The 57,372-nt window shown below is 33.7% G+C and overlaps 3 protein-coding genes across 8 annotated transcripts; 1 reads left to right on the top strand and 2 right to left on the bottom strand.

Annotated features, from left to right (window-relative positions):
• Positions 1-10,532: 10,532 nt before the first annotated feature.
• On the bottom strand, positions 10,533-33,978 carry LOC134268115 (SH3 and PX domain-containing protein 2A-like). Of its 5 annotated transcripts, XM_062750317.1 has the most exons (10): positions 21,315-21,496; positions 20,032-20,189; positions 18,963-19,073; positions 17,921-18,038; positions 17,289-17,559; positions 17,074-17,187; positions 16,855-16,962; positions 14,761-16,183; positions 14,085-14,118; positions 10,533-11,188 (listed from the first exon to the last, which is right to left on the bottom strand). In XM_062750317.1, the coding sequence occupies exons 1-9, from the start codon at positions 21,479-21,481 to the stop codon at positions 14,096-14,098; spliced, it is 2,493 nt and encodes an 830-aa protein (XP_062606301.1). In that variant the 5' UTR covers positions 21,482-21,496; the 3' UTR covers positions 10,533-11,188; positions 14,085-14,095. The 5 variants fall into 5 exon arrangements, with proteins under 5 accessions (XP_062606301.1, XP_062606302.1, XP_062606299.1 ...); XM_062750318.1 differs by lacking the exon at positions 14,085-14,118; XM_062750315.1 differs by lacking the exons at positions 10,533-11,188; positions 21,315-21,496 and adding an exon at positions 33,687-33,978 and having other exon boundaries at positions 14,085-16,183.
• Positions 33,979-40,179: 6,201 nt separating this feature from the next.
• LOC134268106 (SH3 and PX domain-containing protein 2B-like) lies at positions 40,180-43,898 on the bottom strand. The gene is made up of 5 exons (XM_062750306.1): positions 43,672-43,898; positions 42,815-42,895; positions 42,246-42,321; positions 41,998-42,074; positions 40,180-40,272 (listed from the first exon to the last, which is right to left on the bottom strand). The coding sequence occupies exons 1-5, from the start codon at positions 43,750-43,752 to the stop codon at positions 40,180-40,182; spliced, it is 408 nt and encodes a 135-aa protein (XP_062606290.1). The 5' UTR covers positions 43,753-43,898.
• Positions 43,899-46,070: 2,172 nt separating this feature from the next.
• On the top strand, positions 46,071-56,674 carry LOC134268116 (regulator of nonsense transcripts 3A-like). 2 transcript variants are annotated; one of them, XM_062750319.1, is made up of 13 exons: positions 46,071-46,207; positions 47,943-48,049; positions 49,561-49,667; positions 50,082-50,180; positions 51,774-51,884; positions 52,314-52,396; positions 52,642-52,809; positions 53,102-53,116; positions 53,724-54,115; positions 54,313-54,361; positions 54,480-54,815; positions 55,304-55,382; positions 55,900-56,674. In XM_062750319.1, the coding sequence occupies exons 1-13, from the start codon at positions 46,133-46,135 to the stop codon at positions 56,313-56,315; spliced, it is 2,037 nt and encodes a 678-aa protein (XP_062606303.1). In that variant the 5' UTR covers positions 46,071-46,132; the 3' UTR covers positions 56,316-56,674. The 2 variants fall into 2 exon arrangements, with proteins under 2 accessions (XP_062606303.1, XP_062606304.1); XM_062750320.1 differs by lacking the exon at positions 53,102-53,116 and having other exon boundaries at positions 55,900-56,672.
• The last annotated feature ends 698 nt before the right edge of the window (positions 56,675-57,372 follow it).

Below are 57,372 nucleotides of genomic sequence, written 5' to 3' on the forward strand. Positions count from 1 at the left end.
AAACAAGCAAAACATATGCTAGATTAATCATTTTATTTCAAAAGTTTGAAAGAAAAATAGAAAAATGCTTCAATTTATAGACATCTTTTCTGTTTCACAGATGTGGGTCTGATTGACGGGGGTGTGAAATGTAACAGCCAATGGTGTACTTAAGCTAGGACTGACAGTCCCAATTTTCAAGAGGTGAGATAACCAATGGATATGTGTTCTAAATATACTAAATTGACCACTTTTTATAAATGTTTCTTTTACTCTATAGGAAAAACCCCTACATAAACAAATACATGGGCGCAGACATTTTGGACACCCAAAGTTGTGCGGAGGAGAAAATGCTAGCTGGCGCATGGTTGGTCAATAAGAGAAAAGACTTGTTATGTATCTGACTAGTGAAATAAAGTTGATAAAAATCTCATAGCAAGACTTGGGATTCTTTGAGATATATAGGAGTTACAGGTAAAAATTTGAAGGGAGGGGTGCCCTTTGGTTAGAGATTTTCATTTGGTGTCAAACGCACCTTGTTGTAAACAAATGGAAATTGAAAGTAAAAGTGCCGCGTGACGGTATATTTTTTCTGGCATGTTTTGTTTTCCAATATCTCGAACTTTCACGGCAAAAAGGTCATTTGCCCAAAATTCAATATATGTATGAGTGACAGGGGCTCAAGTTTGTATGGAAGTCTATGGGAAAACATTTGGTGGTGTTTGTCCAGGTGGCAGGGGTGTTCGCTACGAGTGTTGGTAAAACTAGGTAAGCAAACCCGGGCCGGGGTTATTCGAGGTCTTTCAATTTTCTGCCTTAATACTTTATCAATCGAACTTCTGAAGGCCGAATCCGGTCACCTGATCCAATGATGGAAACTCCATATTTATTTTCTCTGTGCACACAGGAATAGCGGTCTCTTTTTTCAGATATATACTTTACTGAATATGTTCATTGAAAGGCCGACCCACTTTTTGTAAGGGTAAGTGTCAAATAAGGTTAATGTAGTATAGTAGGGAAAAATTTAAATTTGATACTATAGCAGAAGTTGAATCTAACCCAAAACCCACCTCCGCCCCCCGAAATCGGTTTTAAATGGCGTGGGAAACAAAGTGAAAATTGGGGCCCGGGGGGGGGGGGGGGCAAAGTGCAAGAAATATTTTTTAGACCTTCAAACAAAACTTGACAAGCAGAAAAAAAAGAAATGTCCACTGCCCAAACACAAAAATCCTATTTCGCTGGGGGGGGGGGGGGTGTTGAACTTCATTGCCATTTTTTTTTTCAAAACACCACCACTTTTCCCATTTTAAACCTATACTGCCATCGTGTCCGGGGGGGGGGGGGGGGGTAAACCTACGCAGCAATGTTCAATGTCTATACTAAGTCTATCTTTGGAAAGAAAAGTGGGGGCTAAGCCCCCTCCCCCTGCCCGGTTCCGACGCCTATGTATTTTCAAGTTTGGACAATTTCCTTGTTGTTTTTTTTTTTTTTTGCTTGTCAAGTTGTTTTCAGCCAGGTAGCTTGAATTTTCAGAAACGATGCTACGTCACTGTTCTCTCGCCTGAAAAAAATATAACCCTATTAAAGTTATTTGTTCGATAATTGAATTCCAGTTTAAGTGACATAAAAATGTTAAATATTTTGATACTAGTTACCCCTTATAAATTGAGTTGTTTTTCAGGACCTTCCACTGAACTAAACTTTATTTCACGACAAATAGTAACTGCTCATGTGTGTGATTCTAAGGACGGGGCTTTGCAAAGGAGTGAGGAGCGTTATGGGTAGGCGAAGTCGGAACCAGGCTACACCCCAGGCATACTAGAAACTCCCCGGTCTTCTTTTCTGCTATAATATTTTATTTTGAAATAGTAGTTTTCAATAAAGAAAAGAAATATCTTTAGTACGCACCGTATTTTACATCAGCCAGGAAAGCTAAAAAAAAATCTTTAAACTTGAAAATTCTATTTGGTGGTGGTGGCGGGGAGGGGGGGGGGGGGGGCATTTCGTCAACTTTTTTCAGTACCAAATATTACTTCTTACTTAAGTACATGTACATGACTTTTAAAATATGAATTGACTATTAGTACTGCAACAGAAAGTGTAAGGGATGGGGGCAACAAGCCTTTCGCTGAACTTTGCCAGTAGTAAAAAGTCTGTTACGTTTAGGAAAATGTTCTTGTCCACCCTCCCCTCTACCGGTGCAGGCGCGGATCCAGAATTTTTTTTCTAAGGGGGGGGGGGGGGGTACACCCCTGTCATAAAAAAAAAATTAAATCCCAGAAATTTCTTGCCAAGCAAGGGTGAGGTGGGGGGGGGGTTGTAGTTTATGACTTCTATTGCCTCAAATCCTTTACTTTTCATTCCCATTTCACACATATTCATTTTTACCAGGGGGGGGGGGTCCAAGGTAATTTTTTTCTTGCTTTCGTATATACATTTCTTAACCTTGTAAATTCCAGGGGGCCCTGATCTCCCCCCCCCCCCTCTAGATCCGCGCATGCGGTGTAACTTACCCCATAGGAGGTCGTACAGACGGAAGTCAGTATATATATTGAGACTTGGGGGTGTGATTGTACATTGTATAACGTCCCTTTAAATTGGAGAATTTTTAACTCAAAATGAGAAGCCACCTCTTGCCGGTAGAGAGCTGCAAATTTGTCCTATATACCCGGCACTTATAGCCATTGAGCAGTGAGGGATCTTTTTTCGTGCCAGCACCTACTGCGATACGGGACCTCGGATAATACAGTCTAGATCTCATCTAGATCTCATCCGAAGGACCGAACTCCACGTCCTATAGTGGGACTATGATTTGAACCCACGACGTATTGATCGACTCCTTACTACTGTGTTTCGTGACTCTAGAGTAGACGCCGTAACCACAGTGCCACGCGGGCGACTGCACCCTGGGAGTAGGGGGGGGGGGGCAAAAAGGAAGTCATTATCCATTTGTACTCGTGAGGATTATCTATGTTTAACTAAATGGTTAAAATGATTTAATTATTAACCACTATTGAAATGATCTCATTTAAACATTTATTCATAAAGGACGGCTAACTTTTCTTCAAAAACTGAAAGTATACAAATACAAATACAAATACAAATACTTTATTGGCACAAACACAATTACAAGTATATAAACATTGTTTTACGATTTAAAAAAAGTATTCGGGGGAGGGGTTGCTATGAAGGGGGACGAACTGCTATTGATATACAGCGAGATTTCCCACGGAAGACTAGCTATATATTGAAACTTCCCCGGGGGAAGTCTCACTGTATACCTTATATAGTCTTCCGAAGGTCCAAGCATCACTATGTAGTCAGTCTTCCAGAGGAAATCTTACCATCTAGCGAGACTTCCGAGGGAATGACATGTATCGTGTACATACCTGAACTTATAACAAACATCATTTGAAAATTTAAGTTCGATTCATAGAGTATTAAGGCAGAAAATTGAAAAATCTCGAATAACCCCGGCCCGGGTTTGCTTACCTAGTTTTACCAACACTCGTAGCGAACACCCCTGCCACCTAGCGTTATAATGCGGCACTAAATTTTGACAGCTTGTATTCGTCTTCATTGAATATGCTTCATTCTTTGTGTGATTGAGATCACGTTCGATTTAGAGATAATCATTTAAGAAACTGTACCAATTTAAAAGAAAGTAAAATGAATTTACAAGAATAAATCAACATAGAAGTAAGGGCAAAATGAAGAAGGATAAAAGTCAAAGTGAAATGTAAAAAAGACGAATATGAAAACAATAAAGTGACATATAATTACAATAATAGCAAAGCATAAAGAAGTAGTCAGAATAAGAATAAAAGCAAGATACATAGACTTTTGGCGGTAATTCCCTTCCATAGCAAACCACGGCCAAATTGTCACTTTTCACATTTTGTTTGTTTCATTTAAACGGGTCGCCATTTTGAAGGTCAGCTAGGCATTTAGGAGGGTTTCCAGCGGCTGCATTTCATTTCTGGAATTTTTTGTAATTATCAACTTTTCATTTCCGACAATTTTTAGTTTTCATTTCCGACATTTTTTTTTGTTTTCATTTCCGACATTTTTTAGATGGCTGCATTTCATTTTCGGAATTTTTGGTAATTATCAGCTTTTCATTTCCGAAATTTTTTTAGTTTTCATTTTCGACATTTTTTTATTTTCATTTGCGACATTTTTTAGATGGCTGCATTTCATTTCCGGAATGTTTGGTAATTATCAACTTTTTATTTCCGACATTTTTTTAGTTTTCATTTCCGACATTTTTTAAATACATAAGTAGTACCTATAGTAACAAATTTGATAACTTAAGTAATTTTATTTATGTAATTTTCAAAAATAAATATTGACTTTTTTTCAACTATAACATTTATTAGGAAAATTATTAATATTATCACGACACAAGTATATGTTATGGAAAGCCACAGGGGACCCCCATGTCATGTTCTATACATGTATATTCATAGTAATTCAATCTTGGGCGGTCATGTTTACAATCCCGGCCAAGTCATGATCGGCCACACGGGACTCCCAAGTCATGTTCTATATATTCATAGTAATTCAATCTTGGGCGGTCATGTTCTATATATTCATAGTAATTCAATCTTGGGTGGTCATGTTCTATATATTCATAGTAATTCAATCTTGGGCGGTCATGTTCTATATATTCATAGTAATTCAGTCTTGGGCGGTCATGTTCTATACATCAGAATTTCACAAACACCTATTTTTGAGTCCCCGTAATCGAAGTTCAAGATTTGGGGTATCTAGGCTTATAGCTATTCGCCGTCCTTCCATCCGTCTGTCCATCTGTCGGTCTGTTTATCAGTTTGTCCGCAAAAACTTTGGCTTTCATAATTCACAGGTGTATTCCTTGAAACAAGACCTTTCAAATAGTACCACCAAATTTGACCTCGTGACCTTGACCTTGGAGTTTGACCCACTTTTACCAAAAAATTCCGAACTTCAAACATAGCTATAACTTTTGAATAGTTGGTGCTAAGACTTTCATACTTCATTTGTATTTATATTTATGTGTATTCACTGTGACAATACCTTTCAATGGGTATAAAACGATTTGACCTTTTGACCTGACCTTAGAGTTTGGCCCAATCTTTAAAAACGTTTTAACTTTGACCATAACTTTTGAAACATTAGTAATAGGGCTTTCATATTTCACAGGTGTATTCCTTGTGACAAGACCTTCCTTTGGACAATCAAAAATTTTGACCTTTATCTAAGATTTTAACGAAATAAAAAAAAAAAAACAACAATGAACATAACTTTTGATCCGTTTGTACTACGGCTTTCATTCTTCACAGGTGTGTTTCTTGTGAGAAAACCTCCCTTTGAGTACTAACAATTTTGACCTTTTGACCTTGACCTTCATTTGAGAAATTTCAACCCTTGCCATAAACTGCCATACGAGGACATCTTTTTTTCAGAAAAAGAAATTATGTTATATGATAAAATCCGGCTCCTCCTCCTGAGTTCCTCCCTAGACCCATTATGGGGCCCTCAAGGCACCTTCCAGACCCCTTGTCGTTCTCTGCGTACACCTCACATCCATTATGACTGGAGTTTTCATATGTAAAACTAAATCTTACGAATGCTAAAGTAAGTTTTTCTCCGCCTGCACATGGATAATGAACGTCTTTATCGATTCGAATATAAATTCTTATTTGTAAGTTTACGAATAATTGTTATTAATACTTTCACTTATTATGAAATGCATTTATAAAATCATTTTATAAGTGTTTTGTAAATTATCTTTTTCTGTCGTAAACTATGTTTACAATATTTATTGTCATAAACATATTATTGGACATCGACCGAGTAAAATATATTTTACATTTTAGTCGTAAGCAGTAAAAGACTAATAGTTTATATCATTTATATCATCATGAGACGGACAACGCTTAGCTCATTAAATCATAGTAATAAAAAACAAGAGGCCCAGGGGCCACATCGCTCACCTGAGCATATCAGCTAAAAAAAAGCACAAATCCGACCAACATTGAAAAGTTTACGGGAGGGGGGGGGGGAGGCTTGAATTTTAATACTACTTGAGAATGCATCCATATCAATACAGCATATGACTTTGCTGTTTTTTAGAAAAAGATTTCTTTGTAACATTTAAATTTGTTTTTACATGTATACATGTATATTACTTCGTAATAAGTTGAACATGATTCCCCATTGTTTCCCTCCCGACCCTAAAGGGTCATAATTGAACAAATTTAAATCTTCAATACATGAGGATGCTTGTACATGTCAATATGACTAAACATAGCTTTAATTTCTGTTCTTGGGATTTTTTCCTTTTATATTCCTATGTAAAATTTTAATCCACCATTGAGACTCCACCCTACTCTTGGAGGTTATGATTTGAACAAATTTAATTCTACACTACCTGAGGATGATTCTATATAAAAATCATGGCTTTGCTATTCTTGAGAAGAAAATTTTTTAAAATATATTTTAATGTAAAACTTGGATCTCTCATTGTGGCCCCATCCTACTCCTGGGGGTTATGATTTGAACAAACTAGAATCTACACTACCTGAGGATGCTTCCATATAAATATCAATAATCGTGGCTTTGCAGTTTTTGAGAAGAAGATTTAAAAAAAAATTCCCTAATATATTCCTATGTAAAACTTTGATTGACCATTGTGGCCATACCCTACCCCTGGGGGTCATGATTTGAACAATCTTGAATCTACACTATCTGAGGATGATTCAACACGAGTTTCATCTTTCCTGTCCCTATGGATCTTGAGATGAAGATGTGTCCTATATATTCGTCTGTAAAAATTTGATCGGCCATTGTGGCCTCACCCTACCCCCTAAGGTCATGATTTGAACAAATTTGAATCTACGCTACCTGAGGACGATATCACATGTGTTTCATATTTTCTGTCTAAATGGTTCTTGAGAATATATTTTAAAAATTTTCCTATACATTCCTATGTAAAACTTTGATCGGCCATTGTGGCCCCAGCCTAGTCCCAGGGTCAGGATTTGAACAAACCTAAATCTGCACTACCTGAGAATGATTTAACATGAGTTTCAATTCTTTCCTGTCTCAATGGTTCTTGAGAAGAAGATTTTTAGAGATTTTTCCTATATACATGTATTCCTATGTAAAACTTATATCGGCCAATGTGGCCCCACCCTACCCCCGGGGGTCAAGATTTGAACAAGTTTAAATCTACACTACCTGAGGATGATTTCACATCGAGTTTTATGTTTCCTGTCTCAATGTTCTTGAGAAGCAGATTTTTCAAGATTTTTCCTGTATATTCCTATGTAAAACTTGTATCGGCTATTGTGGTCCCAATCTACCCCTGGGGGTCCTTATTTGAACAAACTTGAATTTACACTACCAGAGGATGATTTCACTTGAGTTTTATCTTTCCTGGTCCAGTGGTTCTTGAGAAGAAGATTTTTTTAATGCCATTAATTCTTCACAAATTCATAATTATCTCCCCTTGGAAGAGGGCGTGGCCATTCATTTGAACAAATTTGAATCCCCTTCACCCAAGGATACTTTGTGGCAAGTTTGGTTGATATTGTTTCTTGAGAAGAAGATGAAAATGTGAAAAGTTTACAACAACGACAACGACGACAGTCAACGAAACAAAGATCAGAAAAGCTCACTTGAATCTTCGGCTCAGGTTAGCTAAAAAATGGATCTATGATACAAGAAGAATATCTCTGTACATTAACCAAGTCAGTCAGACAAAGAGAATATATTTGTCAAGAGAAAAGAAAAGATACAAGTGTTTACATCATTTGAATTCATTTATCATTTATTGTTCATAAATATTTCTTATTTACATTAGCAATTAATATCTAGATTTTCTCGTCGTCGATGTTATCCTGGATGGAGCTGGAATTTGGAAACCATTATCGCTCGGTAATTCTTCTCGAACACTCCTTGGTCTTTGGCGAATTCTGGAGAGCAGTGCCAATTCGTCGAGTTCGGAGGGCGGTTGAACTTCGAGTCTGTCACTAGACAAGGGAAAACTGTCCCCGAAATCCTCGGAAACGGGTATTGTAAGGTTTTCATATTGGGAAACAAAGACAAATGCAAAAGTCAAATAGATTGCCACTATGCAATAAAAAACGCAATCACGACCTCTCCAACGACTTCTTCGTGTCTTGACCCGTGCCTTTATTTGGTAAAAAAAGGGTCATAGAAAGAATAAATACACTAATTTTACAAATCATAAAAGTATGCATGATTAAAGAACTTTTGCTGCCGTACCATTTCAAAATACAATAACAAAACCTTACATCCATTTTTTTTTTAATTCAGGGAATAAATTTCCCTTTTTAAAAAGAAAAGGTGAATCACAAAAAATTTTAGATAATAAAGATAAAATATTACCTTTTCTGTGATATTGATTAAACCCATTTCCGAGAAACATTTTGTATATTTAGTACTGTTTACACATCGTGTAGCAATGTCCGAGATTCTGATACTATTACACATCTACATTCTGGGCCCCCGGGCTGTGTGACGTAATACCAAACTTCCGGGTAGTCAGCGCTTTCACCCCTTCTGCTGCGGATTATTGATGTCAGAAAATTTTACTTTTTTATTTTAAGCTATGTGTTAGTGAATACAAATGCTTAATCTCTCTTTTATAGTATACCAGTAACAATGACGGAACCAACGGGTTTCCATTATATTGGAGAGAGAGAGAGAGAGAGAGAGAGAGAGAGAGAGAGAGAGAGAGAGAGAGAGAGAGGAGTTCCAAGAACGGATCGGACGATAAAATTTTTCGAAGGCAATTCTCATTACTTAATTTTAAAATTATGTTTAATAGAAAAATATTCCAAATCTGTTTCAGATAATAAAAGATAAAGTTGAATAATAAACATCATGACGATTAACTATAGACTTGTTTTCTGCATTCCATTGCTAGAAATGAAGTTTGGCTAAAATGTGAGAAAATGATCCATATTGTTATTAAAAATATTACGTGGCACTTAAATACGCTTCCATAGATAAGAGATGTAATGGAAACAAGCAGATTCTTCAGATTTTTTTTTTAAAGTTTCCTATATTCCTTAAAACATTTTTATCCCATATCGTGGCCCCACTCTAGATAGTCGCAAAACAAGCCTGAATTCTGACCTTGGTTTTTAGCCGGGCTTATTGCTCAAAGAGCAATTGCCGTCTTATGTGATCCTGTTCAAGGCAGGATGTTGACCCCATAGTCGCCATTTTAAAGATATATACGTGCAAAAATATAATTCACCTTTTCTCTCAATTTCCGCATTTGAGATAATACAAACGCTAAATAAAGCAACAAAAATAAAACGAAGTTTTATCTATATAAAATAAACATTAGTAGTAATGACTTTGAAAACTTCATAAGTCAAAGAACATAGTTCATTAGCGTAAGGATTTTTGATAATCAGTGTTACCGTAGTTCTCTACACATACGACAAAGGTAAAGCAGGAGAGGGAACCAGACTGGCCTGTTTGTTTACTTTCAGCTGCGGTACCAGATTAATTCTGATTCTGACAAAATCGGACCGTGGTATTAGGATTGAAAAACTCACTGTCAGTGTCTTATCATTTATATTGAAAGTTTTAAAATAATTTTTTCATCAGAATATAAACGTGATTCATGTAGGAAATCCATTCTACTCTGTAAATGAGCCCGGCTCTCTGTACTTCTGAGTACTTTGATTACTTCTGGTATGTTTATCTTCCAGCTCAATTCCATCTGTCATATTTCGTTTAGCTCAGTTGCAAAGAAACTGAACGAAAGAAAGAATTTCCAAATTCGTGAAAGCTACTAAGCTGTATCATCATTTATGACCTTGATCTAAATCCTCTACGATTCTGGCTCTCGACATTTCTCATTTTTCGCTTAGACCAGTTTATAATACTTTTCAAAAGATATATACAGATGAGAGCTAATTAAATTATCGTTTCATAATTCACCTTTTCTTATCATCTCACAATTTCCTTCTAATTTACTCTAGTTTCAAAAAAACAAATTATTGCTCAAGACATTTCCATCAAACTACATACCCTGATGCAAATTGGCAAGAAATAATATTATGTAAAAAAGAATAACATTGGTGAGAGCAAATCAACTATGTCCAAGTTTTCTGACCCGAACCTGACCTTTGTCAAAGGTCAAAGGCTTTGAACCTTATTAATCAATTTTTAAATAGAACATCAATCAATAATTATGACTAGAGCATGTTATCAGTGTCATTATTTCATGACCATCACCTTCCTTATGACCTTCATACATTTCTTGTTCTACATTATTTTGGTTTTTAATGAAACTCTTCATGATATTTTTGTTATCAACTTTATTTATGTACATGTCTTTAGCTATAAATAATTTTCTAACATTAACGTTCTTCAGACCTTGACCTCCATTAATAACCCTTCTAACTTAATTGTCCTTGTTCTTCCCTTTGACCTTGAATTCAACTTTTTCCTCATTTTAATCTAGATTACAATTTATCTCACTGAATTCCATATCAGATATCCACAAAAAAGCTAAAACAGAACATGTTTTAAAATGTTTAATTTTTCATGGCCCTAACAAATGTTAACAATATTTCAACAACAACATACATGTGTATCCTATTCCAAAACAGATGAAAATTAGGAGAGAAAGGCAAACAAACCAGTTCTTATTTTGTAGAAAAATGTACACTCTATTTGTTTATATTAAACAAGTTAGTAACGGTAGTCATAACAAATGCTGTAAAAATTATTTAATACAGTCAGGTGATTGAATGAATAAGTCTGTACTTAACAAGGTACCATATGTAATAAATATAATGAACATAATTCATCAATCAGAATTTTTCTGATAAAGAAAAAAATGAAATATGACTTCGAAAAATATTTTAATATAAATATTTATTAGTATTTTACACCCTCCAAGCAAATGAAATATGAATCTGCATCTCTAAGGATTTAATTGAAAGTAAGGGATAGGAATTATGTGTCTCTATAGCCTACCAAAATGTGATGAAATGCAAAAATGAACACCAATTATAAACACATGCAATCAAGTGTGTTTTAACTTTTCTTTTTTTTAGTCCAAATATTACAATATTTGTTATTTTACAGTATAGGAAGATCAGTTTTTTCGTGGAATGCCAGATTCTATAATATCATCATAATCATCCTCTGGTTCAGAGCCGTGCCTTTTCTTCTGCAAGATAAATTCATATGAAAAAACGTTTAATTCACTCAACTGTCAATGTTTTTTTTTTCTTGGAGAAGTTCAGATGTGTAAAAACAGATTCTTAAAAAAAAAAATCTAAAATGCACTTTATTTACAGTACAAGTCAATATACAAAATATTATCATCACAACCATTGATAATACAGTGTAAATATTAAGATAAAGTTTGTCATGAGGTATAAAAATATGTAAAAATATATATGCATTAAAATTCTAATTAAAAAAATATTTATATATATTGTTGCAAAGATAAATAATGAAAAAAGATTGCATCACTATGAACATACTGCATGCAGCATAACAATGATATGAACAGAGAAGTCATGCATCAAATACCTCATAATAATGTAGATTTTTTAATTCAAAGTTTGTCATCCTTTTTTTTTTTAAATTTCAAATAAAATTTAATAACAGAAATTGCTTTTTATTTGAAATTTTTTTAGGAAAACAGTTATTCATGTGAGATTGACCTCTTTTGAGGGTTCGTAAACCTTAAGTTTTAGAATGATACAGTGTACCAGGCGAAGTGACTGACTTTATATAGTATGTACATCATTCTTTGAAAAGTGGAAGACTTTGCATGATTCCTCTCATTGCATGTTTTAGAATTGTAAGCATTGACAAGAGAATGTTAGCTCTCAATTCAGCACTAAAGACAAAATTTCATACATGAAACATTTGCACAGTTTATGCAGAAATAAATCAACTGAAGGCAAACACATTTCCAATTTCAATTTACAAACTTAACATTATATTTATAATTCCTAATGAACATGATGAAATGTAACAACTCAACAAGAGGCCCATGGGCCACATCGCTCACCTGAGTAACTTGGGTAATGCAGTTCTTTAGCAGATTTCCCCTCTTGCTATACCTATCGTGCCCTTCCTACCCCCCTCTCCTTACATGATTTTAATACTTTAGAATCTACACTACCCAAGGATGTTTCCACATAAGGTTCAGCTTTCCTGGACCAGTGGTTCTTGAAAAGAAGATTTTTAAAGATTTGTTCCATACATTTCTATGTAAAACTTGCATTCCCTATTGCAGCGATGCCCAACCCCGGGGGTCATGATATTATCAATTTAATATCTACACTACCCAAGGATACTTCCACATAAGTTTCAGCTTTCCTGGCCCAGTGGTTCTTGAGCAGAAGATTTTTAAAGATTTGTTCTATATATTTCTATTTAAAATTTGGATTCCCTATTGTGGCCCTGCCCTACCCCCGGGGGTCATGATTTTAACAATTTAATTTCTACACTACCCAAGGATGCTTCCACATAAGTTTCAGCTTTCCTGGCCCAGTGGTTCTTGAGCAGAAGATTTTTAAAGATTTGTTCTATATATTTCTATTTAAAATTTGGATTCCCTATTGTGGCCCTGTCCAACCCCTGGGGGTCATGATTTTAACAATTTAATTTCTACACTACCCAAGGAAGTTTCAGCTTTCCTGGCCCAGTGGTTCTTGAGAAGAAGATTTTTAAAGATTTGTTCTATACATTTCTATGTAAAACTTGCATTCCCTATTGTGGCCCCGCCCTACCCCCGCGGGTCATGATTTTTACAATCTAGAATCTACACTTTCCCAAGATGCTTCCACATATGTTTCAGCTTTCCTGGCCCAGTGGTTCTTGAGAAGAAGAGTTTTAAAGATTTGTTCTATATTTTTCTATGTAAAATTTGCATTCCGTATTGTGGCCCCGCCCTACCCCCGGGGGTCATGATTTTAACAATTTAATTTCTACACTACCCAAGGATGCTTCCACATAAGTTTCAGCTTTCCTGGCCCAGTGGTTCTTGAGAAGAAGATTTTTAAAGATTTGTTCTATACATTTCTATGTAAAACTTGCATTCCCTATTGTGGCCCCGCCCTTCCCCCAGGGGTCATGATTTTAATAATTTAATATCTACACTACCCAAACATGCTTCCACATATGTTTCAGCTTTCCTGGCCCAGTGGTTCTTGAGAAGAAGAGTTTTAAAGATTTGTTCTATATATTTCTATGTAAAATTTGCACGTATTGTGGCCCCGCCCTACCCCCGGGGGTCATGATTTTTACAATTTAACATCTACACTACACAAGGATGCTACCACATAAGTTTCAGCTTTCCTGGCCCAGTGGTTCTTGAGAAGAAGATTTTTAAAGATTTGTTCTATACATTTCTATGTAAAACTTGCATTCCCTATTGTGGCCCCGCCCTTCCCCCAGGGGTCATGATTTTAATAATTTAATATCTACACTACCCAAACATGCTTCCACATATGTTTCAGCTTTCCTGGCCCAGTGGTTCTTAAGAAGAAGAGTTTTAAAGATTTGTTCTATATATTTCTATGTAAAATTTGCATTCCGTATTGTGGCCCCGCCCTACCCCCGGGGGTCATGATTTTTACAATTTAACATCTACACTACCCAAGGATGCTTCCACATAAGTTTCAGCTTTCCTGGCCCAGTGGTTCTTGAGAAGAAGATTTTTTAATTACCCAACCCTATATTTTTCTTTTCTTGATTATCTCCCCTTGGAAAGGGACATTAGCCCTGCATTTTAACAATTTAAACTCCCCCTTACCCAAGGATACTTTGTACCAAGTTTGGTTAAATTTGGTCCATTGGTTCTTGAGAAGAAGTCTAAAATGTGAAAAGTTTACACTGTAACAGACGGACGGACGGACAGACGGACGACGGACAAAATGTGATCAGAAAAGCTCACTTGAGCCTTCGGCTCAGGTGAGCTAAAAAGATAGGTTGGCAATACATTCATAACAGCATTCATTATTTTAGACTCTCTCTTTCCTTTCAATGATATGAAGAAACAAAATGATGAAAAAAGTTTCAAAAACAAAATACTCAGCAGATCATACACAGCAATTAATTAAGAGTGTCTGCATTCGATATCTGCCAAAAAAATTCTCAAAATAAGAAATCTGCCAATGCAAATACTGTAGTATGATAAATAATATTGCACATAAATGATATTCAACCACAAGTATTATTCATACATCCCAAGACAACTATAAATTAATGCTTGTTTGCCCTTTTCTGACTTAGTCGAGAGAGGGCAATAATACATTTTTTAAGGTGACCCCATATTCTATCACACTTCCTCTAGGTATTCAGCTGGTACCCATCCCTCCCTCCCATCAACCCTGGCATACCACCAGTCATCCTCAGATGAATCAAGCACTTCTACCACCCAGCCCTCCTTAAATCCAAGTTCTGTGTCACTCTCTGGAATAAATTCTGCACAAGTTTTGTATTTGACTGAAGAGACAGAGTTACTTCCCTCTTCAGGGGAGGTAAATCCAGAATCACAAATAGGGGAAGGGGATCTCGGTGCACACCCACAAGGCTCAATGTAAGTGGCTGGGGCCCATCCCTCACTGGTTCCCACCCTCACCAACCACCAACCCTCAGTTTTTCTCAACACTTCTAACTCCACTCCTTCTTCAAATGAAATTTCCCCATTTCCATCTGCTTGATATTTTGCAATAGTTTTATAGGATTGCGATGACGCAGATGATTTTGAGGATATTTTACCTTGCTCAGAGTCTTCTAATTTTGCACCATATATTTTTTTAACAATTGGGGATTTCTTCGGTATTGCGGGTTTACAGTCAGTATTTGTGTCTTCTTTTCCAAGATTAGAAGATAACTTTGAAGCCAGATCCTTTGCAAAACCGCATTTCACAAGAGACTGAGGGGAACCCCCCACATTTTTATTGTCCTTCACTTCATTTTTAGGTAGCACTGGCTTTTTAGGTTTTGCAAGAACAGGTGGTTTTGACTTGGGCTTGCATGATTCTTTTTTCCAACCTGGCTGAACGTTCTTGTCAGTTTTGTTTGCTTTTGTCACAGCTGTTTTAGAATCCTCTTTGCCCCCTGTCTTATTCAATTCTATTTTAGGTGGGAGAATTGGTGTCCTGTTCTCACTGATGGTTTTTTCTGGAACTACAGGCTTTGATGGAAAGGATTTCTTTGGTTTTTCTACAGCACTATAGTGTTGAGATGTTATTACTTCAACATTTGATTGTCTCCTTAGCCTTGCTTGTAAAGCATTTGCTAATTCTGAACTTTCCTCCTGCATGCTCAGTCTTTTATGGGCTGCCTCATTCTTTGCTGGTTTCAGATGAACAGCAGGTTTATCAAATTTAGGGGGTACTCCTGGCTTTTCTGGTTTTGGAACTGTTTTGTTTGAAAAATCAGGATTTGATCTTGCTTGACTAAGAGGCAGCTGGGAAACCTGTACACCAGTCTTTTTGGGGAATGTATTAAAAATTGAACTATCTGTATTGTCATTTTCATCAGTTGTGGTTTTCCGAGATTCAAATTTTGCCTTCAGTATTTCAGCTAAATTATTCCCACCATCGCTATGGATTCTCTCCCTTGGCACTTGTGGCGGCACTGAGAGTTTAGGAGAGTTCTGTCCTACACTGTCCGGTCTCATGGGTAATTTTGGTGGTAGAACTGGTTTCTTGTCAGAATCTGAACTTGAGCTAGATGACTTTGCTTCTAAATCAGGTTTTGACACCTCCTCTGATATCCTTGTATCTAATTTATTCTTTAAAGCGGCAGCCAGAGAGGAGCGGTCTATGGGGGGAGGCTTTGGACTGCTGTCCCTATTTGCTACAAATCCAACAGGTGGTGGAGGGGGTCTGGAAGTTGGCCGTTTTATGGCATTGGCATTCCTCTTGACCCTCAACTCAGCCTGACTAGTCGGCCGGACAGATTCAGGCTTCTCCTTCACCAGATCTGGTGGTTTGGGTATATCAGGCTGTTTAGAAAACACAAATTTAGGTTTTTCTCCCTCCTCATTATTATTATTGACTGGGACTTCATATTTAACCTCTTCGTATTCATTGTTGCGAATCGAGGTGTCTGGATGCTCATAATCTTCTTCATCACTATCAATAGCTACTTCAGAATAGTTTTCATCGTAACGTACATCATTAGGTATGTTATCCTGAGAAATGAAGAAAGATAGTGGATAGGAGAAAGATTATATATATATATTCATCTTCAGACAGATTTTCTTGTTTGTACAGATTTTTATCTTTCTTACAAATTTTTTTTTGGTGATACTGTTCATGTACTCTTTATTAGATTAATTATGATTTTGAAAGACTTGATGAATAAAATGCATTTTTTTCATTTCACAGAAAATCTGTCTGATATTCATGCAATACAAAATTTTAAAATGTATAAAGATTGAAAGTTACATTAGAAAATTATTGCTTTATATAAAAAAGAGAGAGATATTACAATGGTATTTTTATACATATAAATATTATCAAGATTTTTCTTAATCATATATTCAAAATGCTTTGTTAAATATCAAAGAACCTTTACTATAGAAGAAGCATGCCAGTAAATGTTTAAATATTAATTTTGATGTTTGCCAAAAGAATTTAAGAAATTAAATATTTTCCATTTAAATTTTAGAAAAACTATTTTGGATATGATTAACAATGGAGAAAGTCTGCACTACAAAGAGTTATCTTATTTTATAATTACACATAATATATCTAACTTTAATCATACAAGCTACTGACAATAAATTATGAAGATGCAGACTTTCCTACGGTCACTTTCAGAGATATCCCGCTTTTGGTGTTTTTTAATCTGTATATATACCTCCTGTATATCTGCCATCTCCTTGCCCTCTATGTAAGTAGAGGGGGCCCAGCCCTCATTACCTCCTATCTTCACAAACCACCAACCATCAGCTGTCTTCTGCTTCACCTACAGAAAACAAATCTTTTGTGAAATTAAGTTTTTCTCTTTTGTTTTTAGGAAGTCAACAAATCTGCACAAAAACATTTGACTTTCAAACTGGAAAGCTTAAGATCTTACCTCAACATTTTCACCTTTCGAGAAGCTGATACCATCTCCAACTGTGTCAGTAAAGTCAGCAATAGTTACATACTGAGTTTTCTTCTGTTTAGGAGGTTTTATATCTATTTTAATCTGAAAAAAAAAAAATTAAAAACAATATACACATGCACTTTTCCAAGAATTTTATCTTTCTTGGAGTTACTTCCCTTATCATAATATTTTCATTTCCTTACATTTTTGATAGAGCTCTGTCTGGGAGGGGGCCTGATGGATCCTCCTCTCTCTAGGGACAGGGACTTTTTAGACAGGTAGGGTTTAGTGGGGCGGGGCGGGGGGTCTGGTTCGTCATCCCACGAGTCATCCCCTTCGTCCTGCATTAGATCACTGATGTCCTGTAGTCCCCCCACTATCTGGACTCCTGAGGCGCGTGCGACTCTCTCCATGTGAGCTTTCTCAGCCTTCATCATGTATGTCGCAGGTGCCCATCCCTCTTTTCCATTTTTTCTATAAATATGAATTTTTATCATTTTATTATCCTTTTTTAACAATGCAAAACCTTTTCCATCAGGGAGTGTACACTTCAAAAACATATAATCATCAACATTTTATGTCTTTGTAAAATAAGATCACTAGCAAGGACATACTGGTTAAGGGATATTATTTTTGAAACAATTTCATCTTTTTACTTATTAACAATGACTGTAATATAATTTTGATTGAATTGATGTGATTTTTTCACCCATGATTCTTCAAGTTCCTTTAAAAACCAAACAGCCAGAAAAAATGATATTTCGTACCAATGATGGACTCATAACACTGTAATGTGGAACAATGTAAACTCCACCGATTTACAGCTAAAACTCACCGGATCCACCACCAGCCATCCAGATTTTTCTCCACTACCTCCACCACTGCCCCCTTCTCCAGGGGCAGCTCGTCGGAATTAGCGGGGTAGTAATCATCGGTGCAAATGAACTGTTCCTCTAAGGGAGAGAATTCATCACAAAATCGTTAGCAACACTTCCTTAGTCGTACTATTATGTATCAGTTTACATGTATTTCTTAAAGGAAAATGGATATCAAATTCCTATACTTTTGTGTGGTGATTCATATATGTGTGATTGTATAAAATCAATAAAGGAACTTTTAACTTTGATAATACTGATTGTAAAAAAAATTCATATATGTGTGATTGTATAAAATCAATAAAGGAACTTTTAACTTTGATAATACTGATTGTAAAAAAATTACATTTAAAGGTAAAAACAAAATATTTTTTTAATGTTGCAGAAAAAATAAACATATTAAACCATACTGATGTTTTTCAATTTAAATTGTACTAAAAGAGTTCACAATTATACAACATACAAAATCTACCATTTTGGTGGTATAGAGGGATATATAATTTTTTATCCACTGGAATACAAAATTAAACTGATGCAAGCTGGCTGTAAAAATAATCAATGAATAGCTCTCATTTCAATTTGAATCTTAATTCTATTTTGACAACAAAATTAATCATATCTTTTATTTGTGTATCAATACACCTTTATATGAGTGTGCATGGTCCTAATTGATAGACCTTTCACATGCCTAAATTATGTAACTCTGAATCAAAACGTAGTCAAGAAACAAAATCTATACACATGTATTTCAGAATTATGTTTTGATAACCAAATATTGACCCACTTACAATCATTAATAAAATGTCTCTAATTTAGAAATACAGTTTAAGTTTCTTGTACATTGTAAATACATAACAATAAAAATTTTCCAAAAAAATGTATGGTTAATAGGTATTGTAAGTTCATATTTCATGCAGTTAATGTATCAATGACCCACACTTAGCTAGGAACAAAGGGGACTAAATTATGAGAACAGGAGCAATATTATCAATGTCCAGTCACCTTCCCCGGGCCTCGCCCGTTCACTCAGTTCCTCTTTGGTACCGTCCGCCCGTTTTAGATAAGTACTGGGCACCCATCCTTGTTGGTCCTGAACGTGGACAAACCACCAGCCTGAAAATTCACCACAACCAGAACACTACAGAGCTTGCTGACAAAAAGTTTTACAATACATGTATATAACATGTACAACCCCCCACGGTATATAGCAAAACAGATTGACATATGTCAACATAAAGAAACTGATTCTCTAGAGTGAATTCAGAAAGGTCATGTAGTTCTTTTTTATGTAATTATCTCCTTGTCAGCAAACTACCATAGATGTGAAATAAACCATGACACCAGAACAGTTTTTTAAAATAATTTTTTTACCATAATTATGACTTTCTCCGTCTGAGTCATTCTGATAAAAGAAGACACCTCTTATGTCTGTATGGGTGTCATTCTCATACAAAACGACAGACTGTCTATCAAATACACTGTCAATGTCTGCTTCTGATTCATTGGTTACTATCATGTTCAAAGGAAAGAAAATTACAAAAAATGAATTTTAAAGATACAAAAAATCATGCACACTTTATTTTCCAAGAAAGATTTATGATAGGAACAACCTCATTCTCATATTCAGACAAATATGTAGTAATTATATAAACCCCCAAAAATAATTACAGAAAAACTATAAGAAACCCAACCCCCAAGCAAAAATTTAAAAGTAAATGAGAAGTGTAACCCTTTAATCAAATTGAGAGTTTAGTTTTCATTATGTAAGCTTGCATTGTGGTTTCCTTTCACATGTATGAATTAAATGTCTTCCTTTTTGAATCCTCACATTAATGACATTAATTTAGTTAGTCTCTATACATCTAAATTATTACAACTGAACCCCTTTACAGTGTTATTTTACACAATGACATGAACATTACAAAACTACTGTAAACCTTCTAGGTGGAAGGTAAAGGAATGTCCCACAAAAGAGCTTTGGTAGAAAGTATATTAAAGGGATCATAACAACTAGGGGACGCCATCCTTTGTTCCGATGTACTGTATATAGATCTATACTGGCAATACCTACCACTTTCCGTTTTCTCTATGACCTCGACCTCCGTGCCAGCTTTCAGATTTAGGTCCCATTTGTCCTCTTTCGTATAGTCAGCTATGGCCCTGTACTGTTCCCCAAGCCTGGGCTCTGAAATCTTACTTGCTGTGTCAAATGTGGCTTTCTTCTTCCTTCTGCAAATATACAGATATGCAAATCAGAGTAAAGCAGAGTGCTGACAAATATTTAATCAGAGACTCTCAGTCTTTTATATAGATTTTTATTAAACATTCACTCACTGATTCTTTCTCTGCAGACATTAAAAGGTTTTTATCATGTCTCAAAATTTTTTGACATTACATTAAGTTTATATGCTATCAAAATCATCCATCAAAAGTTCTTGGCTGGATAAAAAGCTATATTACAGTTAAATATAGCATAATAAGCCAAAAAAGGGGGGGGGGGTGTTTATCATCAGGGAATTTCATCAGAAATGGTATATAATGTGTTCCAGTATATGGATGCATGAATAAAGCTTTAATTCGTACACAGATATTTGATATTTTCCTTCATACAGAGGTGTGATCCCTTTAAACTGTTGTCCTCAGATGATAGCAATGTCCTTAATAAACTTAAATTGGTCATTGAATACAACAATCTATTCTTCCTTTATTGTGTTCATACAGTTACATGATTTCCTGTTTCTCCTACATACATATATACACGGACTACCAATCGTCTTCACTGATGCGGGGTGACTAGAAGTGTATTACGTTGATGTTCCTAATAAAACATTCCTATCCTATACATATAAACAACCCTGTCACATGTCAGGCATATCGGGCCTCATGTTAGATTTCACGTCTTACGACATTATGAATGAATATATTCCTGAATGATGCTTAATTTCTCTTAATATAGGCACAAAAAAACCTTTATGAATATCATGATATTTATTGTCCAAAGATACATCAGTATTTATAGAATTAAGGACACAGCCTTAAAATGAGCAATATTCACCTTGTCACAAAAATTTTACCATAAGACATTGAATTGACTAAAAATCCAATTTTTACTCAAATTTTTGAAGATTTATTTTTAATTTAATCCAATTTAAACCAACACAAAATAAAGTAACAATAGATTTATAAAATCTCATCATTATCAGATTTTATTTCTGAATTTAATATCAAAGAAGCTAGTAATAATTATTTTCTGACTGAATTTCTTCAGCTTACTCTAATAAACCATATCCTGCTTTCCTTGGTCATATACACCTAATGGAATTTAATGGATTACCTAATTAAGAATTAAAATACCTGCACAAGGTACAAGAATAAGTCCAGATCAACTCCATCAGCATACTAAAAATAGACGGAGTGTCCTCCCCTTCTATAACAGGGGGGTCTCGACTCACATTGGACATGATAATATAATCTGAGTCCGAATTCTCCGACAAAGCTTCTAGATTATCCAGATTGTCCATTATTCCATTAATCTGCTGTTTATATAATGAAATGGAGTCTATCCCCTTTTTCACCACGCAAATTGCATCTTATTCATAATCTCCTCTCCAAAGGAATGCATGCAAATAATTCTCTTGTTCCACCTAACATGAGCATGTTCACCAATTTGTATTCCATGTTCACAATTTATACAGTCCAATTAAAAATGAAAGATTTTTAAAAAAAATTTTTCTGCTACAAGAGAAATCACAATGAACATCAAGTGTATTAAATCAAAGCACCCCCAGACAGCTCTGATGTTAATTAAGGAAGGAGAAAAACATCCCTGTCTATCCCTGCCCGGGTGCTTAATGATCTATCTTCCTGGCTGACAGGTAGAACCACCCCGAGGCCCCACCGGCCAATACATTAGCAGAGAATTGTGTACCCTTATGTAACAGTACACTGTCGTTTCGTGTAAGGTTTAAAGAGTCAGTGTGATAATTGATGTAATAAAGTTATATCATTAAAGGTCGGAAACTGCAAGTCAATTTAAACTTTACAATTAGATATTCCAAAATAAATACCTTTCAAAAGACACCCCCCCCCCAAAAAAAAAATTAAGACATTTTTGGGGGTTATCAATTTCTTTTACAAATGAATATGAAGGTAATAATTTGATTTAAATATCTGCAATAATGGCAAAAATACAATTATTTTATTATATAAAGTGCTTCATAAAACACAAAATTATTTTGACTCTCCATCTGAGTACATTTATTTTCAAAATTAACATCTGTATTAAGACTTAAGTGAAGACACCTTTCAGAGGGTAACACAAGTGTTAGATACCGGTATACTATTATGATGGTAACAGTAATGTTATAAATGTTTCATAAACCACGGAAACCAACCATAACGTTACTCAAATTTATTTTTGGCTTTACTGACATCCTTATAATCTTATTATTCTCAATATCTAACAAGCTGTTACATTACGTTGTAAATATCCACAGGTAATTGTAGCTATATACTGCAGAGTTGTTTGAATGTGTTGTAAAGTATCAGGTGTAAATACCTGTATAGTTAAACAAATAGAAAGTTTATCTTTGTTTAGTTTCCCACTCCTTTGTACACAAGATCACCAGAAGAGATAATCCTTATAGTAACACTCAGGTCATTTCTAAATAACCATGAACACCTCCAACTGTTTAAATAAGTTTCCATTTCATTTAATGTATAGTATTGTTTATTAAAGCTTGATTGTAATAACATTCTACAAAACATTCACAATTGAAAATAAAGAACTAATTTTGTACGCTTCAGACAAAAACTCCACACAATATTATTTCTTTAGCTTGTTGTTCTGCTTTTCCAAGCTTGTTGCTCTAGACTACAATTCCTAAATTGTTGCTTTATTATTTCTTACCTGGTCATTCTACTATTTTCCAACCTTGTTGCTCTACAGTTTTCTAGCTTGCTGCTTTACTATTCCTTGCTTGTTGCTTTACTAATTCCAAGTTCAACTTGTAGGATTACTATTTCCTAGCTTGTTGCTCTAACATTTCATAGCTTCTTGTTTGAATCTACTATTTCCAAGCTTGCTGCTTTACTATATAGCTTGTTGATATACAATTTCCTAGAGAGTTGCTTAACTATTTCCTAGGCTTGCTGCTCTATCATTTCCTACTTGCTGCCTAGTTGTTCCTTTACTATTTCCTAGCTTGTTGCCCTACTATTTTCCAACTAGTTGATCTAGGACCATTTCCTAGCTTGTTGCTCTATTATAATATATCTTGGCTTATTGCTATTCTATTTCCTAGCTAAAATATTGTTCTATTATTTCTGAGTTTGTTGCTTTACTAATTCACAGCAAGCTTGTTGCATTATTTTCTAGAATAAGCTAATGTTAATTCACTATTCCCTAGAATATAGCTTAACTATTTCTTAGATCTTGACTATTTTCTAGTTACCATTTTGCTTACATACTATTTCACAGCTTGCTGCTTGCCTAATAAACTACATCTTAAACATAAAGAAGAAAGCAGAATCCATGTCATATACAAAGAACTTTTATCTATCTATAAATCTCACTAGACAGGCTACTTCTCTTGCTTAAATTTCCTCTGCATCTTTCTTCCTTTCTGAGTATTCTTCTCAAACTTTATTATTTAACAAGAAAAGGTATGTAAAATTTTGTTTACCAGATAATTTCTGTAAACTTTTTTAAGGTACATAATTTAAGTCACTCAAAATTTATCACACTTTTTTTGTTACATGTAACTGATCAATAAATTCATGAGTTTAGTGTTTTGAAGTGAAATAAGCTTCTGTATGCATTTGTTTTAATCATATTTGATAGTGTGTACATGATTATCTAAGTGGACAAGAGAAATGCAAAGGTGTTACAATGTAAAATATGTTTACAGTACAAAACATTATTATTTTTGTGTTTTACAACTTTAATATTCTCTTTAAATCACACATAGGGAGTTGATTATTTCCTTTATGAGGAGTATAATTCCCACACGAAAAAGAAGGAAACGGCACAATTGAATATTTCACATCCATCCTCACAAGCAAATCTTAATTAACATGCAATTACATCAATACTTAAAAACAAGAGGCCCATGGGCCACATCGCTCACCTGAGAAGATTTGACCATTCTGTTCTTTACCAGATTCCCCCTTGTAATACAAATTTTGACCCCACTCTACCCCAATGATCATAATTTAAACAATTTATAAATCTACATATCATAGGATGCTTTGATTCAAATGTAATAAAGTGCATTCCCCATTGTGGCCCGACCTACCCAAGGGGTCATGATTAGAACAATTTAGAATCTACACTACCCCAGGATGCTTCCACATAACTTTCAGCTTTTCTGGCCCAGTGGTTCTTGAGAAGATTTTTAAAGATTTTTCCTATACATTTCTATGTAAAACTTTGATTCCCCATTGTGGCCCCGCCCTATCCCCGGGGGTCATGATTTTAACAATTTAGAATATACACTACCCCAGGATGCTTCCACATAACTTTCAGCTTTTCTGACCCTGTGGTTCTTGAGAAGATTTTTTAATGATCCCACCCTGTTTTTGTCGTTTCTTGATATTTTGTGAAAAAAAAAATATATCATTTTAACAATTTAAATTCCCCTTCACCCAAGGATGCTTTGTACCACGTTTGGTCAAAATTGGCCCAGTGGTTCTTGAGAAGAAGTCGAAAATGTGAAAAGTTTACAGACAGACAGACAGATAGACAGCTAGACGGACGGACGGACGACGGACAAAATGTGATCAGAAAAGCTCACTTGAGCCTTCGGCTCAGGTGAGCTAAAAAATACAAAAATTTTTTTGTTTGTACATGTTACATACTTACCTTATATAGGTATGTGCGGGGGTCTGTTTTATAAAAGGTCAAATACTGAACTTGATTTGCACCCCCCCCCCCCCCCCAGGCAATCTAATGATTAAATAAAGAAAACCACATTCAGTCTTTAATATTTTTAGTATTCTTGTCTAATTTAAAGAAAATAATTATTATTGTTGACCTTTTATATCATGCTGATCTAACAACTATAGCTAGGTTACATTTAATCTAAACTTTTTGACAAATATATAGTAATCCCTGATAAAAGGGATATAAAATATTTATCTTTGACAAGATGATTCAATATGATTATCACAAATCATATATTATGAAGAAACATTAATTAAAATGAACTATGATCCCATCCCTAGCAAGCACCAAATCTTTTAGATAAAAAGATCCTCTTAACAAATTGACTATTAAATACAGAGTTGTTGAAATTTAAGATGTACACTGTATATCAACTGATAAAACAGGCACTAACAAGTAATTTACACATGACAGTACAGTCAAACTTGTCTTAGCGGCCACCCGAAATCAACGGCCACTCGCGATCAGCGGCCACTTTCAGTTCCCCCCGAGGATTTTTACTATATATTTTAACTGGAATAAACGGCCACCTATGTAACGCGGCCAGCGGCCACTCAAATTCCCCACCCACAGCCTTATTGACACTGTAATAGGCGGCCATTTCGTCACTTGCTGTGATTCTATTGTGTCTTTTAAACTCAATCGCTTATGTAATTATATCCCGATAGCCAATTTAAACTAGCTATTAATGCAATTAAACAAATTACTATTAGATACACTGAACTCTGTTTGCATTTATGAAAAAATCTGTTAGATCAATTTGTAATTATTTTTCAAGATCGCCGATTGCAAAATAAAAATAATTTAAATACAATTGATGCTTTCCTCTATCTAAAGAAATTCACACCTTTTGAATTTTGATTCCATGTAGAAGCCCTAATTGCTACTCTTGTGAAAACAAAGTGCTTCATGTGGCATGATTATCTCGTGAATTTCACTATTAACAGACAATCGATAGGGATTAGTCACGCTCTACTGCATATGACACCTGTGTTATGGAATGATTTCAACTGCGTCAATACATCTCTCTGGTCAACTGGTTAATTTTATTTCTGTGTCTTATGTTACATAGAAATTCTGATAGATTTATAAACAATAAAATTTCCCAAACTTTAAAAACTTCAGCAAGTAAGTTAATTGCCGATGAATTAATGGAAGGGGGGGGGGTTACACTGCTGACCATTTTTGAACATATGCAAGTGAAATTTTTATTGACATATTCTTACTGGTACTTAACTTTCTATGCTTTATTTTATTTACCATTAAACTGTATTTTTGTGTATTTTTTTTTTTTCTTTATAAAAAAGGATAATAGTCAGACACTGTATGTATTTCTTGTTTGACTAATATGTAGGAACAGAAACATGCACAAAACCTTAAAAAATTCTAATTCTTTAATAGTTTTTTGAATGAGCTTGAATTATTATATATACACATAAATAGCCTTTGTTAAATTGACCTGTTTTATTATTTTATTAATTTCACTGTTGCGCTTAATGTTGTTTATTCATTTCCCGAATATCTTTTTCGAGGGCAAACTGGAATAAGAGGCCACCTGTCTTAAGTGGCCAGTTTCCAGACTTCCCAAAGGTGGCCTCTTAAAACAAGTTTGACTGTATTTGACTTTGATGATCTTATGCAAGTCTAAACATAGGTAGAAGCACATTCAGAAATGTATACCTATAGGTCCTTAAAGGTCAAGGTCTCAAATACCCAGTGAATGTTCTCTACAATCTGTTATACTTTCATTTAAGTTCTTTTATTTATTAATATATTTACATCCATTGAATATTTTCTCCTTTATTTCTTAAGAAAACCCATTGCGTTAATCACTGCATGAACTACATTAGACATGTCACGCGACTGTACCTGTGCAGATTTCTTGATCAGTGGCTGTTCCATCAATGAAACATATAAAGACGTTTGCATCCTTAATACAATAATTAATCTTTTTAATCCTACTTTAAATGATTATTTTCACAGATATAAATATAAACAATAAAATGTCTTTTTTGTTTGTTAATTATTCTAAATTAACATCAGCTATTGCAGAAAAAATTTACATAACCCGCTTACGCGGGTTATGTATTTTTTCTGCAACAGCTGCTTCCATTAATTCCAGTAATAACAAACAAAGAAAACATTTTATTGTTTAAATAAACATGGGATAGTGAGAGTTTAAGAAATCAGCATACTGGTAATTTTGTACCCGTGAATTAAATAGAAAGAATATGCGGAATTATGACCCCACCGAAAAAAAGTACATCTACAGTATTTTAGTGAATAGCTCCAGACATTGCTATACAGTTCAGAAAATTGTTTTCAATTAATTCAGCTTTATAACTTTATGTTGGCCATCCTTTCCTTTCCTCATAAATTAATGATAAAACAAATTATACAATTCAGTAAAAATTATCAAAGTTTTCATCTGAAATCATTTCCTTCAATTAAAATGATCAATTCTCTGTATCAGAACAACTGCCATTTCCTTGTTGTTATCTGTATAAATACATTATGTACCTTATTCCTGATTAACCACAAAATCATGTTTCAATAAATGATGCAACATAATCTTCACTGTCTTCTGATCTTTAAGTACACAAATACCAACTCTCAAAACAATTCATAATCATAATAATTGTACAAATCTTTATTTTAAATGCACACAAATTAGAAAATTTAATGGGTGAATCGTTTTATGTATTGTTTCATATGAGAATGTTTTAGATCAATCTGGGGAAAAAAGCATATAATAAAGCTGAGAAGAATGTTTTGGTACATGTATAAGAAGGCTTATATAAAATATATCTTACTATTTGTTCTTAAATTCTGTTTGTTTTTTGGGTTTTTTTTTAACAGAATCTCAAAAGAAATGTTTGCATAAAAACTTCTGTAAAATTCAGACAATCATAGTTTATAGCTTTAGGCCTTCAATTTCAAACTTTTAAACATTTTTAGCACTCAATTCAGACATTATATATCAACATGCTGTGTGCACTCTAAGACAAATAAAATTTATCTCACTCCCTCCATCGAGATCAAAGACATGCTTTACAATCTGTATACCTTAAAAGTTGATAGATTTAAGCAAAAGTGACTCCCCATCATTCAGAATTAGTCAAACTTACGGTAGATATATATGTACTTTGACTGGCCATTTGCAGTACATTTATTCTACATTCATGCCTAAAAAGAGGTAGAGCCACTGTGGGCTTTATTTGGCCCTGAGAATTTCTGAAAAATCAAAACCACTCAGTTTAGGTTGCAAATGCAGTATTTATTACTTGGAGTATTGGTGACCACCTATCTATTCATCATGATGTAATTTTCCATCTAGTCAATGCATTTTGACGTCATAAAATACATCATTTTCTTCATATCCTGTAAATTCCTTTGAAAATGACCTAAAGTTGAAGCATTTTTTCAATATTTCATATAGAACACAACCTCTGATCCAAAATATGCAAATACATAATGAAAGCTCTGTTTCTGAAGATCAAAAAACATGTTTTACTTTTTGGATCATGGACTGTGCTCATATTTTAATTCTTTGCAAAAGATAGTCAAATACGCATGGCCTTTTCTGCAAATTTCAAGAACATTGCAATTTCTCAAACCTGTTTTCCAATATCAAGATTCTCAAAACGAAATTTTATTATAGAAAATAAAAGCACCAAGTGTCTACTTTATTTTGATATATGAAATGGGAAAGAGGATGGTAGTTAATTAATTGATATAAGTACAGGGCCATTTTATGCATAAGATGGCTCTTGCTCTTTAAACACTCATTGGGCATGAAGAAAAAGAATACAGTATATTTTGTTTCTGATAAACTTTGTATCATTATCATGAATATTTTCATTTTCAAAACACAATTTTTGAATGAAACATCATAGAATGCCTGATGTAAAATTATTTTAAATTATTAAGAAAGTGAAGTAAATTTGGACTATATTAGTTTTTTCTCAACATTATTCAATCAGTGCAAGTACTTAATGCATACAAATGTCATAAAGCTGACTGATCACCTTCAATAATATTGCCAATACCAGGCGACTTTTATGTCCACTTTATAACAAAAACCACAAACTGCCCCTGATAAAATCCGACTTTTTACCATCTCATTATCATTAATAAGGACTCGTCTCTCAGTCAAAACACTTCATGACTAACATTGAAGTGGGTGGCTTTGAATATAACACTGAATCACTTAGCTGCAGAACTGTAGCTCTCTGACAAAAATATACACTGGAGAGCTTAGATACAGTGCCAACCATTGAAAAAAAAAAACTGTCTTTGCACATAAAAAATGTGCTGTTTCATCAATTTTTTTCTCTGTGTGTTTTCAAACTGCCATCTCAAAATACATTTGTATTACTAATCTAGTGCTCCTACCATATTTTTTTTTATAATTTCCACAACAAACCATTTCTTATAATTGTTAACAGCCCTCTCTAGTCTGAAATTGAGACTCAATTTGTAAGTTTGAGATGGCAAGATTTAACTGTATATACTTTCATAAAAAAATTATCATACATGTACATTTGCTCTCATAAATTTGCATTTAAAAAACATTTAATGAAATCCCTACCAGTGAAACCAGAGGGGACTATAGGTTTCTTCTGAGTCTGTCTGTCCGTCTGTGTAAAATGAGCTGCTCTGGTCAAAGTATGCATGTATAAATATCTGATGGCAGGGAAACAAGTCTTTCTTTGCAAGGCAGATCGACTTCATTCCAAGACATTTCAATCATAATTTTCATAATTAAGTAATTACCAAAATGTCCACAGGGGAACTTTTTCATATAAAAGATACTATAATATGACATCCTAAACAGAAAAGGGGATCCCGGTGTCATATAATATATTGAACCCTGCGATATTTTGAACCCGGGTTCAAAATATCGCTGCGAAATATTGAACCCCCCTATAAAATATTGAACCCGGGGTTCAAAATATTATGGCAATAAAATATTGAGTCCCCCTGTCCATTTAATTTAAGAGGTAGGGGCAAAATATTATGGCCATAAAATATATATTTTACAGGGAGGGGGTTCAAAATATTATGGCCAGTCCCCCTGCCCATTTAATTTTAGAGGGAGGGGGGCAAAATATTATGGTTCCCCCTGCCCTTTTAATTGATGAGGTAGGGGGTTCAAAATATTATGGCCATAAAATATTGAACCCCCCTGCTCTTTAAATTTAAGAGGGAGGGGTTTCAAAATATTATGGCCATAAAATATTGAATCCCCCTGCCCATTTAATTTTACAGGGAGGGGGTTCAAAATATTATGGCCATAAAATATTGAATCCCCCTGCCCATTTATTTTTACAGGGAGGAGGTTCCAAATATTATGGCCATAAAATATTGATTCCCCCTGCCCTTTAAATTTAAGAGGGAGGGGGTTCAAAATATTATGGCCATAAAATATCGAGTCCCCCATCCATTTAATTTTACAGGGAGGGGGGCTCAAAATATTATGGCGATAAATTATTCAGTCACCCTATTGAACTGTTTTGAAAAGGGAATGATGATATAATATGCCTGCAAATAATCTAAAACCCTTCTCCCACTTACACACTTCCACTGGCCATAATATTTTGAACCCCCTCCCTCATCAATGAAAAGGGCAGGGGGACTCAATTTTTTATGGCTATAATATTTTGAACCCCCTCCCTCATAAATTGAAAAGGCAGGGGACTCAATATTTTATGGCCATAATATTTTGAACCCCCTCCCTCATAAATTAAATGGACAGGGGGACTCAATATTTTATGGCCATAATATTTTGAACCCCCTCCCTCATCAATTCAATATTTTATGGCCATAATATTTTGAACCCCCTCCCTCATAAATTAAATGGACAGGGGGATTCGATATTTTATGGCCATAATATTTTGAACCCCCCTCCCTGTAAATTAAATAAGCAGGGGTACTCAATATTTTATGGCCATAATATTTTGAACCCCCCTAGATGTAGAATTAAATGGGCAGGGGGACTCAATATTTTATGGCCATAATATTTTGAACCCCCTACCTCTTAAATGAAAAAGGTAGGGGTTCAATATTTTATAAGGGGGTTCAATATATCGCAGCGAAAAAGTGAACCCAGGTTCAAAATATTATGCGATATTTTGAACCCGGGTTCAATATATCGCGGTATCAAAATATTATGCTACACCGGTAAGGGACATGTATTGCTTAGGCAATTATACTCTCAGAATGCTTGTTTCAGAAGATATTTTCATAAGCAAATCAGACAACTTACTCTGAACAGTTTCTCATAAATTGTGCTAGTTGCATACTGGAGATACTATGAGCAAGTTAGCTCATGAAATTATACCCCTAATGCAATTTTTCATATTTTGCTATTTGCAATTTCATAACTGTCATGACCTAGAACTTCCAAAAATGACTTTGCTGTAGAAAAAGACACATGCTTTGATTATAAAAAATCTTTGAGTAAAATATAAACATCCATTGTTTCTTATTAATACAGAAATTAATAATTAATGAACCTGATATGAATTTTCCTCTTTTTTCTGTCAGTGGCCTTGAATTTACCAAAATGATCTTTAGGGATAGATCATGACACACCCTATAAGTCATAAGAAGTCTTTGTAACCTTGAACTTGTTGTAATGACCTTGTATCAACATCAAAATCTACCTTACATGTAATATTTGCTTCATTTTTATTGATATAAAAGCTATAAATGCCCATTTCCAAAGAAAGAAATTAATTTAATTTGTCTGCAAAATGGGCATTTAATCTTCCTACTTTGCAGAAAGCAATAATTCTGGAATATTACAAATTATTCAATAGAAAATAAACTTTTATGTAATACACTGAATAATTATATAACTAGTATTTTAATGATTTTACTTTATGTAGTAAACACATAGGAAGAAGGAAGAAATTATGTAGAATTAATTGCCTTTATGAACATGATGGTATTTAACTCTTATTACAAGGAGGAACTTAATTTTAGCACTCAGTGGATGAGCAAAGCAGACAATAATTTGGTCTATACGAAAACCATATGACATTTATGAAGAAGCTACTCAAAAGAGGAGACGAAAAACTTGTAAACAAGCAAGAGAAATAAATACTCAATTTCACTGACATAAATTAATGCAAACACTCAACTTACGGATCTGAGGAAAACGAATTTTTAATCCGAGTAAAAATACTTCCAAGAGAAAGTTTTGAAGAATCTGCAGACTTCATTATAAAGCAACAAAAATTGTCATCCTCAAAAGAATCATAACACAGAAAATAGCATCTAAGCACAAACAAATGAACACAACTAGGTATAATTAGAGTGTGGTATTAACTTTTCAGGATATAAATGCATGGCCACTAGATTCAGGCTTGAGTCACTCAATATTAAGTAATGCATGACGATCAGCTTATGATGGACAAGGATCAATTTCTGACAACCTTTAGTCCAGTGTTTGTGCAGGTGACTTAACATTTGAAAGATCTCAAACTGTATGTCTGGTCTTTGCCAACCACAGACTGAAAGAAAACCTGCCTGTATACCGCAAACATCTTCACATTGCATATCTCGATCATCAATTATTGGCTTGATCGATGCACAATGCAATTTGGAACTGGTAGGTCATCTTAGTGCGCATTCAATGGCTATATTCAATTAATAAATGTACATCCTTATTTGTACCAAAGTAAATATAAAATTGTGAGTAAATTTATCACATTTAAATAACTGAATCAAAATTATACTTGTATGTGTACTCTAGCTATTTAGATTACCTTTGTCAAATTTATAAAAATTCCACAACTTGTTCAATTTTTTTTTGACTGATTAAATATGTAAAATATATACGCGGGACGGAAATCCAAGCGTACTTAATATAAATGTAAGGCATATAGTGACAATCAGCATTTGCAGATTAAACAGAAATTGTTATTGTGTATGCGAAAAAAGGTCTACAGTATATGGACATGGTCATTTCTGAATCAGCATTTGCAGGTTACATTTTGTGTATGCGAGGGTAACATGATACTTGTCATGACTTGTGCCATTTTATCAGTAAATTGAATTTTATTGTTTTGAAATTCTGCCTGAATCTTAATGTGTTTTGCTAAAAGAAACTCCAACAAGACAACATATACTTGACACAGTTATAAAGTTAAACACATCAGGTAGAGAAAATGTTATTTATGACCATCCCTGGTATGAGCTCATCTTTAATTTTGAAATATGTATTTTTTGTGACTTTCCATTAGTATAAGTTATCATTTAATATGTCTTTCTTGCTTCATATAAACTTAATTAACACTTTAGGAAATTTGAGAAAAGTAATCATAATATAGACAAAATAATCTTATATTACCTAACTTTTCAATACCATTCACAGATATTTTACCCACTTTTATGATATGGTGTCTGTCCCAGTATTAAATTCAAGTACCTGTAGGACCCCAGTGAAAGTGTTTATTGAATAAACAAAGAGTTTAAGTAACCTTTTCCTACCCTAGCAGGTAAAAGTAACATGGTGTACAATTTTGTTACAAAGAAACGACAAGATTCTTCTATGACTCAAAAAAATATACTAATATTAACCAATTGTAAAAATATATTTGTAATTCCATATGCAAACATTTTTAATATTTATTTACAATCAGATATATGTGTAATATATGTGGTTTTAAATAATTCACACTAACCTTAAACCTTCTAGTCCTAAAAAATTCCAAGTATATGGACCTCACAACTTTGCTGGAAAAAAATCTAACTAAAGAAACCTATGTACTTACTGAACATGAATATTGTCCACTGCCCAAGAATTACGAATTCTGCTAACAGTATCTGAAACACTATCCTTAATTCGATGTACAGCAGTCAACATGGTCTCTTATTTTAAAACTGTTAAAATATTTTTGTCACCATCAAGTGATGAACTGATATGTCGCACAGCAGTTTCCTATCGATATGTAATCAAAGAGAAAAACGCATTGTCACAAGGAAAAAAAATATGGGATTAGCCAAGATTCTGTTCAAGAGGGAAGTAACATTGTTTTATGATCCATTGAAGACCTAAAATAAGTGAGACAGAAGGGAGATCTTTGTTTGCACCTGTATCCTTTAGGGGACATTTCAAAATTTAAATGGATCAATTTCACATCTCTTTCAAGTTTGATGGCCTTATCTAAGCCAGGACATATATAGAGTCCTCAATGAAAGAGAAGCACATATGACTTGAGAAAAGATGCCTGCATGGTCACACTGCATTTATAATGAGACAAATAGAACTTCATCCACCTGAGGTATTGTTAAATGAATGAATTTATTTCAATAATGATCATATGGTAACTTAAATACATCATATGTTTTTCAAAGATGAATATTTACCAATCAAATCAAAATTAATATTACAAAAAATGCATTTTTAATTCAATTTTGTACAGTATACGATAAGCCTGACAGTCACCAATTTCATACTTGCAATAAATAATCTTAAATGAAATTTGTTCATGACACCTTAATGTATCTGTTTACAGGTAAATAAGGGGGAAAACATTGCAACATGATAAGTTCATTAGCTGACTCACTATAGGGTCAATGTTTGTTCAGAATAGTAAATACCTAATTAATAAGGTCATGGACTGTCCAAATGTTTAACATGTTCCAGAGATATGGAAAAAGTCAACACATCAATGTGTCAGGCACAGAGAGACATGAAGAAAGACAGATCAAATTATCCTTATAGTTATCTATGTAAGGTCCATGTATGTCTAATGTTAGGTGTCTCTTTAAGGCTGATCTGTAACTATGTCATATTTTATCATTATCAGAACAAGTATATTTTGCTTAAATGTTTGGCATTAGGTTTCCTTTCATCTTTCTATAACCTGGTATTAAAGGATAAAATGCTATGACATTAAAACAAGGATTTAGGTCTTAGCTATTTCCATTGAATCCTAGAAATGTGTACTTATCACCAAAACCATAATAAGGTCACTGGTTATCAAACTGAATAGTAACAACCACATGTCTATATTGCAGTTCTCAGTCTTAAATGGTTTTGCCACAGACATTAAAATCTTTCATTGCACTAAGATCCTCCCCTTTTTGTATCAGTATTTCTGGCTATATATAACTCTTTTGTTTCAATACAATATCTCGAGAAGCTTTTGCAATGAAATTTTACACAACAACTCTCTATGGCCTATAGAAGACCTCTATCAATTTTGAGATAAAAAGGTCAAAGGTCAAGGTTAAAAAAAAAAAAAAAACACTTTTGTTTCTAGTACATGGTATCTCAAGAAACCTTTGAGCTTTTGCGGTGAAATTTAAACCACAACTCCCTGTAGCCTAAGGAAGACCCCTATTGATTTTGACATCAAATGGTCAAAGGTCAAGGTCAAAATTCATATGTTCTGTGTGTATATGTAAAACTTTCATTTCCTTGCAATATTTCAAAAACCTTTTGCCTTCTAAAAGTGCCCCTCTTGATGGCAAAGATTCAACAGAGCTTTAAAGTATTTTCCATTCACAGTTATGCTCTCAAACCATTTTCATTCATAAGGTATGCCATCATCAAAAAATGACCTATCAGCGAATTCTTTTATCACTCCTCCTTCAAATATCATTCTAGACTGTATAAAAATGATTTTAAGATAACAGTTGTAATAGTCAATTTCCTTGCCCCCTATTTATCACAAACATATAGAACTTCTAGTCTTCCTTGTTTCTTACATAAGTTTGTACTTAAAGTGTGTATTGTTTTTATAGTTAGTATGTGAAGTACAAAGCACTTCTAGTGTATTACATATGAACATGTACTGCATCATGTAATATTATTATCCTCCTTCTCAAACTACTATGAAATTAACTCTCGATCTTCCTGCTGCATTGTTTTAAATGCTTACTACATCAAGCATAAATAAAGAAGTTTATAAATTCAATCCACATTCATAATTTGCAAGAAATCAATTAAATAAGAGGGAATCATGTGTTGAATTCAATACAAATAAACTTTTGAAATTAAGTAGACTGTAATTATGAATTGTTGCATAGGCTAGTTGCTTGCTGGAAAAAATCACTATAAATTACCCACAAATAGCATAATCCTCTTATGAAGCATTATTATCTGCAAAAATATGCTTATTTCATTGTTGGGCTATGTTATTCTCTGATTATTTAAAGAAATTTTTTTCTTCCTTCCTTCTTCACTGAGAAATTTTATGTCTTAAAAATCTTTAAAAATTTTAAAATACTTAACTCACATCCCATTTTTTCTTCATATGCATCGTCTATATAATTGTATGTTACGGTTGCACCTAAGCAGAGTGTTTTATCACTAAAATAAATGTTCTCTGGACTCGGTTTAACAACAGAATGGGTTCTGTGCATTGGGAATTAATTTAGCAAAGAAAAACACTGGAGATGGAACTCTAACTCAGTGCATTTACTATGAAATTTAATTCAAAGAGTTTCAAACATCAACATGCCTCACATGGCGTGTATTTTTAAAGTTAAAATGTTATGGAAAAGTTTTTAATTCTTCAATTTATACAGTAAAACCCAATTATTGCGAAGTCACTGGGACCTATGAAATTACTTTGCTATATATCCGTATTTCGTTATATCCGTACAAGGAATTCGTTAAATTTATATGGCTGGGATCCAAGATAACCGCTACATGTATATCCATGAATTCGCAATATCCGTGTTCATACAAGACAAGTTTTACTATGATAAGGATTGAGTTTTTGGGTAAAAGATATCCACAGTCTTTAAAGGGTTTGTTCCCATATTAATTTGATAGTCGTTTTTAATGGAACCAATTATTTTCTCAAAACTTGTTTTGGAGCGATTTTGCAATATTCTGCTATATAACATAACTATATATATATGCCTTTGTTCTTGCAGAGCCGTCCGATAATAATAATTACCAGTCTGATAATATATTATCGGATGGCAATGATAACAAAATCGGACGGTATTTAAAAACCAAAAGAAGAGTGGTATATGTCCACCCTCCTAACCCCCATCCCCACCTCCCACCCAAAAAAAAAGGAAAAAAATCAGGGAAAGCAATCGCAAAGAAATTTAGTTGCTACAAAATAGCAAATCCATGAAAAAATCGAGTTTAAACCGTCCTCAAAATTAATACTTCCCATCTTAAAGTGTTTTTGATACAGCACTTTGAATAAGCGAATTTAAATCCATTTCTGAGAAATAATCGGCAAATCTATTTATTTTATACGGATGTTACTAAATGGCTGCACTTGTAAAACCTGAGAATTTCCATTATATAAACTAAAACTCCAGGATGAAAATCCGCATTTTTACTTTCCATGGTGGCGGTAATAATTCCACCAAAAAAATTCTGTATCAGGTCAATTTATGCACAAAATAATAAAAATGTTCCAAAATAAAAAGGAAATCCTTCCCCACCGGACCCCTGTCTTGCTTATCTAAACGACTGCCATTGAATGAATGAAATGAAACAAGAGTTCACCCACTGTTTTTACTGTCTCTTTTCTTTTGTCTACTTATTAGACGGTTAAAAAACAATTGATGCCTAAACTCCCATTGTGTTATTATCGGACTCCTCCAGGTAACTTTTGGACATTTAAATGGCAATGTTTTAAGTAAGATATATGCCTCATACTATTCTATATGTAAAATTATCAGACAGTTTTCGGCCCTAACGGGCCTCAAACAGTCTGATAATTTTACATATATAACAGTATTCAGCATATATCCATAGATATTCTAACTGTGGAGAGGGTTTGTCAGGAGACACAGTTAGATTATTCTAAGTTAACTAGGTTGCTCCAACAAATAAAATGGGGAAAATATACTAATTTTTTTTGTTGTATTTATCTAAGTACAATTAAGTTAAGTTACCAGAAGTCTCTTTCAAGACTGTTAGAGCAGATCTATTGGTTTGTACTTATATCAAAGGAAGAGAAAAGTAGCTTAAGACTTGAAACTTTGCAAAAGCAATAACTAGAATAATGTTCCTTGATTAAGTCTCTTTTTGTGGCAAGATTGCAATAAGACTACAACTGTAGGAGTAGCTTTAAATAAAATTTTACAGAATTTACAATTTTAGTTACCAGGGCAACATCATTCATCAAAAAATAAAAAAACAAAAAAGACAAATATGTATTTCAGTGTAGTCTACTTGCCTGCCACATATTATATCATAATCAGACTAAAACTGTATTTGTAGTAGCATTTTTAAAGTATTTCACAGAAATTTCTATTTTTAGTAACCACAACAACACCGTTCATCGAAATAAAAAAACAGAATAAACAGATTATGTAACTTAGTGAAGTCTACTTATGCCCAGACCAAGACTGTAGCATTTTGAAAGTAATACACAGAAATTTCTATTTTTAGTAACCACGGCAATACCGTTTAAAACCAAGATAAAGAATTATGTATCTTAGTGTAGTCTACTTGTGTGCTAAGTTATATTGAAATCAGACCAAATCTGTAGGAGGAGTAGCATTTTGAAAAGATTTCACAGAAATTTCTTTTTTCAGTAACCAAGGAACACCGTTCATCGAAACTGAAAACTGATTCACAGAATAATGTATCTTAGTGCACTCTACTTGTGTGCCAAATTATATTGAAATCAGACCAAAATTGTATGAAAAATTGTTTACAGACAGAGAGACAGATGGCCGATGGAAACATCACTATCGTCTCTGACCAGTAGAGCTAAAAATATTCATGTCATTGAATAAAACTCTCAAAGTTATTGCAGAATGACCAAGTTAACTGTAGATATCCTGGGCAAGTTATCTCCCCTGTACTAATTAAATATCACAGAGAAAATGCCTATCCTGAACTTTGTTTACGTGCCTTCTATCATTAAACTCAGTAGATGAATTTGATACTAGGTTCAAATTACTAACATATAGGTAACTTGTTTTGATAGCTAGCTATAGAAAAATTGTCTAACTTTGAAGCTAAAAAATAGCTCAATACAGAAAAATTTCCTTTAGCACATATGAAATGTTTTGTTTTGCCATTTACCTTATACAGTATAACAAATTTTAGTGGAAATTTATTATCATGGGTACAATGTAGATGCAAGCATACCTTCAATAATAGTTCAATGCAGTAAAATTCTTATGCTTTGTAATATTTATAGGAATTCGTGGATTGGAAGTCTTGTTGTAGTTATAAGTTGTATAATGGACACTTTAGTAATACTTCAACTAGATTTCACAATGTGTTATTACATAGGAATGTGCACTAAATGCACGAAAAAAAAACCCAACATGCCTGCAGGTCTACATATTCAAGTCTCATGAGTCTCTCACCATACAATTTATTCAGCTTTATCTGCTCTAGGCATGAATGCAGAATCCAGAGGTCATAAAATGTATACTTATTTAAGGATCTGTGGGTTTTTTATTAAAAAGCCTTTGTATTAACCTCCCAAAAATCATTTAATATGGATTTTAGCCTATGAACTCCACGGGTTTTTTTTGGGGGTGGGGTTTTAAATATCACAGTTTGATTTTTGTGGTCTTCTGTTGATTACTCAAAATGATTATATTAGGGTAACAGGTGTAACACCTGCATGACAATGGAGATGAAAATTAAAAGTTAAACATGTTAAAGGTCACCTGAGTCCAAGCATGTAAACTCAGGTGACACAGAAAAAAAAGCTTGCCAAAGAAATGTATCCAGCAAGTGATTATTTCTTTTAATTCTTTTTTTTTATACACTGTACAAGGAAGAATAGCCCATTCTGAGATGTAGCATATACTTCCTGTGTTTAGAATTTCTTTTACAAAACAATGACACATATATACTTTGTACTACATTTTCAGACATATATATCACAATAAAGAGGCAAGGGAGGAGAGACAAGGGAGGGAAGCAGTACTTATTTGTCCTCTGCCACAATACAGAGATGAGGGAGGAGAGACAAGGGAGGGAAGCAGTACTTATTTGTCCTCTGCCACAATACAGAGGTGAGGGAGGAGAGACCTCATCACAGGGAAGCAGTCTCTCCTCCAAACTGATCTCTGCCATAAAATACAAAGATGAGGGATATAGGATATAGACAAGTCATTTTTTTTGAAGTCATAAATTTTCTGCCACAATACAGAGGTGAGGCAAGGAGAAAAATTCGTATTTTTCTGGGAGGGAATGCATTTTATAAACAATCCTACTAATTATAGTTGCCACATTTTATACAGAGATTATTTTTGTGGAGAGACAAGGGAAAGTACAAGTTTTACTTAAATCTTAAGTGTCCTATTTTGGGAGGATTAAGATGTCATCCTCCTAAAAACAAAATATTGAAGAACTAAAACCAGCACCTCATCACACTGGGAGATTCTCTCCTCCAAACTGATCAGAGCCTGGAATAAAAAACAAAAATGGTGACTGATATACTGTATATATTTGCCTACAAGTCATTTTTTTTTAGTCATAAATTTTTGTCCAAATAATTGTGTCCGATCTTATAGGCAAGTCATAGAAAAATTCGTATTTTTCTGGACAACGAAATGCATTTTATAGACAATCCTACTAATTATAGTTGAACAATGTCATTTTATACTGAATTATTTTTGTGTTGAAAGATTATGGGTAAAGTACAAGTTTTACTTAAATCTTAAGTGTGCATAACTATTTTTTAATGATTAAGATTGGAGAAAAAAGTACATTTTTTTAAAACAAAAATATTGAAATGTAAATATATAAAACACGGGAAAGGGTTACATTTATAAAATTGTCAACCAATTCTGGCAAAAAATTCTACCGACTTATAGGCAAGTCAATGACAAATCCCTCCAAAATATCTGCAAAAAATACAACCAACGTAATAGGCCATTATATACGGTATAAAGCTCATCACTTTGGTCTTTTAGTGAAGCTCAACTTTGTATCATTTGATTTTACTTTGTGCTTGGTTGATATGCTTTTCCATGAAGCCAAGATATAACTGATTATATTTATGAAATATCTGTCTTATTTTTCCATTTCATGATGTGATCAATCGATTGGCTTGCCTGATAATTTGCATAAATACCGAAGGCGTTTATGCATAAATTTATCACGCAAGCCAAACAAATGATCATTGTCATGAAATCGAAAAATCTGACAGTTATTCCTTATATTTACATGCTCTTAAAAATTATCTGCCAATACACGGTGCTACAAGACTTTTATATTTCACACATGTATATTTGAGGCCATCATTGTCAACAACTTTAAGCCTCTGCACGTGATTTTTTTAACCATGCCATAACTTTTAAACGGAACCAGTGCATTGATGTAATCCTTATGAGAAGAATGCAAAGTACACCTTGGCTATTTGTAATTTTAAAAATGTTAACCTTGGTCACAAAAACATTGGAAATGTATAATATATATGTATTCTTTATGACAAGGGGATACCAAAAACTTTATATAATATGTGATTATTCTTCAATAACTTACAATAAGTCTCCCCCTTTTCTCTTTTTATTTACTCTTTTTACTTAGTCAGGCCCCTTTTTAATTAAAAAAAAATTTCCTTGTCTGGCAGAAACAACAATTGTTATTTAAATCTAATTTAAGTTTTGAGGAAAAGTAGCAATATTTCTTCAAACTTATTGTATTAACATAGTACATAATAAACTTCCTGTCTAAATATAGATTTCCTTGACTTGGTATGGTTACACAATACATGTACTGTTATATTTATGGTGTACATTTAGGGTGTTGTAAAAAATATATGCTTCCTTAAAAACAGTCGCAGTGTTTGCTGCTGGAATCAACCTCTGAATATTTACAAAAAAGGATTTAATTAAAAAAATATACAAAATAATTTAATATTTATATGATTGACTGATTGATTGATAAATTGATTGGTATACCCTCAATACTGAATTAACCCTTGATTGCCCAGGCTATTGCACAGTGCAAGATGTTAAATGACTTAAGACTTAAAGTTCTAACTTCTGTCTGAAGATGAAAAACTAAATAAAGTATTTTTACAGACAATCACTAGGAATATATTTTACTTATGAAGGGAGTAAACCAATTACCTGTAAAATTACTATGCTAGTAAACCCTCTTCTGAAGATGACAACAGAACTCACCTTACAATAATCATCTATCTGACTTAGTCTCTTCAAGGCCACCTCTCTCACCTGACTGCGGCCAAAGTATATTTTACCTGTATAAAATTAGATGGTTAATTAATATGAGAAATGACCACAACCAAGTTCATTCCTCTGTTGCCTACCTTAACAATATCTTTAAAATCAATTCTGTATATATACATATATTTAAAAGTGTGTTGAAAGTGTTGATAGAATGTGACTTGAATTTAAAATCCCTATATTACCTGGGAGAAATGGAATAACTCTTTGGTTAGGGTCCAGCTGTCCTGATTCTACTGGGAATTTCTCTAATAATGAGTGCTATTGTACAAAAACAAATTAAATGATAAGACATAATTAAATTGGTTTCAAAGCAGTGAAGGATCTCTAATTCTCCTTAAAATTTAGCCTCATTCTTCATGTGAACTGAAAAAAATTTTCAACCAAAATTACATGTTTCTAAAAAAAGATAGTTTAATTTTCAGTAAAAATTAACTTTTCTTATTAAATAAGTTTGTGCTTTGAACAAGGACTTGAAAAAATGCCATTATTTGTGCTTATCTTAAAAAGCCTAGCTTGCACAAATATTAAAGGTCCTGACCAATACTTTTGTTTAGGCTATATATATTGATTTTTTTAAAAAGAAATTTACAGCAATATTATTTCTCATACAATTTTTATTACATGCACATGTACAAGATTATGTCATAATAAATCACACATTGTGCAATAAACTACTGTTTGTCATTGTTCAAGCAAATATTACCCCATCAGAACTTTTAATGCCGGGTTTTCCCTAAAACTAAGTTATTACCTGAAAATCAAAGAACCTGCTGTATCGTCTGTAGATAATATTGACAGTCCTAGTATTCCAAGTGACTCGGATAATGTAGACCTACAAAGGATGAGATGAGAAATTATCAATATTTGGAATGTCTGTCACAAATTAGAAACCTAAATTTCTGTATTACACTGTGTCAAAACTATGACTGACAAGTCCACTAGCAGATTTTAGGGGGGGCATAGCCAATTTTCCAAGTATGGCATGACTAATATTAATAATGACATTATCATTATGTAACTTTGGTTAAATTCATAATTAATGGTCAATAAAAATCAATTAAGGTTTTGTGACTCCTTGTAAATTATGTAAAATGCTGTTTTTCAAATATGAAGTTTTTTTCTTTTAATAAATGAAATATCAGCGAACATATAAACTAATCAATACCACTATTTCTGTGTCTGGTTTTAATCTTAAAATACACGAAAACCCAGGAGCTTCAAGGGGCTTTGCCTCCTGGACCCCAACCTGGGTTTTGCCCGGACCTATTCTATCATGTCTATAGAGAATAGACTCTTCTGTGTGAGTGTCAAAGTGGTAAGAGAGTGTTAAAAAATTGTGTTTTTACCAATATCCACAATCTTACATTTCATCAATCTTGGAACAGTTTCGGCAAATTTACACACACAAATCTACCATTTACTTTACATTCCTTACATGTACCTATAATCCTATATCATGATGTTTATAAAGCCATATAAAGTTAGGTAATCAGATATTCTCTTCAGGCTAGGCCTAGACACATGTTACACCTACTGTTTACGAAGGGTCTTTCTATCTGATAAAATTTCAGAGAAAATTAAAGATCTATTGAAAAAAAATATACCTACATAATGTTTGCTGGGTTTTCTTCGTTTCTGTACATCGGAGACTTCCACATTTGTGATCTTTCTCTCCCCTCTTGATCCCATATTCCTTTAATAAAAATAATGTGTAACACTCATACCGTATCAATCATAAGTGAGTCAACTAAAACATGAGCTGAAGGCGCAACCAAAACAAAGTGTCACTAAACCGGAAACTGCACTTGAGACTTGCAAAAGCAAATGTTGTCTGTGTGTGTATTCGCTCCGAATAAATATACCAAGACAATGGAACAGACCGACCCACTCAGGTCTTACCTGTGCATATTTGTCGTATCAATATTACGACACTGGACAATCCAAGCATAAAGTGCGATAACTCTCGAAAGCGTGGTTGACAACAGCGAAGGTTTCTTCAACACGTACCCCTTCCTACTTTTCAAGATTTTTTATACCCCGTAAATGAAAATTCGGGGTATATAGTTTTTGTCGTGTCCGTCCGTCTTTAGGTCTGGCTGTCTTTCTGTCAGGGGGGGGGGCACTTTTTTCCCCAACCTTACTTATATTGTAGGAAAGGTACACAGAAAGGCTGGTCCCCCCTCCCACTATTAGTGATGTACGGAAAATGTAGTATAATAATCCCTTTTTTTGGTTTTTTTTGTACGAAAGCCCAATGAGCTAACTTTCGTTGGTAAAAAAAAAGTAATTTTTCGCGTTATAACGCGAAACTTTCGCGAATAAACGCGTAATCGCGTTATAACGCGAAACTTTTGCTGTTTAACCAACCTTTTGCTTTAGCCTCAACCTTCTTTTGATTTTATCATCAAGTTTATTCATTACAACGATAAGCAAAAGGCTTTTTTGATCTTGGAGTATCACAAGATAAATTTTACACTTTGAATTGTCAATGTTTTCGTAAGCAATGGAATGACAACGTGGTGCAACCTCAAAATAGGATATCGAATTTCCACAGTGAATCCAACGGAGACAAAAGAAAATCTGCTATCCAATTTTCACAAATGCGGTGGGACACAATTGACAAATTTACCTCATTTTGTCAATTTTCTGAGATCTTGATCTCTATAAAATAAAATTATTTAAAATTCTCTAGAGAGTGCACAAAAAGGACACCAGAAAGGGTTGATTTTCCCCGAAATTAATAATCTTGTTCAAAGTTTAACTTTTGGAAAACTCGCATAAAATTTGAATTGTTTGAACAGCGTTGAGAAAGACAAATTGTGAAGGTAAAGATGGATTCAATGGCAAGAAAGCTTAAAATTTAACTTGTGATAGTCCAAGATCAAAATAGCTTTTGGGCTTTCGTACATTGGGCTTTCGTATTTTTGCTTGTCAACTTTTTCGGGTAAGTAAAAAAAAAATTTTCTCTGGCTGGCCCCCCACTTTCAAAAACGATGCTACGTGGCTGTATATTATATCATTATATGAAGGATGTGGAGATATTAACGAACAGTATTCAATTTCAAAGTCCACCATGGCCTTCTATTAGAAGGTCATAACTTTGATCTTTTCACCTTGACCCATAAGATTAACGTAATTAAAAAAAAAACTTTAACACAGGCCATTACTTTTGCAGAAAGTTCTAGAGCTTTTATACTTCTCATATGTTATCCTTGTAAGAAAACCTTTCATTGGATAACACGAGCTATGACCTTGACCTTGGAGTTTGACCTACATTTATAAATAAATCTTGACCATACTTTTGAAGGACTAGCTAGGGCTTTCATGCGTCACATATATAATCCTTGTGACAAGACCTTTTATTGGATACCAACAGCTTTGACCCTTTGACCTTGACTTTGGAGTTTGACATACTTTTTTAAAAAAACTTTATCCTTGCCCATTACTTAATTTGAAGGGTTATAGGGCCACGGCTTTCATACTGAATCCATATGTAATCCTTGCGACGAAGCATTTCTTTAGAAACCAAAAACTTAGACCCTTTGACCTTGACTCTGGAGTTTGACTTATAAAATCTTTCAAAAACTTATCATTGACCATAACCTTTGAACAGGTCGTGCGCTGCCCAGGCTTTTATGGTGCAGTTGTATTTCTTGTGAGAAGACCTTACTTTGGGTACCGACATATTAAATTTGCATTTAAGAAAAGTTTAATTTTCGCTATGTTTGGTTTGGACAACCTTTACCTGATAAAATACTGGAATGATTTTTTTTTAATTCTTTTAAAAATATGATATCAAATTGATTTTTGATATCGTCATCAATGATATTTTTAATACGACTTTCAGATAATCCTAATTACAGGCAAAAGTGGTCATATCGCGGGTCCCTTATCATAATAGACCTCTGATATGAGCGTACGAAAGAGAAAAACAAGTCGATAATCAGACGAATAGTTTATGGTGCAATTTAATAAATAAATTACGCATGCGCTTTTAATCACAGGAAGTAGCAGACTAAAAATGTAAAAAGTTTCAGTTTTGGATTTTCTCATTTTTCACAGTATCAAGATGACACAGAATAAACCTGTCAAAGTTGGTAAAGGTGTTGAACGAAGGAAAGATGCAGGAACATTACCAACAAAGGTGGATTTTAATTCTAGATTAAATTACGTAGAGCCTTTTTCCGTAAAATGCTGTTGTCAGTGATGAGAAACTTGAAAAAAGTTTGGTATAAATCCCTTCAGATGTCAAAATTATACTTTAATAATATATAGATTAGTATGATTCTGTGAATATTTGTTCATTTTAAAGGATATTTTGCATTTCCTGTCCGTGGTCTTCTTTCATAGACCATAGCATTTTCAGTTTTGATGGTGTCCTAGTGGTAAACAGGTAAACTTCTTTAAATAGATTTTATGTTAATTCAGCAGTTCTGATCTATCGTTTTTCTTATCAGATCTTCACCAGAAGTTGTAGTGAAAAAAGATTAAAAAAGAAAAAGATAGATAACAGACACTTATTCAAGTGGCTATTAGTTAGTTTGAATGATCTGTAACTGTGTCTAGGGACAAGCCCTCACCACTGTAAACAGGCTATGTACCATACATTTGCAATGTAGCAAAACAGAGCAGATTTGCTTTAAAATGATTTTGAAGAATACAAAAGGAGTTGCACTGAAAATAACTACTAAATGAATCAAAACAAACCTTTTTAAGATTGTATATGCCTTTTATCCCAAAAAATAATCCATATAAAGAGGAAAATTTAACTAATTTTCTCCCAATTATTCTTCAAATTTACCTGTCATGTTTACATTAAAAACTCTCTGGAATATTCCTAGTAAATGCACTGTGTTCAATTTTTTTTACCCGCCTTTATTTTGCTACATTGCAAATACACGGAATTCTATCCTTAAACCAGGTCCATATGACAATATCATTTTAACAATAGAATGTTCTATCTACTATTGAAATAACTGCAAATATTTGAGATAAAAATCAAGACTTCATTTGCTGTGCTGTTGCACTCTAAAAATAAAGCACTAATTTAATTTAGTTGCCAAATGAGAACGTAGTTATTGTGATGATTTGGTTTCTGGATATAAACCTGGGTACATGTAGTTCAGTAGGTAGGGCACCTAATTGGTGATGCAGGGGTCCTGGGTTTGAATCTCAGCCCAACCATACATATTCGTGTTTCTTGATACAAATGAAATGCTTCATGAATTACCGTAATACACTGTATTACACTGTATTTAAATGAAATCATTTCCAAGCTTCTCTGCCCTTAGTATTTCGAAGATTTACAGAATTCAAATTATTATTACATGTAGTACATATAGTAAAATATTATATTAGTATTTGTTAAGTCAAAGTAAATTGCATTCTCATGTAAATAACAATCATTACCTCAATACTTCAAATAAAAAAGAAGATACCAACTAAGAAATTCCAATGCTGATATGCTGAAAAGTCAGTCTTGTGATGTTAATTATAATCTAGTCACCTATATCTGTATTTATTATCCCTAAATTGAAAAATAGTTCCTAGTAATTTATGTTTTCTGTAGTGTCCATTGCACTTAAGGAACACAAATTCAAACATGGAAAAGGAAATGTAAAAAGTGCATTGATTAATTAAGGAACAATGTTTTATTTTCAATGCATCAATAAAAAAATGAAGGGGTGATTTCCAATACTTTTGTAATTATGTATTTTAACAAAAATATTAAAGCTTCCTGTCAAATATTACAATGTTGTAATCTTGAAACATATTAAATCATAAGATAACGTTATACATATATTTCATCCCTGTTTTAACATAATCAATGTTGCCCTCAAACCAAGTAAATATTAATATATAAAGGTGTTTAATTGTAGGTAGTCATAAGAAGATTACCCCCAAGTCTTACCCCTGAGTCTTTGATTGAACAGATTTCACCTTTGCCTGAACATGATTTCTTCTACTTCGTAAAAGCAGACATGAGGTAAGATATGACTATAATTAAACTATCCTTGGGTCAAATGCTGACTGAAATTTTTTCATACCAATTGTTATGCCATTATTTACACTGAATTGTCTTCGGATATTTCTGTTTTCCCAATCATAACAAAGAGCACTATTTAATTTGTTTTTATGGACTTTTGGGAAAATTCAGTGTTTTCCCTAAGAAGTGGCTACTGGCCAAATTGACTGCTTCAATTGACGAAAATGCCGCTTTGAAATAAAAATTTGTGGTAAGATCTACAGAGATTCTGTTCATAAACCTCAGCCCCTAGCCTGTTACAGCTGATCTCTAACCCTTTACTTTAAAATAAAGGGAAAACACTGAAATTTCTCTGCATTTCTAATGTTTTTAGAGGTCCACCTATTTGATTTGTTTTTATGCTTGTAACCAAAGTAACTGCAATGGTAATGTAACAATTAACTGCAAAGTTGAGTAATTTGAAGTGCTTTTTTTTCCGCTTGAAAAGCGGCTACTGGCCAAATTTGCCACAGGTGTGCTTAACAATTTGATGAAAATGCTGCTTTGAAATAAAAATTTATGCCAGTATGTAAGATGGACTTACAGATTGGCATAAACGTCTCTCTAGTGATGGCCATTCCAGTTGGTTTAGCCTGTTACAGCGAGGTGTTGTGGTATCTATTGTGGACATAACCCTTTACGATTTTTTAAAATAAAGGGAACTCCACACACTAGTGATTTGTAAATTTCTATTTGATGTTATCTGCATATTTCATGTATATAATATTTTGCAGAGGGGATATGCTCCAGTTGGTGTCCATGTAAGATATAGATTGATGTGTTGATGCTTAGCACGTTACATTTTTTGTACTTCTCCCACAAAGTCTACCTGCAGCTTCTCTGATCTGATGTGATGGTCACTAATCTGTTGATATATTACCGTTGATAGAAGGCCCTCTGGCATGTCGTTTATGTTATAAGAATTTTGGAGAGACACAAGTATGCTTGTAATCTTTCTAACAAAGTAACTGCAATGGTAATGTAACAATTAGGGTAACTGCAAAGTGGAGTAATTTGAAGTATATTTTTAAATATTTTTTAGCTTATTTATTAATGCTTTTTAAAATGCTCATGCACTTGTACATACAGTAATTAGGGTTTCCCACACCTCTAAATGACCCGCTTGTTTATAAAAACGGGAGGGTATATAGCTTTAATCGGTATGTCCGTCTGTTACGCATTGATATATTGTTGGGTACCCATCTGAAGGCAAAGGCTTTTTAATCCGCAACTCCTTATACCACTGAATGAAATTGAATGAAACTTTCACAGAATCTTTATTACATATTGCCATTGTGCACCTCCTATTGTACTTTTTGATCCGACACGTTTTGGGTTTCCCATAGGAAAACATGGACACTGTCATTATATTCATATGGGAGGCAGGGGGTATCATTTAGTGAGTACCTCTAGTTTAATATGGAATATATGTCAATAAGCTAATACAGGGATATTTTCTTTATGTCTTGCAGCCTCGGAAGTAATGCATTTTCCAGAGCCTATCTCAACTTTGCAAATCCCTCAGAAATCTTCATCTTCAGAGACAAGTTTGATGGTTATGTGTTCATTGACAGCAAAGGTATAACTTAACTGTTGGCAATTTTTGTTCAATTGCTCAGGCATATATATCTATGAAAAAGAGAGATTTTTTTTGTATAATATTTCTTAACAGTATGATTGATCTTGAACAAATCAAAAAAATGATTGTTGTTGGAAGTACTTATAAACTAAGGATGCTTTTGTGCATGTTTTTAATATTTTTTATTACTTATATATTTTATATCATTATGAAGTAGGTTAATAAGGCTAGAAGGATTAAGTATTATGTGTACCAAGTAATTTTTAGATCTTCTGTCCAAATACAAACATTCACTAGTATATGTACTAGCTCTCAAAATTATAAACCATATCATTTTATTCTGCTTGGAAAGGTATAATTTTTTATTGCCTTAAGATTGCCTGTATGTTTGTTAATCTATTGTCATTATTGTAGGAAATGAGTATCCTGCAATTGTGGAATTTGCTCCATTCCAGAAAGTTCCAAAAAGAAAATCAAAGAAACCAGATTTAAAGAAGGGAACATTGGAACAAGGTTATTTTAAAACACTCTGAAGAAAGGGGGATATCTGTCTTTAATATAATTCCTTATACTGATTTCTGAATTTGAATTTCTACTAAATGGCAGTTTACTTTCTCATAAAATGGTGTTGATTAATTTTTACGTTTCAAAATTGGGGGAATACTGTTTTGTTTACATTTTCTTATTATTTATTTATTTTTAAGAAAAATAGAAGCAATTACTTGCTAAAAATATACAGCAAAAATCTTTACGGGGTTTCATCATGAAAGGATGTGGGATCCAGAAGCAATTAAAATAAGCAAAATTTCAGTTTTTTTTTTTAGTTCTTTGTTTTTGTTGTTTTGTTTAACACAAAAGAAGTACATGTATTCCACTCAGCTACCAATATATATTTATATATCTATTTGCAATTTTTAATGCCTAAATAACTTGTATTCTGTGTAGAAACAAGCTTTGAACACTGTTGAAATTGGGAATAAAAAATGATAAGAAAGAAGAGGAGGGGTTTATGTTTATAAATTTTAATTTTTGTCATTAATTTTATTTTGTTTAGCTACCCACCAACCTTTCTTTAAGTGGGGAGGAGGAGACATTGATAATAAAGCCTTATTGTTCATGTTGTTTAAATTATCACAGATATAAATATTCTATATAGTTTATTAAATTATTTTCCTTTTTAAACTACTTCAGTGATTTCATTTATTTATAAGAGACTGTTTCATGTTCATATATTCAGCATTTCTAGAAAAGTTTTGACATTTGACTGATAATATACATGTATATGAATTTGTTGGTTTGTTTTGTTGTTGATAGTTGTTTTTCTAAATACAGTGAAAACTGTCTAATCCGACACCTGTGCAATCCGTCACACTGTAAATTCCGACCTAAAATTTCTTTCCCATTTGACTAATTTTCATGTTAAGAAGAGGGTACAGTTTGAGCTTTATTGTGCCCTAAAAAATTAATGTTCTTAAAAAGTTATGAAATTGGCTTTAACAATAGTCGAGTAGATGAATATGATAAATCATCATAGAATATTGCATTAAGGAGGACCTTTATGGAAATATGACGTCATTAATTTGGTACATTTCTAAGTTTGATGCAGAAAAGCCCCAAAATGACTCATTTCTGAGCTAATTTTCTTTTAGAAAATAATGCCTGCCACCGTCGCCCGCGTTAAGTTTTGGATATATTATGTAAAATGCTATGAAAAATCACATATCTCAAAATCTTTCTGGGCGACGGTGGCAGAGTATGTTTTCTGAAAGAAAATTCCACTGAAAATTGATGTCTTCTGCAACTTTTTAAGAAAATACGGGAAAATGTACAAGTTAATGACGTCACAATTAGCATTTAGGAGGTCATATGAGAAAAACGGTTTGTGTATTCTTACTGCAGGGAATTCCTATAATTCAGAAAGACTGAAATTTCATTTTTTATATCACTTTCAAATTTAAGAAAATATAGGGCTTAATTTGTATTGAAACTGTACCCTCTTCTTACACTGTGCAATCTGACACACTGCCTATTCCAACACAAAATTTGTCTCCCAGTGCATGTCGGATTAGACAGGTTTTACTGTACTAGTAATTTTGTATCTAACAGATGCAGATTATGTAAAATTCAAAGAGTGGTTAGAATCCCCTGATAATGAAGATGCTAAAACTATTGATGAATACCTGGAGGAACTTGAGGCCAAGGAGAGAGAAATGAAATGTAAGTCAGAAATTTCTTTATAAAGCAGAGATTTTGATACTGGTTAAATCTCAATATAAAAGTTGTGATAAAATAAAGGTACAGTTGCAGTTTGCATAGAATTGTTTTGATCATAAAATCCCAGTAAATGATGTTTTCTGGGGGGAGATTTGGTTATCACCTTGACCTTCTGTCTGTCTGTCCATCTGATCATATCCAGGCCATGACTTTGTAAAAGAGAATCATTGAAAGCTTCAGAAAAATTTCAAAGTGCTTCCAAATGAACCAAAAGATTGTTACCAACATAACTTGACCTAAAGTTTTCTACTTAAGTTCAATGTCATTTAGAAAAATATTCATTTTGTGTCATGAAGAACTCAAGGCAGTTAATAAAAACTGTTTATTAATTATATGAAAAACTTAATGAAACTAAAATTGTTTTGATTTTAGCAAACCATGGCTGTGTGAAAACTTCTACTCCTTTAATTGAGTATCTGAAGAAACGTAAAGAAGAGAAAAGGGCAAATATTTTGGTAGGAAATAATGTGTTACTAGTTCAAAATAATTCCAGATTGAGAAATACTTGTATATTCAATTCATTTATTGACAACACCATACACTGGCGTATAGTCATGAATGCTACAGATTAACATATGGTACATAAAAATATCAGGTTTGTTGCAAAACGGAAGTGAATGCTGCCTTGATTTATATATATACTCTTTTAACAGAAATGCTTTTACCATGCTTGTGAACATGCATACTTTTGTTTGTGTAGAAAATTCAAGAAGAACGCAAGAGACGAGAACAAGAAAAGCGCAGGCAAAGAGAGGAAGAAAGGCGGAGGCGAAGGGAGAGGGAGAGAGAGAAGGACAGAGAAAAAGAGAAAGATAGGGCAAGGGATAAAGACAAGGAAAAGCCTCCTAGTATTGACTTATCTGTGAAGGTATGTGGAGTAGCAGTAATTGAATTTATGGTACTGTATACAGGGAAATTTTCGCCCCCGTTTTATTTTCGCCCCTTTCGCCTTACTATCATTTGGGCGAATTTAAAACAGGGCGAATTCAAAGAATACAGTATAATTTCTTAAACAAAACTATGACAGGGCGTTAAAACGGGGCAAAATTGTTCGCAAGTGTGAAAGGGCGAAAATAAGAAGGGGCGAAAATAACCCTGTATACAGTAATATTATAAAATGAAATTTAATGGAGGATCTAATATGCGTAATTTTTTTCTAGGAATTCATCATGCAGGTATCACATTCTTGTGTTTTAAAATTTAGTCAGAGTTTGGTGTTTCAATGTTATGGACAAGTCATACAATTACTGTAAACCAGCTATATTCAAAACATCTTTTATTTACTGTAAAAGCACAAATACATGTTTTATTTGTAACAATATTCAACAAAATTAAATCCCACACGAAATTTTTATATGACTATATGTTGAATAGGTTAACTCTTAAAACAACGAAATTAAATGCGCACGAAGCTATTTTTGATGACAAAACAACGAAATTTTATACCCACCAAAATTTGTGCTTCTGCAGTATGATTCATCATTTCAAACTCCATCTGCAATTATTTTCCCAATGGAGGAAACATTTTAAAACACAAATACACATGTTAATAATTTATTTGCAGTAAGAAATATTTTTGAGGAAAATAAGTTTGTAAAACTCATAGATATTTCCCATATGCAAATAAAACCTGGTTTACAGTGTTATGAATTTTTTTCCTTTTGTTAATTTAATTTTTTTTGTTTCTTTTGTTGTTATTTAGATAAACAAGTGTTATTTCCGTTAATAAAATAATGCTGAAAAATACATTTATACATATACCTTTTCATTTAACCATTTTAGTTGTTGAAAAATCCTGACAGAGAAGAAAAACAAGACAAAGTGCCATCATCAGGTAGGGGTGATGTAAAGTCAGCCAAAGATGAGGACATCAAAAGGAAGGAAAGAGAAAAACTGCGCTTCTCTAAAGAAAACAGGGAGAAAATGAAGAATGAGAAATCAGCAGCCAATCAGGACCGTCCAAAATCTGGAAGAGATTCAGGAAGGGGCTTTGGCAGGGATGATCGAGCTGAGAGTAGAAAAGATAGGCAGGAGTTAGACAGACGTCCAGAATCTGGAAAAAGACTGGACAAGACAGGCAGAGAAGACAAGAAGTATGGAAGAGATCGAAACTGGGACAAAGATAGAGAGAGTGAGAGGGATAGACAGAGGGAAAAGAGGAATAATGAAAGAGGGTAAGGACTTAGTGTAACGGGTAGGAAATATTCATTTCTGTGTGTGGCAAACAAATCATCAATAGAAACTAGTAAATTAATCAAAAACAACTGAAATTTTAAGTTAAGCCTTGCTGTTCTGTTGATTTCAATAATTACATGTATTGTACTTGTTTAGGAAGAATTAAAAAGTCTTTTAAGATTTGATAATTTTTTAGGGGCAGTGCGAAGAAAGACACTGAGAGGAAAACTTCAGTGAAAGGAGAGGTGAATATATATAAACACTCAGTAATTCAATGTTAAAAGTTTTACCTAAATATAGATGCATTAAGAAATATATATTTGCCAAAAAGTGGTTGATTCAGAATATATCAAATTTCCCTAGGACACAAATCTCAAAGACAAGAAGGAAACTGATGATACTAAATCCTCCTCTATCTCAAAAGAGTCAGAAGACAAGGATACCACTAAAGAGAGGAAAACCTCTGCAGCCAGCAAAGAGGTAGAGGAGGCGTTAGATGATGACAGCTCCAAGAGTACGTCCAGCAGACGAGGGAGCCGTGAAGGCGAGAAACAGATGTCAGTCGTGGATATCGACTCTAGTGACACAAAATCAGAAATCTCGGTGGATTCAGCAGGGGAGGATAGTAAATCTAAAAGCAAAAGGCTGGAGAAATCTAGAAGTAGGGATGATTTAGAAGACAAGAAGAAGAAAAGAAGGGTAACTCTTGCATTACTTCAGTTGTTCACTATATGCCTTCAATGTATAATGTATGTATGTATAAAGTGATATCATTTTTCAAGGGATATGAGTTTTAAAATTTTGTCCGTCAGTAATCAAATGGGGATTAGCTTGTAATGGAGAGCCTTAAATGATGCGTGGCTTCAAAACCAGCATTTTTAAAATTATTTTATACAGAAGGGAAGGAAAGAAGGACAATTTTATATACAAAGGGAAGGAAAGAGGGACAAAGTTGCAAAATCTGAGTATTTTTAATTTTGTGAAATTTTTTATATCTTTAAAATTTGTAATCAAAGCTGACTGCAATTTTCACTCAAAGTATGTCTGATACATGCACTAGCTAATTGTGCATAAATAAGTGACTTGTGTTGGTAGTCCATTTCCAAAAAAAATGTAATAAAAATGGTACACATATTTTAATTGAAAAGAAATCATATTTCATATATTTGTTGCTTTTACAATTTTAGGACAGGCCTGAGAGAGAAATCTATGACCCCAGAAAGGCAGCAGAAAGAAGGAGAGCAGCAGGGGAGCCAAGACAAAAAGGTGGGTAGTCTTTTTCAAAATAATTACTTTATTTACAGACTGAAAGATATTGATGCCTACAGATAAGTAAGTTTTCTACTTTGGAAAAGGCCATAGAAAAATTAATTTCTTGGTTCACAGGCCCTCCTTCATCTCTTCCAAGGGTGCCTCATTGACCCTTTTGATTCCTAAATCAATAAAATCAACAAATCACCTCCCTTATCATTTTTTGAGGTTTTGTACAGTGTAAAAAGCTGCCTCGTCATGTTTTTGGGGCAATAAAAAAGTAAAAAAAACCTCCCTCCCTCATCATATTTCCTGAAAAAAAGCCCTGAGAACCAAGGATTTAATTTTGCATGGCCTAAAGTTATCTGAGATGTGAATGTATTATTACTAAATTGATTATTTTTAGGTTGAAGGTAAGATACATGTTTAAGAAAACTCCTTTATATAGTCTCTTTAATAATGGAATTGTTAATAATAATTAATAGAAACAGAAGGCACTATGTTTGCTACTGTTGCCCTGTTCTTTTCTTAGATGATAGAGAAAAGCCAAGAAAGCAGAGTTCAGATGACAGGTCAGGGGAGAAAACTCCACGCACATCACCAAGGGACTCCCAGGAAAAAACAGAATCAAGACCAAGCTCTGGGGAAGGAGGTCCCAAAAAGGAGGCAGAGGCAAGTGATAAAACAAAGGGATCCTCCCCCGAGATCCCTGAATCCAGTGTCACAGAAATGAGGGAGGAAGAAAATTGCAGTAACAATGCTTCTAATGAGAGTGTAAAGCCGGCAGATTATGAGGAAGATATCGGGTCGTCCGTGGATCCAGTGAAGGTCCCGGAGAAATGCCCCCAGCAGGAGCCTCCTGTCAAGGCAGAGGAACAGGTGGCTGTCGAGACAGAAATAACGGCACCAGAGGATAATATTGTGGAGGATGAATTATCCGTTGACTGAGGGCATGGGGATGAAATGTTGAAGTACAGATTAAGTTAATTGGTTATGTTGTCAGTATATGTGTTCCTGTCAGAGAGGTCAAGGTTATGAATTTATTTCAATGCAGGGGGAAAGTGTTAAAGGTCAATTGTAAAGACAGAATTCAACATCTGATCTATGTATGGTTATTTTTACAGAGAAATGAGTTTAATGCTACATTTCTTGTAATGTCCATTTGATTCATGATGATTTTCAATGAGAAAAATCCTTTGAGTTTTCCTTGATTTGTAAGTTACCAATAAATTGGATTATTCTCAGCAAGAGGTAACAATTGATTGTGTATTCTCCAAACATCAAATAAATGAATGATTTTAACATTAATAAAAATTAAAAAGTTCAAACAAGAAACAATGATATTGTTCATATTTATAGTTTATTCATCACCTGAGTGACTCAGGTCACCTTTTACCATCTGTTTTTAGCTCACCTGAGCCAAAGGCTCAATTAAGTGAGCTTTTCTGATTAAAATTTGTCTGTTGTCTGTCATCTTTGTTGTTGTTGCCCTTAATTGTTGTCGTCATTTTCCTTGTCATCCATGAATGGAAGATATGTTTTATATACTTATTACTCAATTGCATACAGATTTAAATGATCTAGCATTTGTTTGTCAATAAAACATCAAAAATTAAAATTTACTTTAAAATATGCTTTGAAACACAGGGAAATAATAATAGAAAATTAATCTGAAATTGCTACAGATATTGGGGAAAAAAAATTGTACAGACCTGGAAGTGGATCAATGGCAAATCCCTCCAAAATTGACTGATTAAAAAAGGCAGTGATTCGTTTACAAAAATTTATTATTTCTAAATCCTGGCTCCCGGGGGCAGTGTTCAGACGTTGAGTTGGGTGGATATATATAGAAAATGTATGTTTACATGATTTAAATGAATACTGAACATCACTGTGCTGGTCCAAAACTGCTTGTTTGGTCATTCTATGCATGGGGTTTTGAGTCCTGAAGGGCCACGCCATTCAAGGGGAGATAATTGGGAATTAATGAAAATTTGGTGGTATG

Source organism: Saccostrea cucullata, unplaced genomic scaffold, assembly GCF_032062105.1.
Source record: "Saccostrea cucullata isolate Sc308-1 unplaced genomic scaffold, CSIRO_AGI_Scuc_v1 ctg230, whole genome shotgun sequence".
Lineage (NCBI taxonomy): Eukaryota > Metazoa > Mollusca > Bivalvia > Ostreida > Ostreidae > Saccostrea > Saccostrea cuccullata.

What these genes read in the sequence shown, in the direction of transcription:
- LOC134268115 (XM_062750314.1), bottom strand. Translation starts at nt 21,481, where the DNA reads ATGGACAATCTGGATAATCTAGAAGCTTTGTCGGAGAATTCGGACTCA. An exon ending in TATTCTTGTACCTTGTGCAG is followed by an intron (nt 20,190 to 21,314) that starts GTATTTTAATTC and finishes GTATATTTGCAG; the next exon opens with AAGGAAGAAGAAAGCCACAT. An exon ending in CGAAAGGTGAAAATGTTGAG is followed by an intron (nt 16,963 to 17,073) that starts GTAAGATCTTAA and finishes TGTTTTCTGTAG; the next exon opens with GTGAAGCAGAAGACAGCTGA.
- LOC134268116 (XM_062750319.1), top strand. Translation starts at nt 46,133, where the DNA reads ATGACACAGAATAAACCTGTCAAAGTTGGTAAAGGTGTTGAACGAAGG. An exon ending in TGTGTTCATTGACAGCAAAG is followed by an intron (nt 49,668 to 50,081) that starts GTATAACTTAAC and finishes TCATTATTGTAG; the next exon opens with GAAATGAGTATCCTGCAATT. An exon ending in AAGAGGAATAATGAAAGAGG is followed by an intron (nt 54,116 to 54,312) that starts GTAAGGACTTAG and finishes ATAATTTTTTAG; the next exon opens with GGGCAGTGCGAAGAAAGACA.
- LOC134268106 (XM_062750306.1), bottom strand. Translation starts at nt 43,752, where the DNA reads ATGGGATCAAGAGGGGAGAGAAAGATCACAAATGTGGAAGTCTCCGAT. An exon ending in AGTTATTCCATTTCTCCCAG is followed by an intron (nt 42,075 to 42,245) that starts GTAATATAGGGA and finishes AATTTTATACAG; the next exon opens with GTAAAATATACTTTGGCCGC. An exon ending in AGATAGATGATTATTGTAAG is followed by an intron (nt 40,273 to 41,997) that starts GTGAGTTCTGTT and finishes TTTTTATTCCAG; the next exon opens with GCTCTGATCAGTTTGGAGGA.